Source organism: Vigna umbellata, chromosome 8, assembly GCF_029865625.1.
Source record: "Vigna umbellata cultivar VRB3 chromosome 8, Vumbellata_1.0, whole genome shotgun sequence".
Taxonomy (NCBI): Eukaryota; Viridiplantae; Streptophyta; class Magnoliopsida; order Fabales; family Fabaceae; genus Vigna; species Vigna umbellata.
The window spans coordinates 6,497,488-6,569,576 of NC_142172.1; the positions used below are offsets into that span (position 1 = coordinate 6,497,488).

Below are 72,089 nucleotides of genomic sequence, written 5' to 3' on the forward strand. Positions count from 1 at the left end.
CCAGGGAAAGCAAATGTTGTAGCCGATGCTTTGAGTAGGAAGCGAATGCATGTGTCAGCTTTGATGGTGAAGGAGTTTGAATTAATAGAAAAGTTCAGAGATATGAACTTGGGATTACAGCTGAGCCAAGATCACCTTTGGTGTTGTCATTTAAAGATCACAAATGATTTCTTGGAAGAGATCAAATTGGGACAAAAGGAAGACACAAGTCTACAAGATACAGTGGAGTTGTTGGGAACGGATCAAGCTAAAGACTTCAGTTTGGGATTAGATGGTATTATTCGTTTTAAGAATAGAGTCTGCATTCCAGCAAAGGATGAGTTGAAGAAGATGATTCTAGAAGAAGGACACAAGAGTCGTCTTAGCATACATCCTGGTATGACTAAGATGTACAAAGACTTGAAAGAATCTTTCTGGTGGAGTGGGATGAAAAAGGATGTGGCAAAGTTTGTATCTTCTTGTTTGGTATGTCAGAAGGCTAAGATAGAACATCAAAGGCCAGGTGGAATGTTACAACAGTTGGATATTCCCCAATGGAAATGGGACAGCATCTCGATGGACTTTGTAACTCACTTACCAAGATCATTGAAGGGTCATGATTCCATTTGGGTGATAGTTGATCGATTGACGAAAAGTGCTCACTTTTTGCCAATCAACCTGAGAATGTCAATGCAGAAGTTGGCAGAGTTGTATATTCAGGAAATAGTGAGATTGCATGGTGTACCAAATAGCATTGTTTCAGATCGGGATCCAAGGTTTACGTCAAGGTTCTGGCAGCAATTGCAAGAGGCTTTGGGTTCAAAGTTAAGAATGAGTTCAGCATATCATCCTCAAACAGATGGACAAACTGAAAGGACTATTCAGTCATTGGAAGATCTGCTGAGAACGTGTGTATTGGATCATTTGGGAGGTTGGAGTGAGGTTTTGCCTTTGGTGGAATTCACATACAACAACAGCTTTCATGCGAGCATTGGAATGGCACCGTATGAAGCATTGTATGGGAGAAGGTGCAGGACACCTTTGTGCTGGTTTCAGGATGGAGAAACAATTTCAGTAGGTCCCGAGTTATTGCAGCAAACAACAGAAAAAGTCAAGTTGATACAAGACCGGATGCGTGCAACACAAAGTCGACAAAAATCTTATGCAGACAAGAGAAGAAGACCTCTTGAGTTCAACGAAGGAGATCATGTGTTTCTACGTGTGACACCATTACCGGCATAGGTAGGGCTATTAAATCAAGGAAGTTGTCACCAAAGTTTCTTGGTCCTTACGATATTCTTAGGAGGATTGGACCAGTAGCATATGAGGTAGCGTTACCACCACAGTTGGCGAACTTGCATAATGTGTTCCACGTGTCGCAGCTGAGGAAGTATGTCTCTGATCCGACTCATGTTTTGGAAACAGATGACATTCAAGTGCGTGAAGATCTTACTATCGAAGTGATGCCAGTAAGGGTGTTAGAAGTTCAAACAAAGAAGTTACGAGGAAAGGAAATTCATACAGTGAAGGTGCTTTGGAACGAGGAAACCCAAGAGATGACATGGGAGCTAGAGGATTATATGATAAAAGAATACCCTCATTTGTTTGAGTAACATCTTAATTTTCGAGGACGAAAATTTTTTTAAGGGGGGTAGAATGTAAGACCCTAGAACCTCAAGAATTTACCAAGTTGTAAAAAGTTCAAGTTATAATGTAAAATGGAATGCTGTCAGGTTTGACATGGTTTACTATTTTAATTATAACTTTTTGTAGAAAATATCAATTGAGTTGATTCTTGTTTTATTGGAAACTAGACTCAAATATCTTTAATTGGACATATAAATATAAATTTTTGGACTACCGGGCTAGCTGCAGTAAAATTATTAAAACTCGGAAACGTTAATCACGCTCAGGTATGTTCAGTTTTGACCTATGATGACTGTTTTGCTTATTACTTTCTCTACCGAACTCCAATTGAGTTGATTCTTGTTTCATTGGAAACTAGACTCAAAGAGCTTCAATTTGACTACTCATACGCATATTTTGGACTTCGGGAAGGTGTCTAACTGAGCTGGGGAAAACGTGACAGTGTTGCTGTCCAGGGCTAGCGTCCAACCTTAATTTTAGGTACATTTTTACAAGTTGCGATTTTTTTGGAGTGGGTAGGTTGTGTTCTGAACTAGGAGAACATTTTGGAACCTTTGGAGACTTTCCTACCATGTTTTAGGGCTGAAAAAAAATGGTTTAGGATGGTTCATTGGTTGTTTATTATTGCTACGTACCAAGTGCATGGTCCTTAGTTGTCTAAGGCATCTTCTTTTAATTCCAAATCAGATTTGGAGTTTTGGGGAAGAGTAGAGAGGTCCTTGGTGGAGGTGAACGAAAATCCTAAGTGTCCTAAGTGTGGAGACTGACTTGGTCTAGCAAGGAGGAGAGGAATTGCTTTCTTTGAAGAAGAGAGATTTAAGTTAAAAATTTCTTTGAAATTGAAAGTGAAAACAAGCAAAAGGTGGTGGTCTAGGTGTATCAAGAGTGAAGAATTTCTTGCAAGAAGAAGAGGTAGGGGAGCTAATCCTTTCTTGATTATGATCATGAATATGAGTATGAATGTGTTAAAATTTGGTAATGGTAGTTATCTATTGACTTGTGAAAAATTTGGGTTTCATGATTATAATTTCTTATTTTCGAGTTACTGTGGTGAAAATTTTCTATTAATTGTTTTCACCGTTGGATTTAGCTAAACTTTTAGTATGTGAATCCTAAGACCTATTACTAAACTTTGACCGTTCGGATTTGAAAATAGAAGTCTGTAATTGGAGAAATAAATCCTGCAAGTTTGAGTAAATTAGTTGCCCCTGTAGTTCTGTTACTGAGTTGTCTCGGTATAATATAGATTCTGACCTATTGGACCGTTAGATCAACCTCAAAATTTGATATATGATCCCTAAGACATATTAATACACTTTGACCGTTCGGATTTGTAATTAGTAGTCTGAACTTGGAGATATATATCCTGCATGTTTGAGTGAATTAATTACCCTTGCAGTTCTATTACTGAGTTCCCTTTGTAAAGTATAGATTCTGACTTATGGGACTGTTAGATCAACTTGAAAATTGGATATATGATTCTTAGAATACATTATTACAATTTGACCGATCAGATTTGGAATTGAAGGTCTCTGTTTAGAGAAAGAAATTTCGAAAGTTTGAAATATTTGAGGAACACTGCAATTCTGTTCTTAAGTTATAATGGTAAATATTTCATATATATTCCATTTACCGTTAGATTGAGCCCAAACTTTAGTATGTAGTTCATAAGACATATTAGGTGATTTTGACCGTTCAGATTTGGAATTAGATGTCTGTGCTTAGAGGAATTCATTCCGCATTTTGAGTTTAACCGAGAATCACTTAAATTTCTGTCTCTGAGTTACCTCGGTAAAATCTCCATATCTACTTAGATAACCGTTAGATTAATCTGAAAGTTTAGTATGTTGTTCCTAAGAGATAGTGGCATACTTCGACCGTTCGGATTTTAGATCGGTGTTACAGATTTAGAGATATTAAGTTTGTATCTTCTCAGGGATCTCAATACTGCTTAATTTATGATTTTGGATCCGTTATACAAAATTGATGATTTCCGTCTCATTAACCGTTGGATTGGACTGAAAAGCTTACCATATGATCTAAACATGTTGTTGATTAGTTTGATTCGTTCAGATCGTCGATAAATAATATGTTGAAAAAGGTAATTTGGTTAATTTGTGCTACTTTGGTAAGTAGGCAGAATCGAAACTGAGATATGTTGATTGGTTATTATGTGCTTGTTGAACATGATTGGTTTGGGATTAGTGGTTGAGATGGCATGTGATTGGTTATGAATGATATGTTAGGAAAATGTAATTTGGTTAATTTGAGCTACTTTGGTAAGTAGATAGTATTGTCTTGCTGCGCTACTTTGGTAAGTAGGCAGAAGAACTTGGTTTGCACTACTTTGGTAAGTAGGCGAGAAGATGTTGGGTCTGCGTTACTTTGGTAAGTAAGCAGGGTGATTTGCGTTACTTTGATAAGTAGGCAGGATGAGATGATGAATGAAGAGATAAAGAGAATGATATAAATCGGGCTACTTTGATGAGTAGGCAGATTAACTATACTGTGCTACTTTGGTAAGTAGACAGTATTATCTTGCTGCGCTACTTTGGTAAGTAGGCAGAAGAACTTGGTTTGTGCTACTTTGGTAAGTAGATAATAAAAAATCACCTTGTTAGATTACTTTGGTAAGTAATCAGTATATCATGGTTATACTACTTTGGTAAGTAGACAGAAGGATTGTTGACTGTTGTGCTTTGGTAAGTAGGCAGATTAATAATATGTTGTATTGACTCTAGTGAATCGACTGATGATTTTGACTGGAGAAATATTATAAAGTATCAGTGTAATAGTTGGTTTTTGAGTATGTTTGAGATGCATGTATTTGACTGATTGCCATACTTGTGATGTTAGTAAGATTGTGGATGATGTATATTTCTTGAATTGGTTAGCTCACCCTACTGTTTGTGTTTGTGTTTGTGCATGTGAATGCGATGATCGTATAATGTGTGATATTATACGGGAGCAGAAACTATATCAGATGAATTAGCAGATGGTTCTGGACTCGCTTAGAAGATGAGAGATCTGTGGGGAAAAGGAGACATGGGGAATTTCTAAAATAAATCTGTGTTTGAATTTCCGAACTGTGAGAAATTTTAAATTTCAGAAGTTTATGAACTGTGTGGAATTTTATTTTCAGAAGACTTGTGCTGTAATAAAGAACTTAATATTTTATGGGTGTTGAAATTTGTTAAAGACGAATTACATATGTATTTTGTGGAAAATAAATTGTAACGCCTAAATTGGGGTGTTACAGAAGCTATTGTGAAGTTTTGATGATGATAAAAGCTGAAGAATTGAAGACTCTAAATGCATATTTGTTAAACGCATTTTGTAGAAACAAATGTATAGGATAAATTGTAATGATGTAAAAACTGTTAGAAGTTTTCGTATTTAGTGAGTCATTGCGCAAATAATCGATTATCAAGAAGAATAATCGATTATCACGAGCCAATTTAGAAGAGAGTTGCTCGCGTAAATAATCGATTATTACACAGAATAATCGATTATCACTGTTTCATTTAATACTGTCCAAGTCTCTGGAATAATCGTTTATTGCTCAGGATAATCGATTATCACATTTTGAAAACCCCATAACGGACACAAATAATCGATTATCACTTATGATAATCGATTATCAGTGGCAGTTGGGAGATGTGTTTTCAGTTTTTGTCCCTGCACGAAACTAGGCTTATAAATAGAGGTCTTCACAGCTCTTAAAAAAAACTTTTCAATTGAGAGTATTAGTGCTTTGTGCCTGAGGGAAGCTCTCTGTGAGTGAAAAGGATCTATGCCATTTTGAGAATACAGTTTGTCTGAGGAAGTTCTCAAAGTGATAGAGTGCTCTTGCCTGGTCTTGTGAATAGGAGAAGTTCGTGCTTTGTGTGTCAAAGGTCCGAGCGGTTCTCTTCAAGTTGGCAGAGCTGTTGCTTCCAGTTCGTGCGTCGAAGGAAGCTCTTCCGGTTCATTTGTCGAAGGAAGTTACTTGCTACACTCTTCTGGTTCGTTTGTCGAAGGAAGGTGTTTTCTTTTCTTTTCTGATTTCATTATCTTGTAATCTGTACAACTATATTTTTTAGTGAAAAAGGTTAATCACTATTTATAGTGATTAACGACTGGACGTAAAATCTTTTGATTCGAACCAGGATAAAAATTTTGTGTTGATTTTCTTGATCCCTAAACTCTTAGCACATCAACTGTTCGATAAAAGTTCGCTAAGAAAATCAATTTTTGAAACCGACTATTTTAACTTGTGTTGTGATCATTACACGCTTTCTGCTTACTTTATTCCGCTGTGCGACTCTATAACGGTATCGATTGTTCCGACAAGATTCACAGTCCAGTTCGCCGGATCACCTCTACAGTACCTTGTACTACAAGGAAACTCAACAAGAGCCTACAAATTCCCAATTGGTGATCAAGAACAGCTCTTAGAGCTAGAATTGGACAAAGAATGAACAAGAGAACACACAAAACACATGCAACTAGCAGAGATTGCATGCTCTAGGTTCAAGACAGCGAAGAAAAGAGAAGAACAACTTACCCGCTGGAATCGAGAAATTGATCGGTTAGTTACGAAGCCTTCAACGCTGTGAACGTCTGGGCACCTCCTGATCGTCAATCCGATAGCTCAGTGAGAAGGAATTCTAGAGAGAAGGCAAAGAACGAGTAGAGAACGGAGGTTGTAGAGAGATGAAGTGATTTAGATAATGAACTGAGCTTTAGTAAGTTATTTCTATATTATACGATTATTTTAAAATTAAAAAGCTCGTCTCATTATTTTAATCTACTTATCTACTCTATAACTCTATTTTTCAAGTTCTTACAAAATTCATCTAAAACAAATTTAAATAATTTGATATAACTACGTAAACCTTATTATCTGTTATGAATAAAAATATGTAACAACCAAGTTAATTTTTATTGGGTCTAAAATAAAAATATATGTATTTTATAATATCTTTTTTATTTTTTGAAAAAAAAAGGCGCATCTTATATAGACAAATAGGACATTATTATCTTTCTTAACTTTTTGATTAAAAATATCCATTTTTTTAGAGATTATGTTTTTTGTTTATGGATTTTACTTAGTTTTTCAAAATAAAATATGGTAGCATCTTCAAATATTTTTTTCAAATATTATTTTTTTATATATCGTCTTATTATGCTACTAGTTATGACAGATGATGATTCCAGTAGAGATCACTAGAGAGTTAAACATACTTGATTGAATATGTAAATTTGATGTGGTTCTTTCAATTTTTTTTTCTTTTTTTATATGTATATTCTTATCTATTTTTATTTTTGAAATAATTGAATTGTTGAATATTAAACTAAGGTAAAAGACATTATTATATATGTCCAGAATTTTCAGATTGTTTTACAAGTGGAGGTTTTGAGTATGCATAATTCTCCTTTCACGCACATTTTGTGCATAATATAAGTGGAACCTTATGTTTGTGCATAATAGAAGTAGTGTCACAATGGATGTAGTTTCCAAGTAGTCATTATGAGAACCTCAATCATTGCTTATTTACTTCATTAACACTTTTGCATCTTGTTGACTCCTAACTGTTGTGGAAAATGTTGAAAAGTGAGTCATAACTCTAATGACCTTGATTCTTAAGTATTAGCAAATCATCCTTGTGAACGTATGTACTTTGCCTTTGCCCTTAAGTGACAAACCTTCGTTAAGGCACAAAAGAGAGATTGTTTGCATTCTTTATCCCTCACATTACTCTTCTACATATCAATAAATGTGTCACATTCTTTATCAACACATCATATGGGTCTACATGCATTGCATTTTGTTGTGTTAGTTAGTTGCATAACATGCATAGTGTTTTTTATTTATAAATGCATCACATTTGCATCAATATATCATGTGAATAAGTGTCCTTTTGAGCACAAACATGCATCACATTCACATTTTGTCTTTATTCATGGTGTCATGTACACAATGTTAAATGCATCCTTACAAAATCTTGCATAATCCAACATCTATTCTCATGTTGTCTTGCATACCACATATCATTTATTCATATGTTGTTGTCACATTCATGTAGATAATTTCCAAATTCATAATATCTTGCATTTTCATGTCACTTTGCATATAACTTAACATCTTCATTGCAAACATTTGTTTCATTCTATATTAATTTAAGTTCATGCCAATAAAACAAAAACATGGTGACACCTGATAGGGCTTGCTAATTAAAAGATCATTGAGATTTTGGGAGAAGCTCAAGATGCGATAAAGGTCAATATTTAACCGTTGAAAGAGAAAATGGGTCATATCATGAGACATTAAAGGCATTAAAAAACATTGGAGAGACTTCTTCTACGCCCACTAGCAAAGGGCTTAGAAGATCCAAAACTTCCTTTCATATGGGCTCCCTCTATATTACACTTCACCTTTCAAAGACTACCTAGAACAAATGTATACTTATGGGATTGCAAACATCATGACTATAACTCTTAATAGGGATGAGAATGGGCTTGGGACAACCACTTTCACATACTCAAAGGGAATCATCCAGCCAAATATTGGGCATGTAATAATGAGAAAGGAACTCGAGATTGAACCTCCACCCCCATGCGACAATTGTTAGAAATGATGAGCTTTGTTTCTCAACACCAAGAGGGGGGGGGGGAATTCCTGTTTTATAAAAATACCCGCTTTTCAAATCCTTTTCACAAATAGGATGAATCTTTAAACCTTTCTTGAACAACAAGCAATGTGTATGCAATATAACAATATGTGTATTCGAATTATGACAATAAGTAATCGATTAATGCAGAGAGATAGGGAGAAGGAAAATCAAAGTCTGAGTTTTATATTGGTTCGGCCTCAATGCCTACATCCAATGTCCTTTTAATCAACCTGAGATTGAAAGCCAATTTGCACTATAGAGATCTGAGTTTTTACAACAAGGGCTTTACAGCGACCACACTATCAAAATGTAAATCACCTATCTAACTCACTAATCTATTATAGCCAAATACAAAGACCTGCAGCAAGAACAATCCTCTCCTGTAGTCACCCCTTTGAGAACCCTCTCAAAGTACAAGAACTCCCTGTTCTTCTTCCTGGCAACACGCATAGGGTAGTACAAGACACAGATTGTGAAACTTCTTCTGATCACACAGCAAACATCTCAGTTGCGCAGAAAGATCAAAATCTTCAAATCAGTCAATCTTGTCTCTCAAGAAATCTTCAAGAATGGTCCACCACTTCAATTTCTTGTTTCTTGGAGCGTTTGCTCACCTCTGTAAAACTTTTAGCACAATCTAAATCAGATATGAAAATTTTAATCTCAAATTGTCTTACAAAAATCCAATTAATGCGTCTATATATAGTTTTAGTCAATTCAGACGCAATTTAATCGATTACTCTTTTAATCTAATTAGTTACATTAAATACTTGTAACAGATTTATAACCAATTAAGCTCCTTAACTGAATTCGCAATTAATGCAATCGATTTCCATTTAATGCTTAGTCAACACATTTAAAAATATGACCGTTGAAACAATTATGATAAGCATGAAACAATTTTCAAATCAATAACAAACTTAATTGAATACATAATCCATGTAATCGATTAAGCTTCAACACTTAGCACATTTTTGAAAACTTTTTCTATCTAATTCACAACACAACACATTTAAAAAGATATATGCAAACACAAGTATTTTAATTGATTTACTAATTAATATAATCGATTCAAAACAAGTTGTTTGCCTCAGTTTAAAAACACAAGTTGTCTGATGGCCTGAATTGATTATCACACCTTTGTAATCGATTTAGTCATTCAGATATGCTTTTGTCCACATGATTTCCTTATCACCAAAACATACAGTATGCATACACAAATATGATCACTTTACTAACAGAATATGCAACAATCAATAGATTATATGTTCAACACATGTGACAATCACAATATGTGCATATTTCACAATAATCATAAACACATACAACATATGACATATACCTCAATATATATTCATGTGTTTTTATTATCAATGTGTTGTCATCATCAAAAACCACTATCACGGGGATTGGGTTCAGCTATCATAGTGCTCCCCCTATCAACAATCTCCCTTTTTTTTGATGATGCATAACTATGATTATCAAAACCATGTTTGTACAGTAGATAATCAACAACAGTTTACACAGTTTCAACCATGCTCAATTATCTCAATCAAGTTTCAATAACAAAAAAGGATATGTAATATGATGTAATTGAAACATAGTTAATAAATCATGTAGAGATGCATCAAACAAATTGTCAAAAATATAATCATGCTCCCCCTTTCAATAATATTCATATGAATTTAGCATTTTCAACATTTGAACCAACATATAATAGCATATAATACTCCTCCTAGTGATGTAATAGAGTACGTATCATTATGCATATCAAATTTCATTATTACAGATGCATAATAGAGATGTAATAGAGTACATATCATCTAGATATGTTCAAGCAGTGTACCATACAAAATTACATTTACAGTATCAGAGCAACTTAAATACAACTTGAAACAATTAAAGCTAGTTTAATTACTCATAATCTCATTTCAGATTCACAGCGGATTAAACATATTGAGATATATTATGAACAAATATATCACTAATCATTAGTCAAGGTTAAAAATATGAAAATCAGAGGTTTAGAGACTTCAAACCAATTAACGAATCATAATCGATTGTTGCTTCCTTTTAATCGATTTCATGCTGTAGAGTAGTGTAAATTTCTCCTTTTAGCTCAGCCAACAATCAATATTCTTGCATAACCTTTCAAATTCATCTAGATCAAGCATTTTAGTATTTATGCAGTACAATAATCATTATCACAGTTTATGTATGATTATGCAATAACAAGATGTAACAATGAGATATGAAAAATGCATACATACATACATACTAGTGGTTGAATTTATTATTAATCAGCTCAATGCAGTCAACCACAATTCACACAGGTTGATTAATAACCAGAAATATAATTTTCATTCATAGTCCAAACGATTAGAACAAGACGAAGCAAAATATATGGCATGTAAGGCCATTCATTACAAAACAAGACAAAACAAAGTAAAAGAAACTTTAGTAACTATGTTTATATTCTTTTCTTTTTCTTTAAGTTACAGATTATCATGTCACTAGCACTTTCTTCCACAACATTATCTTCTTCACTTTCTTCTTCTTCTTCATTCCCTTTGGCAGTACTCTCTTCTTCACCACTCTCTTCTGAAGCCCTATTTTCCTCATCAAAACCATCCATGTTCAGATGCTTTTTGATTGCCATAACATCTTGACTAGTGTTCTGACAGAGAATTTTCAGAGAGCGCAATTCCTTCACCATGTATTTTTCAAATTCAGAACGAGGTCGATAAGGGATTGATGATGAGCCAGTTGCTTCTTCCTCTTCATCTGCGTATTCATCCTTGAAGAGCCAGTCATTTGGACCATGTTGTAGTCCCATATGATGTAATGTGGACTTGTCTATCACATTACTCTTTCCATATGATTCACAAGACTCACTAACACATTCCACGCCAAAGTGGATCAATATTCTAGAGATAAAGGCACAGTAGGGTAGCATTGCAGACTCAAGTATTATATCTTTTCAATATGAACAGGACAATTTACACATTATTTTTCCGCAATTTTGATCTCAGCTTTAGCATTACTAGCAGATTTTAAAGCAATTTCAAGTTCTTTTTTAAGCTTTTCATTTTCATCAACAAGGTTGTTAATTCGATATTCAAAATTTCTTCTTTCAAAGTTTAATCGATTTACATTGTATTGTAGTTTCATAGCTTATACATGCAGTTCTTGATATGTGTCCAGCAGCATGTGATACTTTACTTCAATAGGCTCATTTTCAAAATCTCTACCACTGTCTTCTGAATGCGTTGAACCAGCCATGAAACACATATTTGACTCCTCCTCTACACTTTGATCATCATCACCTGATGAATCACCATCACTGTTTTCCCAGGAAATGTAAGTATTCCTTTGCTTACTTCTTCTCTTATGTTGTGGATACTTGAGGTCAGCCTTTTGTTTGTTTTTCAACTCTGGACACTATGGCTTGATATAACCATCTTTGCCGCATTCATAACATGTAACAGTGCTGGTCTTGGAGTTCTTTCTTCCTCCTTTAGAGTTACCTGCATAGTCAATTGTAGCAATTCTATTTTTCATGAATTTAGTAAACCTTTTTACCATCATATTCATGACCTCTTTCTCAGTTATCTTTGCATCAGACTCACACATTGGATTCAGCCTTCTTGGAGGATCTTTTATTTGTAGCCTTGAGTGCAATCAATTGCTTCTGTTCAATCTCCTCTTCTTCCCTCAATCTACCAAGCTTCAGTTCATGTTCCTTGAGATTGCCAAACAAAGTTGCCATGTTCATGTTAGTTAAATCTTTTGACTCAGATATGGTAGTTACCTTTGGTTGCCAACTTCTGTTTAGGCTTTCAAAATTTTTGATGTTAATTTCTTCCTTTTCAAAAGCCTTGCTAGAGCCATCAGATGGTTGACTATACGTGTGAACTTTTTCTGCACATCATAAATGGTCTATCCAGCTTTCATCCTAAACATCTCATACTCCCGCACCAGGGAATTCTTTCTGGCCCTCTTGACTTCATATATTACCTCATGCGTAACTTCAAGAACTTCCCACATTTCTTTAGTTGTCTTGCATTGGGAAACCCTGAAAAACTCATCCATAGTAAGAGCAGAGGCAATAACATTTCGTGCTTTAACATCATACTATGTTATCTTATTTTCCTCTTGAGTCCACTAAGAAAAAAAATTTCAAAACAGTTTTTCCATTAATCACATGAGTGGATTCAAATGGATCATTGAGTGTAGCATCCCATACACCCTTGTCTACTGATTCAAGAAAAAATTGCATTCTTATTTTCCAATACAGGTGGTCTATTTGTGGATGTGCGAATACAAAGATAGAGGTTCAGACCCCCTCACCCGTTGTTCAACAACTCATCTCGCTCAGCTAGTCTGCATAATTCTATAGCACAAACTGCAGAATTTGCACCATGCATAACCCTTGACCTACTAGATACATTTTTCCTAACTTCTAATACTCCTAGATCGTATTATACACTCAAATAGACTTAAACAATTGTATCTAAATCATCCTAAACTCATTTTAAAGTGATTGCTTACAAGATTTCACTCCAAAATTTACCAAACTTCAGTTTATAGATCCAAATTGAATTATACTAGTTTTAGCTTGTTTTTAAACAAGTCAGGGACTCCAACAAGTCCTAAAAGACTTATTAACACCAACCAAAATGATCATTTAGACCCATAACCCTAAATTCAACTTTTCACTAGTTCAAACCCCCTTTAAACTAATTCTAGACCCAGCTAAACTATACTTACCAACTACCAAACATTCTTACTTCCATTTTCTTCCATGTCAATGTTTTAACAAATCATAAAACCTCCCATTACAGACCCTAAATACCACAAACCACTTTTCCTTCCCTCTCTCATAACTTCAATACCTAAAACCTCATATTTTTCTTCAAACACCACCAACAATCCTAAGTTTTCAACTCTTTCTTCTCTAAACTGCACAATACACATTCAAAACATAAAATTTAACACATAAACATTCACTTCCAATCCAAATCATCATCCAATACCATTCACAGCATTTTATCACCACATTCTCAAGAACACTCAATTAATTTTGTTACAACTAGCATACCATAAAATTTCACCCAAACAGTTTACTATTCATATATTTTTCAAACTTACACTACCAATCATTTATTAAAGAACAATCTAACTTCCCTTACCTCTAAACCAATTGTCCTAACTTCTCAAAATGTTCCACCGATTTCTTCCACCACAAGGAACTTCTAAAAACACCTACAAATCACCGATTGGTGATTGAAGACAGACTTTAGAACCTCAATTGAACCAAGAATCCAGAAAGAGAAGTTCTTAACACATGCAAAACAAAATCCCTTTGCATGATCATGAACTCTAAAAATATCAAAGGAAGGAGTACAAACTTACTTGCTCTAAACAACGAATTGATTGGGTAGATTTGTAGGCTTTGGCCCCGTGATCGTCTAGGTACCTCATGATCGTCAAACATATGATCAATGAGTTAAAACGCTTAAAGTGTGTTTTAAATAATGAGATAAGTTTATAAAATTCTATTTATATTATGAAATTATTTTATAATAAAGTCGGTTTCATTATTTTAATACACCTACCAACTTTAATACTTTATTTTCTAGGTTTTTATAAATATGAATATAAAATATACATTATAAATATTATACTTTTAAAATATAATTAAAAGTAAAATAAAAATATGAAATATGTATACCAAAATTGTTAGATTTTCACTATCATAGTTAACAATTTTAATATTACCCAATAATTCAAATTTATCTTAAATTTAATTTTTAAAGAACCTATAATAAAACTTAAATAAAAGGTCATAATGAAAGTTAATTAATTTAAAGGAATTTTCTTATCAAAACATCTATTTAAAATTACTTTTAATTAGTTGATACAATAATGCATAATAAATTAACTCATTTATATTATACAATACTACACTTGTGATTGCTTAAAGTCATTTCTAGAAAAATATATTTACAGAAAGAACTTCTCAAACATTCTTGATTCTGAAAAATGACATTTCTAAAATATAATTTCTAAAAATGGAATATATGATAGCATCTTAAAGCAAAAACAGTATTAAACATTTCATATTAAATAATTATCAAAAGCAAAGAAAGACGAATAGGAAAAGCCAAAATGAAAGAAATGATTTAGTTTTGTGTATCTTATACTAGTGTTTGTGAGTGGTAGGACATAACCATGAGAAGGTAGTAGTGGGATTCAATGAAAAAGAAAAAAAAAGAGAGAAGAGGGTGGAATGAGAGTATACACATAATCCAAGTCATTATGAATGGATGAAGATGACACCTCACTCAAGAATTAAATTAACCAGGAAGGAAGGAAGGAACTGAAAGAAACCCTCTCCTTTTTCTCTTCAACAAACCCCTTCTTCAACTCCAATCTCTTTATTTCTTTTTTCTTTTTTCTTTTGAACAAATTCACAAACACATACAGTGCTTCTTTCTTATTGCTATCCTTGTGTGGTTGATGAAATGGGGGACAAGCACCATCTCGACGACAGCAGCGATTTCACCTCCGAGGACGAAGGCACCGAGGATTACCGCCGCGGTGGCTACCACGCTATCCGAATCGGCGACACCTTCAACGCCGGTTGCTATGTCGTTCAGTCTAAGCTCGGTTGGGGCCATTTCTCCACTGTCTGGCTCGCTTGGGACATCAAACATTCTGTCTGTTCCTCTCTCTGTTTGCTTTTTTTTTTTTTTTTAAATCTTTTCCCGTGTTTGTTTTAGGTTTATTCAAGGAATGGTTTTGTTTTTGCCTTTTTGAGTTCAGTTGCGTGTTAGTCTGGTTATTTTTTCTAGAATCTATGAAAGAGATTATTGGCGTTTTGGCAGTGGATGACACCAAATTGGGAGAGTTTTTTTTTGTGTTTTGGATTTTGTTGACTTGTTTTGTTTTGTTTTGTTTTTTTTTTGTGTGTGGAAATCTGCAGAGGTATGTGGCTTTGAAGGTTCAGAAGAGTGCTCAGCACTACACCGAGGCGGCCATGGATGAGATAACGATTTTGCAACAGATTGCGGAGGGAGACCCTGACGATAAGAAATGTGTGGTGAAGCTTTTGGACCATTTCAAGCATTCTGGTCCCAATGGGCAGCATGTCTGCATGGTGTTTGAGTACCTTGGGGACAATCTTTTGACACTTATTAAGTACTCTGATTACCGTGGGTTGCCTATCGCCATGGTTAAGGATATTTGCTTTCATATTCTGGTTGGATTGGATTACTTGCACAAACAGCTTTCCATCATACATACTGACTTGAAGCCTGAAAACATCCTGCTTTTGTCGATGATTGATCCATCTAAGGATCCTAGGAAGTCTGGGGCGCAGCTTATTCTTCCTAATAGTAAGGACAAGATGGTGCTAGAGTCGTCAGGTGTGAAAGATACGAAGATGTTGAATGGGGATTTGGTTATGAATCACAAGAAGAAGATTAAGAGAAAAGCTAAACAAGCAGCCCATGGTTGTTTTGAGATGGAAGTTTCTGAAGGAGTTGAGGGTAATCCTGAAACTTCTGGGGCTGTGGAGTCGTCTCCTAATGCGAGTTCTACAAGGGCTTCCAGTTCTGCTGGAACTAGTAGGTTATCGGATGCTGATGGAACAAAGTTGAAAGAGCAGGGTAACAAAAGAGGAAGCCGATCAATGAGACAGAAGCTGCTGGCATCAGTTGATCTCAAGTGCAAGTTAGTGGACTTTGGTAATGCCTGCTGGACATATAAACAGTTTACTAATGATATCCAGACAAGACAGTATCGGTGCCCAGAGGTGATTCTTGGGTCAAAATATTCTACGTCTGCCGATCTTTGGTCCTTTGCTTGCATTTGTTTTGAGCTTGCAACTGGAGATGTGTTATTTGATCCTCACAGTGGTGACAACTTTGATAGGGATGAGGTATGTGTATTTTGTTTACTTTTTTTACGTTCTACCTGATCATTCTAATGAGATTGCCATCCTTACCAGTTGTGGGAATTAATCTATGTATTTTTGGTTTGCATACCCTCTCCCTACAAATAGAGGAAAGAAAGTATTTTCCACTATGTTTACACACAAACTTTGGGTGTTTGAAAACTGCAGACTAGATAAAACATATGCTAGTATGGTAAGATCTATTAAAGTCCGGCATTGTTCATGGAATGGGCTGTAGAAATTTTATGGTATTATTCATGTTGATGACTTCACGACTCCTGTATTTTTGGTTTAGAGATGTTTTTTGTTCTTTGTAAATATGGATAAATTTGGTTTTGGCCTTCCATTTTCTTCCTGCATTTGATTCTGATAAGTATTAAAATGATCCTTGTCACCAATTAGTACTAACATGATATGTATTTAATCTTGGCATGTTAGCAACCATTCTAAGGTGGCATACAATGTGAGTTGAATGCTGCTTTAACTGTGGTCACCCTTAGCTTGCCTTAATTGTGGCTTACCAGAGTTTGTTGTTGGTTTTAGAAAAGGGCTAACTAAAAAGGTTAAGTTAAGCGCTGTAATGTACAATCACCAGGATGCTGTCTCTCAATGGATTGAAATCCTACATTGACTAGATATATGACCTGTGTAGTCCTTATAAATCATGAGTAGTCTTCACCTTACAAGTAACTTTTGTGAGGTTGATTTAGGCATTAACCCAAATCTTAAGATAATATCAAAACCTATTCTAGATCCACCATTAGGCCACTACATGCCACGCTTTATGCCCATAGCCTTGGGCATGAAAGGGGTGTGTTGGAAGGCCTGTTTACCTTAGTTGTGGCCTATTACAATTACTTGTCAATGTCTCATAAAGGGCTACCTACTGAGAAACTGGCTAGGAAGGCTGAGTGAAGTGTCATAGTGTGAAACCACTAGGAGATAAATTCTTAGTGGGTTGAGATCCCACATTCACCAGAGTTATAACTAATGTAGTTCTTATAAAATTGGGTAGTCTTCATTTTACAAACCAATTTTCTAGAGTTGAGTTAGGTCATTAGTCCAAATTATAAGAACATGACATGTTTACATGCATGTCATGTTAATAAGTGGTGATATATACCATTTTCAACAATTTCAAGATTTATGAGGACCAACAACAACAAAAGTCTTATCTCACTAGGAAATCTTGTGTCAATCAGAATTAACAAATGTGATTTGGGGGATGGTGACCAAATTTAGCCGTATTTACGTGGAGTATATTTTACCCTTTCATGTTTCCAATTTCTTCATTCCTTGGTTGAAGGGATTAAATATGTTGACTTTTTCAAGTACAAATTGTTGAAGGTGTTCTGAATCCGGACACGAAATTACTTAATGTGGATGACCATACTTCACAGCTGAAGTTAATAAATCTGATATAAAGCTCAAATATCATCGAAACCATAAATAGGACCACTGACTGAAGTAATAAAACTCACGGAATGATTTTAACTATTTTTAAACCTTTTTTTAAAACTACAATTATCCAAAATACAAAATTTTAACTCACGGAATGATACAGTTATAGCCCAAGTCAGCACCAAAACCTTTTTGTGGAGCTCAATGAGTGCAAGTGAAACAATTTATCTTAATTTGTGTAACATTCAGTATATCTTTGATTTAAAAAAGAAAATTCTTTATGCATCAATGCATGGAGCGTCCCATATCCTATGCACAATGTTAGCTTTGTACCTTTCCTTGTCCATATGGTAGTGGCTGTTGAGGGCCTGATGTGTATCTTCCAGCTCTCATATAACTGCTATTGGGATCAGTAATCTTGGTGAGCCTTCAGTGGAACATAAACTTACTAGCTCAATGAGCAGTTTTGGTAGATGATTTTTCTGTTTATATGTTAACTATATTCTAAGGTTTTTGTTTTGTCATAAACAAATAATTTTATAAGAGAGGATAAGTTGTGCCTTGCCTTCTAAAATATAGAGAAACGTGAAAGCAAACAAATTCCACAACAAAGTTGCCCTGTTTTACTAGGCAATATAGATTAGGAATGTAAGCATTAGGAAGAAGGTTGGGGTAGCACATTGCAGAACAGATGGTACAATCTTGTCTTGGTTGGTTTGGGCATTTGTGGAGAGATTTGTAAAAGGAGATTAGATAGATGGAGGGTAGGCCAGGCCTTAGAAGTAGAAGGAAGACTGAAAAACTACAGGCAAAAACTAAAAAGGTAAGTCAATAATTTGCTTTTATATGTTTCGGTAAACAAATAGTTTAGTGCTTGCCGAATAAGTTCTTATCATAAGTTGGTTTTATTAAAGAGGAAATGGGGCTAGCCTTTTTCTTATGCAAGTTACATAAGATATCATGAGGAGCTTTCTAAAATATGCTGAAAATAACGTTTGGACGTATCAAGTGTTTGTATCATAAGATAAGCCCCTATAAGTTGTAAATAAGCTAATTCTAAACACATCCATAAGTTATGATAGAATATGATGACACATTTCATACTTTTAGTCAACCCTAGGAAAAGGCCTGGCTAGTTTTTGTCATAATTATCTAGTCTTGTTGAATATTAGTAATAGAAAGTAAACACATTTGCAAACACCATGGGTTAAACATCATATAAAACTCAAATCCAAATTCTAGCATCGAGGTACTTTAGCTCTTACATATTCTTTTCATGTGTTTGGTTTGCCATTGAACACAAATGCACTAGAAAGGATCTTGGATGTAGACAAATCTTCACGATATCCTCTTGTAAGATGGAAGAAACAAACATTCTTTGGTCAATTCCACCATCAAGGTCAATCTTCTTCGACGCCAACTGTTTCAACGTGTACAATCTATGGAAGGTCAATGTCTATGGATACTTGACTTAGTTGTCTCTAGTCATATTGATAGGTTTCTGAATTGGAAACCTATCTAATTTGCACTAACTCACACTCAACAACCAAAAAAGAAGTATAAACTGTATATTTCTCTATTTAGTATAGCAACCAAACAACCTCCAAGGGAGCCAAATTCTCCCTTCACAGGATAAACGTGATCCTGTCTATACAATATACAATTCCAAAAGTGCCTATTACTCAAATACATCAACTCTTTTATAGGAGCTTTATTTCCTGCCCAAGCTATGATTACAGTTATAACTGTCTAATGCCTCTCCCCTCTTTATTCCCTTTTTTCTTCCTTTCATAAACTCTCCATACCCTATCACATATTTTTGGCAATATCTCTTCATTCTTATTTATCTCTTCTCCAAAAGTTTCCCACCTTGTTAATGTAGCTAATGGATCTGAAGTTACATATGAAGGAATTGGTCAAATTTATCTCCTTCCCTAAATCTTAATTTTGCATCATACGTTCCACATTGTCATTATAATTTAGTCTCTTTAAGCCAATTAACTCACTCTATAAATTGTTATATAACCTTTGAGTCCTTTGTCATACATGAACATGGTATGGGTGTTTGATTGACAAAGGACATAATAACAAGGACTTTATTATTTCAAAACAAGCCCACTTGTGTCTTGTTTTTCTATGCTGACCCCAAAGGTTTTGCATGATCTTCCAGGTCACCTGAGTCTAGCTAATGTTTTATGATTTATGTTGATGATATAGTTGTTACAAAAAATTATAGGATCTCTCTAATAAAGGTGCATTTATTCAGCCATTTCCAGACCACATTTTTGGTTTTCTAAATTATTTTCTGATACAGGAGTGGCTTAATTAGAGGAATGTGTTGTTATTTCACAAAGAAAATATGCTCTTGACATTCTAGGAGAGATAAGGTTGACAAATTGCTAGCCTATTAATAATACCTCGGATGTAAATCAAATGTTGATGGTGGACCAAGGTGAAACATTTTCAAATTTAGTAAAAGATAGGAGGCTGGTGGAAAAACTCATTTATCTCAATATTTTAAGACTTGATATTTCTTATGTTATGCGAGTTAGTCAATTCATATAGAATCCTCACATCGATCACTGGAATGTTGTAATATGCATTCTTAGATTTATCAAAAAGCTCCAAGACAAGAATTGTTGTATGAGGACAAAGAAAATGCTCAAATTATAAGGTGTTTTCGTGCAGATTTGGTTTTTTCAATTCATACAGAATCCTCACTTCGATCATTGGAATGTTGTAATATGCATTCTTAGATTTATCAAAAAGCTCCAAGACAAGAATTGTTGTATGAGGACAAAGAAAATGCTCAAATTATAATGTGTTTCCGTGCAGATTTGGTTTTTTCCATTGACAGAAGATCCATCATGGGATACTATGTTTCCATTGGAGAGAATACGGTCTCCTGAAAGAGAAAGATACAAAATCTTGCTGCTAGGAACTAGTGCAGAATTTGAATATAGATTTATGGCTTTGGCCCCTTGTTAAATGAATATCAATCATTCCCAACTTGCATACAAGATCTTGAAATCTACCCGAAGGAAGTCATTTTGTAAAAATATCTGCTATTTGAAGTTCTGTAGGAACATGAGTTGTAATCACAAAGCCTCTGTCAAGATTATCTTTGATGAAATGTCTGTCAATTTCAATGTGTTTGGTTCTGACATGCTGTACTGGATTATGGGCTATGCTCATAGCAGACTTATTGTCACAGTGTAGTTGCACCGGGTTCTCCACTTTGACTTTAAGATCATCCAAAATGATTTTCATCCAGAGTCCTTCACACATTCCTTGAGCGAGGGCTCGAAATTCAGCTTCTGCACTAGAACGGGATACTCTATCTTGCTTTTTGCTTCTCCATGTTACCAGACTATCTCCAAGAAATACAGAATACCCAAAAGTAGATTTTCTATCAGTAATAGAACCTGCATAGTCAGCATCAATATATATCTTCATAGTCAATGTGTCTTTTCTTTTGAATAATAGCCCATTTCCTGGACTTGACTTCAAGTATTGGAGAATTTTGTCAACTGCTTGCATGTGTCTCTCTCTTGGATCATGCATAAATTGACTCACACACTAACTGTGTAAGCAATGTCTGGTCTTGTGTGTGATAGATAAATCAATTTCCCCACCAATTTCTGATATTGGGCCTTCTTTACAGGAGCGCTTTCTTCACTTCCAATTCTGTGATTCTGTTCTATAGGAACTGTTGAGGTTCTACATCCTAGCTTTCCTGTTTCTTTGAGGAGATCAAGTACATATTTCCTTTGGGAGATGAAAATTACGTTCTTGGAGTAGGCAACCTCTATTCCAAGAAAATATTTGAGTTTTCCTAGGTTTTTCATTTCAAATAGAGCTGCCAACTTTTCTTTTAATGCCAATTTTTCTGTTTCATCATCTCCTGCAATAATCATATCATCCACATAGACAAGCAATAGAGTGAGTTTACCTGTAGAAGAGTGCTTTATGAATAGAGTATGATCTCCTTGGCTTTGTCTGTATCCCAAGGAAACCATTGCTTTTGTAAATCTTCCAAACCATGCTCTAGGGGATTGCTTAAGACCATACAATTCTTTCTTCAAGAGGCATACCTTGTTTCTTTCATTTTTCACTTCAAAACCTGGGGGAATCTCCATATACACTTCCTCATCTAGATTTCCGTGAAGAAAGACATTCTTCACATCCAGCTGGTGTAAGTCCCATCCAAAATGGGCAGCCAAAGCGAGAATAACTCAAACTGTATTCATCTTTGCCACTGGGGCAAATGTCTCCTCATAATCAATCCCATATGTTTGAGTATATCCTTTTGCCACCAATCTAGCTTTATATCTTTCTATTGTCCCATTTGCCTTATGTTTCACTGTGAATATCCATCTACACCCTACTGTCTTCTTGTCTCTTGGCTTATCAACAATCTCCCAAGTTGAATTTCTTTCTAATGCATTCATCTCTTCTTTCATGGCTTGATTCCAATGTTCAAGTTTCATGGCCTCTTGGATTGAGGTAGGAATTTTTGTGGCATCAATGGCAGCAATAAAACTTCTATGCTTATCAGAGAGATTGTTAGTGCAAACATACTGAGAAATAGGATATTTAGCACATGATCTTCTTCTCTTTCTCAATGCAATGGGTAAATCCTTAGTAATACTTACCTCCTCATTGATATCTTCAGGGAACCTCACCTTCGGAGTAGACAATTTTTCTTGCTCAAGAGTCGAAGTGGGTTGTTCTCTTCTTTTATACTTTTTGCCAAAAAATCTGTCTTCTTCCTCTTCTTCCTCATTGTGGACTATGGTAGCTTCATTGCTCAAGTCTTGGGCATCCTGCAAAGACAAACATGGTAATGACAAGAAGGAGAGTTCATCCACTTCAAGTGCTTTCTCCCCCTGAAGTGGTGGACTGACATAGAAGGATTGTTTTATGAAAGGTGACATCCGTGGTGATAAAGATGTGACGACTCTGGGATGATAACATTTGTACCCTTTTTTATTAGAAGGATACCCAATAAAGACACATTTAAGAGCTCTGGGATCTAATATACCACGGTTAGGATGATGAGAGTGAACAGAAACAACACATCCAAAGACTCGACTAGGTAGACTCGTTAGTAGGGAACAAGAAGGAAGAAAAGACAATAGAGACTCTATAGGACTAATGCCATTTAAGATACGAGTGGGTAACCTGTTGATGAGATATGTGACAGTTAACACAGCTTCTCCCCAGTAATTTTTTGGAACAGACATTTGAAAAAGAAGAGCTCTAGTTACTTCAAGAAGATGACGATTCTTTCTTTCTGCAACCCCATTTTGTTTAGGGGTGTTAACACAAGTTAGTTTGTGAACAATACCATTATGAGACAAAAAATTGAGAAATTCATGATTCACATATTCAGTACCATTATCAGACCTGATTCTTTTGATACTTTTTCCAAATTGATTTTGGACAAGATGGAAAAAATTAACAAAAATTTGAAAAACTTCGGATTTATTTTTCATAAGGTATGTCCACGTGACACGGGTATAATCGTCAATAAAGGTAACAAACCATTTGGCTCCGGAAATAGAATCTATGATAGGACCCCAAACATCAGAGTGAATTAAATCAAATGGAGAAATACTCTTTTTGTGACTAATAGGATAAGATGCACAATGATGTTTTGACAATTGACATATATCGCATTTGAAAGACTCAACAGACTCTTTGGTAAACAAGTGGGGAAACAAGGACTTGATAAGACTAAATGAAGGATGCCCAAGCCTTTGATGATGTAACCATATTTGAGATTTTGCCCACGCCTCAGATGTAGCTTGTTGACTCATGTTTTTTGTGTTGCTTTGGTCATTAAACACTAAAAAATATAACCCACTCTGCTCCTTAGCAGTTAAAATTGTCTTCCCCGTGGCAAGGTCCTGAAACACAATAAGTTCACATGTAGCTATGGCCATAGATCGGTATTCAGCTTCTGCACTAGATCGAGCAACAACACTTTGTTTCTTGCTTTTCTATGATACAAGGTTCCCTCCAAGGAGTACACAATATCCTGTGGTAGATCTTCGATCATTCAGACAATCAGCCCATCACAATATCCTTCTAACTTAGTACTTCCCTTGTTCTCATATAACAATCCATGTCCTGGATTCCCTTTTACATATCTAAGGATGCGTACCACGACATTCCAATGATCAATATGTGGATTTTGCATAAATTGGCTCACAACTCTCACTGGATAAGAAAGATCAGGTCTTATTATGGTAAGATAGATTGGTTTTCCAACCAACCTTCTGTATCTTTCAGGATCTGAGAAAGGTTCGCCGTGGTCTCTCATTAATTTTTTATTTGAGTCCATAGGACTATCAATGGGCTTGCAATCTGTCAGACTTGTTTCCTCCAAAATATCAAGGGCATATTTTCTTTGTGAAATGATGACTCCTTTTGATTGTGCCACTTCAATACCAAGGAAGTATTTCAAACAACCTAGGTCTTTGGTTTGGAAGTGGTTGAACAAATGATCCTTTAATTGAGCAATTCCCGCAACATCATTTCCTGTAATCACAATATCATCAACATAAACCATACGATAAACACATTTATCAGGAGTAGAATGCCCATAAAATACTGAATGATTTGCTTCACATCGTTTCAATCCAAATTGTTGCACAACATGGCTAAATTTATCAAACCAAGCTCGAGGTGATTGTTTCAAGCCGTAGAGTGAACGACGTAATTTACAAACTAACTTAGACTCCCCCTGAGCAACACGACTAAATCCAGGAGGTTGCTCCATGTATATCTCCTCTTCCAGATCACCATGAAGAAAGACATTTTTAATGTCCAATTGATGAAGTGGCCACTGTCGAATGGCAGCCATGGCAAGAAAAAGACGAACACTACTGATTTTGGCCACAGGAGAAAAAGTATCTCAATAGTCAAGACCATAAACCTGAGTATATCCCTTTGCGACTAGACGAGCTTTAAGACGATCAATTGCACCAGTAGGACCAACTTTAATAGCATATACCCATCTACATCCCATGGGTTTCTTACCAGGAGGAAGAGGTACAAGTTCCCAAGTGCCACTATTGTCAAGTGCCTGTATTCATCAATCATGGCTTGTCGCCATCGAGGGTGATCAAGTGCCTCACGAACATTATTTGGAACTTTGATGTTAGAAAGTGAGGAAACAAAGGAGAAATATGTAGGAGACAAATGATGGTAACTTAAAAAATTATAAACAAGATATGGATTACGAGTAGATCAAATACCTTTTCGAAGAGCAATAGGCCAAGCCTGATTTGAGTCAAGAGAGGACGAGGAGGATAAAGGATCCATGGTTTGGGAATCTGATGGAGAAGGAGTTGAGTCTCGAGGATCTTCAGGCAAGGGGGAAGGTGGTTGAACAGTATCTTGTGCATTCTGAGTTTGAGCTGAAGATGGAGAAGCGGGAATGACCAAGGGATCACATGATGGTATAGGAAGTATCTCTTGAACAGATGAACGATCCTCCTTGGAAGACAAGAAGAAAGGTGTATTCTCAAAAAAGGTGACATCAGAAGACATATAATACCTTCTTGTGGAGGAAGAATAACATCTATATCCTTTATGAATGCGAGAATATCACAAAAAGACACATTTAATAGACTTGGGAGAGAGTTTATCAAGACCTGGGGAGACATTATGAACAAAATAAGTGCTCCCAAACACACGTGGAGAGACATGGTAAAGAGGATCATTTGGAAAAATTACGGAGTGAGGAACTTTATTGTCAAGAGATGAAGAAGACATCCTATTGATCAAAAAACAAGCAGTGAGGATTGCATCCCCCAATGATGAACAGGAACATTAGTATTTAACATCACGAAACATGCTGTTTCAATGAGATGTCTATTCTTTCTCTCAGCTATGCCATTTTGTTGTGGAGTGTGAGGACACGTTGACTGATGTAAAATTCCTTTGGAAGATAAAAATGAAGAAAATGCACCAGAAAAATATTCCCTAGCATTATCACTTATGAGAATTTTAATTGTCTTTCCAAATTAATTCTTAATTTCATTAACAAAGGACATAAAAATGACTAAAAGTTCATATCTCCCTTTCATAAGATAAACCCACGTACACCGAGAAAATTCATCAATGAAGGTTACAAAATAGTTAAAACCAAAGGAAGTAACTCGACTCAGTCCCCAAATATCAGAGTGAATGGTAGAAAAAATAGACTTACATCGTGTCTCAGATTTCTTTGGATAAGAAGATCTAACATGTTTTCCTAATTGACAAGACTCACAATCTAAGACAGGAATGTGTTTAAGACTTGGAACCATCAACTTCAGCTTAGACAAACTTGGGTGACCAAAACGATCATGTAAATTTTTAGGAGATAAAGTTGAAATGCAGGAAACAAAAGAGTTAGGTTTTAGGAAATACAATCCTCTTGACTCATATCCTTCAATTCGATGACCCGTACCATGTTCCTGTATGACAAAGGAAGTAGCAGTAAAGGTTATAGAACAATTTAATGAACGTGTCAATTGACTCAAGGAGATTAAATTATAAGGACAATGTGGAATATACAAAACAAAATTTAAGTTTAATGAAGGAGATAAGGACACTTTGCCACTTCCTTGAGATGTCAATTTGGATCCATTGGCAACAGTAACCAACTGAGGAACTTTTTGAGGGGTAATGGAGGAAAATAAACGAGTGTTACCAGAAAAAATGGTTTGAGGCACCTGAGTCAAGAATCCATGAACCTTGACATTCCACAGATTCTGAGATGCATGCAGTTGACACACTTGGCACTAAAGGAAACTGACAAAGGCTGGTGGATTTGTCAGACTTGTATCTCAAAAATTCTTGATACTCTTCATTTGAGATTCTTGATGCCGAATTATCAAATTTGTAAGGATGCACAGTTTGATCTGGAAAACCATGTAATGAATAACATCTTTTCTGGGTTGGGTATGAGCATTGCACATATCCACTTCGACTACCATGGCCTCCTCGATTAGCTCCTCTCCTTGAAGTGGCAGTTAAGGAGAAATTAATTTTAGTAAAGGATGCCATTCTAAATCTGTGAGAAGAAACATAACTTAGGATCCAAAACAGAGACAAAGTCTTATGACTATGAGAAATCAAAATCCCTGTCCAACCATACTAAGAAATGAAGCTCATCAACAGTAGACTGCCAAATCTGGTATTAATGAGGAAGAACGCTCAATATGGAAAACTGGAATCTGGTTCCATGTAACAGTGTTGAGGGAGAAAACCCTAGGTGTAAACTACAGCCACCGAAACAGCGAAGCAAGGGCCAAAACATGCTCAGGAAGCTCCGACGAAACGATCTGCAGTGGCGCGGTGTCGATCTGACACCGAGAAGGCGGCGCGTGTTCCTCACGCACCGGAGACTTGCCGGAGAGAAGCGGCGCGTGGAGGAGCGTGCAGAGGTTTCTGAGGAGGAGACCACCAGGGTTGGGTCGCACTTTTCAGGGCGAACCTAACCCTTAACTTTGCCTGACAAAAGGCGACAGAGAACGGCAGTGGCGATAGCAGGGACGTCGGCGGAAAGTGACGGCGACAGCAGTGGCACATTGGGTCTGGCTCTTGATACCATGTTAGAGAACTAAGTGAAACATGTATTCATTCATTAACCCTAACAAGGTTTTGGTATTTTATATAATATAGAATACTATGACAGAATACAACCCACCTCTTAAGTTGGGTGCACACACACAAAACAACATAAACTTAATACATTTCAACAGAATGCAACCAGGAGTCTCCAAGACGATGACGGCGTATGAGTCACACCGAGAAAAAAGGAACATAACTTAAAACTCAAATATACTCAAATATAGGCCAAACGGGTCGTCACCAACCCTAAAAACAGACTCAGGAGGCTCCGACGACTCTTCTGTGACGTCGACGGCGAGTGTGTCACACTGAGAAAAAAAAGAGCAAAACTTAAAACTCAGATCTACTCAAATACAGCCAAAACAAGTCGTCACCAACCCTAGGAATAGACTCATGGGGCTCCGTCGACCCTTGTCTGTGGCGGCAACGGCAAGTGGGTCTCGCCGGAGGTGGGCTACACGCGCCGACGACGGTGGCGGCGCATGGCGGCGCATGGCGGCTCCTCTCACGGTGTCGGGCGCACCTTTCTGCCCTATCAACGATCCCAACCGGCAACGGCGGCAGCGGCAGTGGTCGGACAGCGACGACGGTGTGACTTGTTGCAGCGGAATCGAGCCCCAAGATCAGGAGCTCTGACACCAAGTTGAAACTAAGACTTATTTTATTATTCTCAAATCATAAAAAATACATTCCCATACCCTCTATTTGTAATAATCTAGTTCTCCTAAAAAGGGAATTAGGAAAACTAGGAAAAATAAAATAAAAGATTATGTATTTATTTCCTCTAATTAGGAAGATTTTAAAGATATTATCTCAAATTATAACAATATGCATTGAGTTTATGACAACCATGTCTAGTAACATAATGTTTCCTAACCAGAAATTTGTGTGCTTTCTGTTTGTTGACGTGAACTAGACATTAGGTGAAGTTAAATCTAGGAGGTCATATTCTCATATAAACCATCAGGGCCTCTCTCAATAGGACTAACCTCATCAGCAATTAATTTTTCTTATGAAATTTCAAAGCATTGGAATAACCCCTGCACGAGAACAAAAGCAATATACAAAACTCATATCCTTCCGGAGAGGAGAGCTTGGCCCAAGCATTTGTATGATAGTTGCTTGTACGCTGTAAAACTCCCGTGTCCCCTTCCTACAATATCTAGTGATTTGCTTTAGATCAAGACAAAGTAAGTTGTTTGGCGAAGACACATGAATGTTTTTACCTTATTTTTAACTAACATGCCCCAAATGTATAAGATGTTTGCGCTTTAAGCTTGGAAAATACACAAACTAGCAAGGAATAGAGCTTAGCCCCGTGGGTTGTGGCACCATATCCCTTCTGTATAATGTCTAAATAGATTTAACTTTTTAGCCTGCCTAATCGTTTATAGGCAAAAATTCTATAAAAAGAATATATTATTAGGCGAATTGATTGATTCAGGCAGATTGTGTTTCTGTTGGTGAAACAGCTTAGTTTGCGTGCTGTTTACTTATGCAACTTCTTGGATGTTCTTATTCTTTCCAAGGACGACATAGTAATTTACTTTGTTTGGGAGTGATTGGTTAAATCTTTATATTATGTTAAGTTATTTTCAGTGCTGCTGACACGTTTTGAAATAATTTTTACTTGTATTTGCGCTCCAGTTTTGATGTTTAATATTTTTATTTTATCTCAGGACCACTTAGCATTAATGATGGAACTTCTTGGAACGATGCCACGTAAGGTAACAATATTGTTCTATCCATTTCTTGGGTCTTAACCGTTATGGTTCATTGGTTCATGATTAACTTGAGTGTGCGAATTATAATTCCCAGATAGCACTAGGGGGGCGTTATTCCCGTGATTTCTTTAATAGATATGGTGATTTAAGGCACATCCGGCGATTGCGATTCTGGCCCTTGAATAAAGTCCTCATGGAGAAGTACGATTTCAGTGAGAAAGATGCAAATGATTTGACGGACTTTTTGGTTCCTATTCTTAATTTTGTTCCCGAAAAGCGGCCTACAGCTGGTCAGTGTCTTCTGCATCCTTGGATCAATGGAGCTCCACGTCTTTTGGAGCCATCCGTGTCTTCTAATCACAACCCAGCTGCTGAAACTGCTGTTTTGGATCAGAAGAAAAGGGAAAAAGATGAGAGGGAGGCCATGGAGGCAGGAATGGGAAATATTGTTATCAATTCAGATTCTAAATCACTGATGCAATCACCATCAAAGAAAGCTTTCCAATCCACTCAGCAGTAGTTCATCTGGCAAGAGCTCTTTCCTGTGTGGCTGTTTCTATGTTCTAAGCGTGCCCCTGCATCATTTCTCTCAATTATTGGTGCCCATGGGAATTGTTTTTGGGGCATGTCTATTTCCTGGGTTTTCCTGAACTTCTGATTTGGATGGGGTCGGAGATGTTTGAAGCCAGGTGCCAGCTAAATCCTTTCTAGTCTTTCACATTGCATACGAGAGCTCTCACTACTAAGAATACTGCTATCATATACCCTCTGCCTTGTTTCTCATGCCTATAATAGGTCATAGATGAGCCTCTGTCAACTGGTTCCATTGACTTGTTTGTGAACGTTGTTGATTATCATGTGCCCTTGTGCTTAATGATATTCTTGATATTAAAACAATATGTAGACATTTTCAGGAATTTCATTAACTAATTTTTAATTTAATAGTAACAGGAATGTTGAAAGTCAAGGAATAAACAGTTTCGTTAAAATCAAGGATAGATTTGGTTCTTGTATTTTATTGTTTTTTGATCAATGGGAAGGGGAATTAGTCTCGTACAGAGGTTACGGTCTGTCACAGAATCTAGTAATGAAGGAGTGCAGAGTCTTGCAAGGAATTGGAATTGATTTAAGTAAATTTTGTTGCTATCTAATTCTGCCAGTTAAATAAACCTTATTACTATTTGCTTTTCGATACAGTAACTTCAAGATTGCAGTAGAGAGACCAAATCCTGTTGAAGGATAAATTTAAATTATGTAAAACTCTTGTTAGTTGGGTCAGCAAAAGATCATGCTCGTAATGGGTTCGTGTGAAACTGAGAATAGAAAATTCAAATGTAAAGAAGAAAGAATAAGAGAGTAAAAGACAGATAGACAAATGATCTGAATAATACTTCTTGTAAAAGAAACTTACAAACTGCAAAGATAGACTACAATATAAGTCAAAGCAATTGTAACAAATACAACAAAATGATCGAACAATTATTAATAGTAAGAGGTCAACACAGGCCGAGCACTAGCTAAAATGGTTACACACAATAAGACCGAACGAACAAAAAAAGACCGACTAAAACCAAAAGTTGAGTCAAACAACAAATCTCCACCTATACTCGACTATTACAAGAAAAACAAACCGAACGGTAAACAATTACAAACCGAACGGTACATAACCAATCTTGGACAAAAACTTCAAAAATTTCTCCTTTGTGAGCGGCTTAGTTAGCATATCTGTAGGGTTGTCTTTATATGTAATTTTGCAGATTTGGATAGCACCAGATTCTACAATGCTCCTGACAAAGTGCAGTTTGACATCAATATGCTTTGTTCTTGAATGGTATATTTGATGGTTGGCTAGATGGTTGGCTAAATGTATGACGCTTTGACTGTCACAATGAACACAAGTGGACTTTTGATCAATCCCCAATTCCTGAATCAAGCCTTTTAATCAAAGTGCCTCCTTTACCCCTTCAACAAGCGCACAATATTCTGCATCACCAAGATCTGTGATAAACTCTCTTAGAACTCCACCCCTTCGGTTCTCAGCTAATGATCGAACGTATATTTGATGGTTGGCTAAATGTATGGCGCTTTGACTGTCACAATGAACACAAATAGACTTTTGATCAATTCCCAATTCCTGAATCAAGCCTTTTAATCAAAGTGCCTCCTTTACTCCTTCAACAAGCGCAGAATATTCTGCTTCACCAAGATCTGTGATAGACTCTCTTAAAACTCCACCCGTTCGATTCTCAGCTAATGATCGAACGTCTTCATCTTGAACTTCACCCGTTCGATCTTTCTCAGTCAACGACCGAATAACTTCATCAGTAGACTGCTTCACCTCAATGAGAGTCTTCTTCTCACGTTCATGATTTTCAGCATGCATTGCCATTCTTGTCTCATCAAAAACGACATCTCTACTAATGATCAATGTTGAAGGTTTATTATCCAACCTCCACAACTTGTATCCCTTAACTCCTTCAGCATATCTAAGGAATACACTTTTCACCGCTCGGACCTCCAGCTTATCCCCTTTGACATGTGCAAACACCAAAGAACCAAACACCCTTAAGTTTGAGTAATCTGCTGGCTGTCCATTCCAAACTTCCATTGGCGTTTTATGATTGAGAGCCGAAGACGAACTGCTGTTGAGGTCGCCTCTCCCCAGAAAGTTTTTGACAACCCCGATCCAAGCAACATGCACCAAACCCTCTCAAAAATTGTTCTATTAATCCTTTCAGCCAAACCGTTCTGTTGAGGAGTTCCCACCACAGTCCTGTGCCTCTTGATCCCTTTAACCATGCAGAATTCATTAAATTCCTCTGAAACAAACTCCAGACCATTGTCAGTTCTCAGGCATTTCAACTTACACCCTAATTGATTCTCGGTCTGTGTATGCCACTCCTTGAACCTTTGAAACATTTCAGACTTATTTTTCAGAACGTAGATCCACATTCTTCTTGAAAAATCATCAATTATACTTAGGAAGTACGCTCCTCTACCATGAGTTTGAGTTCTTGCAAGCCCCCACAAGTCAGCATGAGCATACTCAAATGGTCGTTCGGTTAAGTGTTTCCCTTTGTCGAACGATATTCTATGTGATTTTCCGAAGACAGAGTGGTCACAGAAATCCAGCTTCTGCAGCTTATCTCCATCTCCCAGAAGTAAACCTTGCTTCTCCAATTCTTCAAGGCCCTTCCCACTGATATATCCCATCCTCAAGTGCCAAAGCCTAGCGGTATTCTTTGACTTCTCACTTGCTACCGAAACATGACCAATGACAGTCGAACCCTCCAAAATATACAAGCCATTCTTTCTTCTGTCTTTGACAATCACAGAATCTCTAGAATACACTCTCATCACTCCATCTTCAACCTCATGGAGTAACCCCTAAGATCAAACTAACTGATAGAAATCAAATTTCTCTTTAGTTCAGGCACATATCTCACATCCTGCAGCATCATCTTCCGATTGTCAAACATCTTCAGCCTTACCGACCCCAATCCTTGCACTCGGCAAGCCTTGTTATTACCGAGCAGCACATTTCCATTCTCCTTTTGCTCCAAATTCTTAAAGAACTCCTTCATCGGGCACATGTGATAGGTACAACCAGAATCCATGACCTAGCTCCTTTGAGAATCTTCAGATGAAGCCACCAGAACACCAGCAGATTCATATCCCTCGGACGCCTCTACCACATGAGCAGGTTCTTATGAACGAACGACTTTGCCCTTCTCTAGACAGAACTTCTTGATATGTCCAATCTTCTGGCACTTGAAACATCTCACCTATTTCGTACCTTCTGGTTTTGGCTTCTTCCAATTTCCCCCTGCTTCTTCCCTTTGCCTTTCACCATAACGAGCTCAGATGCCTCCACCTTAGTTGCCTTCGAATCTTGAAGTTTTTGAAACTCCTTAGTTCGAATTGACATCACAACCTCCTCTAAAGTAATCACATGATCCTTACCATAGAGCAAGACATCCCTGAAATGCTTGAAGGTTCTTAGAAGCGCATTCAGAAGAATAACAACCTTATCTTCATCTTCCAACCTCACATCAATATTCTCCAGATCATCAACAATCTTGCTGAATTCTACAAGCTGCTCCTCTATGGTTCTTGATTCTGTCATCTTGAACGAATAAAGTTGTTGCTTTAAACACAACCTATGAGCCAACGACTTTGTCATATACAATGATTCCAACTTTTCCCATATTCCAGCCTCTCCTTCGCAACCTCCCTTAGCGCCTTATCACCAAGACACAATATGATTGCACTTCTTGCCCTATCAACCATTCTTTTCTTCTCTTCTTGCGTCAGAGTAGCACTCATGTTCAACTCCTCCTAATGCATCATCACAGCCCTGTTGTATCAAGATAGCCTCCATCTTGATCTTCCACAGTCCGAAGTCATTTGATCTATTGAATTTCTCTACATCGAACTTGGTTGCCATCGCTTCTGGAATTTCTTGATTCACAGTCCCACGGTGGGCGCCAATTGTTAGGTTCGCGTGAAACGAAGAACAGAAAACCCAGATGCAAAGAAGAAAGAATAAGAAAGTAAATGACAGAGAGAAAAATGATCTGAATAATACTTCGAGATTGTAAAAAAAAACTTACAAACTGCAAAGACAAATTACAATATATAGCCAGTCAAAGCAACTGTAACAAACACAAGTCAATGACCGAATGATTATTAACAGTAGGAGTTCAACACAGGCCGATCACTAACTAAAGCTCGAACAATCACACAATAAGACCAAATGGACAGAAAAAAACCAAACGGTCTAAAACCAAAAGTTGAGTCTAATAGCAGAAATAAAAACCAATCAAAAAAAAAAGCCAAATTTGGGTGGATGCATTTTAGTTTGTTTATGGGAAGTGTTTTTTAACAATTATATGTCATTTATATCTGATTTTAATTTAATTTCTATCTTTATTGTACACATTTTAAAAGAAATACACCTGCGATTAAAAGAGACATTTTTTTGTTGCTGTTCAGGTGCTTGCAAATTTGTCTTCTAATTCATCTAATTCTCATTGTGCGCAGTGAAAAATATCCCTAAAGATGAAAGGGAGAGAGAAATTAAATTATTAGTAATTCGAAATGATTAGAGGGAAAAATGGAAAAAAAGACGAAACAATATTGTAATGTATATGAATACCATTATTGGGGCTAAACAATAAATATTAATCAAGTCAAACTCGACATGAATGACAAGCTGACAGATGTCTTTTAATTTGTTTACTCAGATGTATTTCTTTTATTAATTAGCGTTCATTTATTCTTAAACCTTCGGCTAAGCATAAGCTCAATCATTGTCTAAGAATTTTGTTTATGGCTCGCGGTTTCTTTCAAAAGTTAAACACATTATTCAAAGGATCCAATGATGAGGTGAGGTTAAGTGCCAACCAAGAGGAACCGAGTGACGTCATAATTCAAAAGGGGCATCTCACAAAAACATTTTCCAATATATAATAGTGATAAAATTTCCCTCACATCCAAACAAAATTTTGAAGGGATGGATACAAAATAAAGCATTTTTTAATAGAATTCACCTTAGTAAATTTTTCAGAAAGGGACAAATTTAAATATCATTATTATATTATTGTAGCAAAACATATACGTGGTCACGTGATGTTCTTTGACGATGACACCTCTGTAGGCAGTAGCCGACAACATTCCAACGATGCATATTCCGTATTCAATTTCCACACTCTTCACACCAAAATTCAGTTCATTCAATTTGTTCAAAAAATCCAACTCAAAAAATAAAACTTTTATTATTAAAACATCCACACATTTATGACCAAAATCCGTGACAACGACAGCGATATTTATTTGTCATTCAGTGTTGTTCATATTTATTTTCCTTAAGACCCTAACACAATGTATTTGCATACCACATGAAAAAGCTATGAACCTCAACATATTTGGTCCACCAGATATGGCTACAAATTGAAGACATAAATTCCTATATGGTGTTCTGATTTATATATTAATATTCCAATAAGTCTTAAAGCATGTTGGGTATATACTAATAATAATTTAAGATGACCCACTCAATTTTATACGAGAATATCTGAGGAGGTATCTTCATCTTTTGAACATCCAAACATATAAAACAAAGTGATATAATTTCCATTGTTTCTTTTTTCTTTACACAAATTTAAGAAATCTGAAACCACTGTGATATACGTGTTAGCGAGGAGCTAACACTCATCCACAAATTTATTCTCACAAGCCTTATTTATTATCGACACTGACGTTCATGGTGGTCAACCAGGCATTGACCAACATTTGTTAGTGCCATTGTTCTTCACACTTCATTTTCATTCACACCAAATTTTATTTTTCTATTTCTCATGCAGTCTAAGATAATATAAGATATATCACTGGCTGGAACAGAATCCCAAGAATCCCATGAACTCGTGGTTGTTTATCATTTCAATGCTGCTCTCAATGCCAACGACACCTGAAAGAAAAAAGAAAAAATTTCACAATCAGAAACTTCCATGTATTAACTACATTAAGAACAAAAAATTGTAATCAGCAATTTGGGTTGGTTTTCTTTACCCATCGTGAGAGCACTGGCAAAAATGACACCAGAGAGGATGAATACAATGATTGATGCTCTTCCAAGAAATGCAACAATTCTTCTCACAAAAAACTGGCCCCAGAAGCCAGCCAAAATAGAAACTGAGGTGAGGTATAATGCTGCAAGAAAAATCCAAAGAAAAAGACTAAAGTTATTATTATATTAATGTAACTGGTAACAAGATAATAACATCATCAGAAAGTGAGAAAAGGGATTAAAGGCTGAAGAGTTAATGTAAATTACCATAAGGAATGGGAAACCTCTTGAGCAAGTAGAATTCAACCACAGACAGAGATGAGGAAAACATCATCACAAATGTTGCTGTTGCACTGGCAACCTACAAGATATGATCAAATCAAACACCTTGAATTGTGATCCAAATTTAACTGTTTTAGCTCAATCAAAAGGGCATTTGTATCTACCTGAGGAATGACACCAATCTCTAGAAGAAGAGGGCCCAAAACAAATCCACCTCCAGAACCAAGTAGGCCTCCAACAACTCCCCCTACAATGCCACATAATGCACAGAATGCAAGGTTCACAGCAGTCCATTCTATAGAAGCTCCACATATGCATTCAGAGTTCCCTGTGCTCATCCTCCTTTTGTGCTCCTTGTACAACTTCACTGCTTCATAGCCAAACAACAACAGTGCAATTGGAAACTGCAAGACAATGAGAGAATAAAAAGTGCTAGAGAATTAGTCCAGTTACATAATAAGTTGAGTTTATGTGTTTAATGAGTTCTATAATCTAACCTGCAAGCCAAAAAGCACCCAATACCATATACTGCAGCTCTCCACATCATTCTGCAGACCAAAAGTAGATATTACTTTGAACACATTTTAATGGAAATGTAAGCGATAAAGAGAAGGAAAATGAGGTGGGACACTTGCCTTGATGATTTGAACTAGTAGGAAACCAGCCCAAACCAGAACCAGTACCAGAATCCTCTTCCACCTAAGGTTCAGACATAAAATTTCCTGAACATTTTCATTGAACAAAAAAAAGTCAAGTATCTTAAATTTGCCTATTCGTTTCTGATACAGCAAAATGAATAATCTGTGAAATGTGCTACACGTTTGCATACCACAGTTGACTTCTCTTCTCTAGGAATCAAAGGCTCACATTTTGTGTCGATTCTAACTGCATAAACAAAGACAACACTCATTCAGTCAGAGAAACAATAGTATGAAAGTTTTCTGTACTGTTTACTTTTTTCATTTTATATGAAAATATAGTACTGTGAAAGTGTACGTGCCTGTCTTATCTTCATCGTGGGAATTAATCAGAGTCGCTCGTTGCTTGGTCTTTTCTCTCTGCATGATAGCAAACAAAAATTAAACAGGGAAAGTAAAAAACTCGGATTAAAAGAATTAAAGTTCATAGCCTCAAATCAAGAAAATTGACCTTGTAAATAGTCTCTTCCCTCCACATCCCGATTCCTTTGAAGAAAGACCTTGAAGAAGTTCCTGCAGAAAGATTAAACCCATATAAATGAGACAAAAAAGCACTCTTCTATGACTGTGGCCTAAAACTGATTCGTTCAATGAAAAAGATTGGTTTCTAACCTATGAATAGAATGATGATAAGAACAGTAATAAGCCAGTAAGGGAAGACAACACTGAGAGCAACACCAACTGTGATTCCAAGCATGAGCATAGGCTGAAACAGAAGCGCCAGATCATAGTCTAATATGGGCACCTCTTTCGTTGGATGAGGCACTCTCACATTGAACCAAACCGATGATGCCGATGCCCCCATAATCATACCTTAACATTTTCGACAAACATGTCAGTCACACCAAAACCAGATTTTTAAACACCAACCACAACCCACAATTATCACAACATAGATCCACATGTTCTGAGAAACCAAATCTAGAAAGTAACACGGCAGAGAAAGTTGGTCATAAGAGAAAGTGTTATCTGTGTACATTTAGAAAGAGCAGCAGCAGATTTAGTATCAAAGCCAAGAAGCAGATTTAACATAGGAACGAAAATGCCTCCTCCTCCAACCCCACCAACGGTTCCACATGCTGATCCAACAAACCCAATAACCGTCGCCAACACAAGTCTCCAACTTGGCTGCAAATCCTACACACAGAAAAACACAACACAATCCACAATCATTATTAAATAAAAAAACCATCTTTCAAAGTATCAAGAATAATTAACAGTAGAAAAAGAAAGCAAGTAACTTTTCATGATAACAGCAAAACAACAAATTACCACTTCTGTTTTTCAGTTACTTAATGATTTTGTAAAGTATGTAATAAATACGCATGTTTTTGTAAGACATATCTTGTTCCGTACACAGCCTTCCTAAGTTGAACATCTCACTACATACTAAATAAGACAGCACAAGTCATATACCATGTTGGTATGCATTAACTCTTTTGTTGATGAATCACATACTGAGAAAAAGAAAGTGCTTACAGGCCAAACTCGAAGAGTTCCAGACAAACTGGAGGCTAGCAAAGGTGAATTTTGACCATGATGAAAATGGTTGGTGAGAAAAAGCGCAGACAGAACAGCACAAGAGAAAGCAGATACGAGATAAGCTATGAAGCCTCGTGAAGACATCAGCATGGTGATGAACACAAGATGAAACGATAATGATTGATGAAAGTTGTACTGTGTTTATGTTGTGTGTTGTTTTTGTTGTGCTCCACATCAAATATACAAGTGGAGGAAACAGTAGCAAATTTATAACTGCTTCTACTTGTCACACGTGGCACCTTGTTACTGGAGGGTCGTTCACAATATCACTTTTGTCTCAATCTCTGGTTTGATTGATTACTTTTCTTTTCTTTCCATTTTTATCAAGATTTGCTGTAAACCAGAATATCCTAAGTATGAGGGAGGAATCATAATTCATGAGACATGCATTGGTTGGTAAAAGGGAAAATTTTTGTTTTTTTTTAAAAATCTCCATATTTTTTCCTTTGATTTATCTTTTGAGAAAATAAAACTTATAAATTATATTTATTAAGAATGATTATTTGGGTAATGTTTCTAAAATTCATGGTTGAAAAAATACTTTTTAGTTTGATTTGTGATCTAAAATCATAACATTCTTAAATTATGTTTATCATAATGGTTTTCAGAAAAGTTATTGGGATAAGTATACTATGGAGAAAGGCAAATATATATTTTTTATTATTAAATACCAAATATTATCAAATTTACATTAAATTATATAAATATATACATAAAATATTATATTTTATTAATCCTTATAATTTTATAATTTTCATTATAATAATTGATATTTATGGTTAATAATTGTTTTACAGATTATTAAATCAGTAAAATTAATTATGTTTGCAAGGATAAAAATAGTAAAAAAATTATTATATATATCAAATAAGCAATTAAAATACAATCTCTATTAATTATGGTAATAAGGGTGTGGGATAGAGAAAAAATATCTATACAGAAAATAACAGTTACATTCTTTTATTATATTGTTTTAAAAATTTATTATTTAAATTAAAAATTAAAAATATACACATATGCAAGTATATATGTCTACTTTTTTTAAATTATAATATAACTAAATATTATAATAATTATTAAATCAATGTATCATAAATTTACATACAAATTATAGAAAATATATACATATAATAGTTATCTTTTATTAAGTTTTATAATATTTTTTTATTCTAGTATAACTAATATATAATGTGGGGAGTAATCATCAAATCAATACAATTAACTAAGTTTATATTATAATAATAAAAGCAGTAATGTAACGTACAAAAAACAATTAGATAATCTAATCTCTAATAATTATATTCATAAAGAAAAGGTAAAAAAACATATTTGCACCCAATAACAATACAAAATCCAATTACTTTTATATGTAATTATAGATAAAAATTTATTATTACTATTATATATTAATATGTACAGTTAAGTTAATTACAGATATTTTCCAATATTATCTAATCAACCAAAATTAGTTTAGTTATTTTTAAAAGTCATTATTCTTCAAATTTGTGATTACCAGAATCATGTTTATTGGTATTCAAAATATTTCTCCATTCTGCAGTTCATTAGGTGAAATATTTGATTATTTTAGAATTAATTTCACTTACTATACTCATACCACCTTTTTCAAAAGTTTTATTTCTTTCTAATTACACAAATTGAAGACCGTATTTTTTAATATATAGTCTTCATGGAAAAATCACCTTTTGCCTCTATGAGAGTGAGTGGGAAGCATCATGTACAAAAGAACTTTGTATGAAATGATTGATGAGGAGAAATAATTGGACAAAAACTTCAAGTTGAGTTTATTTGTTTTTTTTTTTAAGCATTTATTTTAAAATATCAAATCTAAAAGCAGAACAAATCTTTAAATACAGAAATGTCAATAAACAGTTTATTTTTGAGTAATTTATTTATTTACTTATAAGTTGCGTGCTTATGCAGACCTCAGTTGAAATCTATAATTTTTAGTTTTTAAGACAAAGAGAAAATAGAGTACAAAGTATACTAATATTTGATAAAATATCTACAATTAAGATAACATAATAATAATAATAATAATAATAATAATAATAATAATAATAATAATAATAATAATAAGTTAACCTTACAGAAAATATTTTATTAAAAAATACAACATGAAATATAGATTAGATAATCCCATTGTTAAAAAAAAAAAATCTCTCGTATTAATATCTTCAAACTGGTTTGTTTGTGGATAATGTGGAAGAGGATGTTAAATTCTAAAAATTGAAATTAATTATCAATTACCAAATTCTTCTAAACTTTTCAAACTTAATTCTAAAATTCAAATTAATTTTTTTCATTAAATATAAATATTAATTGTGAATATAATTTAGATTAATATCTAGTATATTATATTAATTGTAACATTTCATTTGACGTGTTATTTAACTAAAATAATCTATCAAAATAGTGATGTCATAGTTGGAAGGATTAATGTTATTGTACATGGAAGCATTAATGTTATGGTATAAGATGTAAATATTATATAAATTTGGGTTTTTATTTATTTTTTAATGTTGTGCTTATTCTAAACGCAAAAAATAATAATGTTATTTTGTTTTTTTTCTTTGATTGTATTATTTATAGTAATGACAATAGGACCGGATGATCAGTTTTGTTAGTGTATACTTATTTCCAATAATAAATTGAGATGTTCTCCTGCACCTCTATGAATTCTCCTGCACTTCCAAATTTACCATATTGTCTTTTTGAATGCTGAACAATTTTAAAAAAAGGAAAACTTTTCTTCGACAACGCCTATTTGACAATAAATTAACAACGACACGTGGGTTGTTGTGATTTACTGTTTTAATTGGAAATTTGAAAAGGAAAAAACCTGATTTGGAGGACATTTTTGGAATAACCACTAGTACAAAATTTCATTTTTAACTCGTACATTATGTCTCAGTTCTTTTGCAACCGAAGCGTATCAGACGCGGTGGCAGAGTTGTAATTTTCAAATCATTATATGCTTCGGTTATTAAATAACCGGTGTCTAAAAGATATATTGACTCGGTTGACAGAATAGACCGAGGTATATACCTCAGGTGAAAAAGTTACTGCCTCGGTTACCAAATGGGCCGAGGCATATGGGCTTGGACTTGGACTGAAGCACGAGAAAACCTAGGAGCTCTCTCTTCTTCCTTTTATTTTTCTCGCTTCTCTCTCGTTCCCTAGAAGCTCTCTCACTTTCCTTTTATTTTTCTCGTTCCCTAGAAGCTTCTCTCTCGTTCCAATCTCGCTTCTCTCGTTTCAAGCTCGCTTTTCTCTCTTCCAATCTCGCTTCTGCTGTTGTAAGTGTCGCTGCGGCTGCCCCGCTGCTGCCCCGCCACTGCCGGGAGCCACCACCACCTCGTCCTGGGCGACGGCTCGAGTGCAGCTTCCACCTCACCTGCCATTGCGTCTCTGGAGCGAAGAGCAAGCGGCCCCGCTGCTGCCCCGGCATTGCCCCGCTGCTACAAGGAGCCACCACCACCTCGCCTGTGCAAGCGGCCCCATCTCTGGAGTGAAGAGCAAGCGGCCCCGTCTCTGGAGTGAAGCGGTGGCTGTTGGCGGTTGCTGTTGGCGGTGGCTGTTAGCGGTTGCTGTTGGCGGTGAAAAATCTCAGATCTACAGATCTGAAGGCCTGGCTCACCCGCAACAGAGATCCCCAACGTCCCAACCGACTCTCGTTCCAATCTCAGATCTACAGATCTGATGCCTCTTCGCGGATTCGCGTCTGGGGAAGTGCCGTTCGCAACCTCACGTTGGAGCCGAGGCCAGTCGTCGGACCGCCGTTGCTCAATAAAGTCGCCGTTGTTGGCTCCATTTTTGTGTTTTCTTTTTTGTGTTTTTTTTATATTGTATGATTCTGTTATATTTATGAAAGAATCTGAATATGATTTTAGCCTCTCTGGATATTTTCCTCTCTGGTTGTGAGATTTTGCTTTCTTTTTCTGGTTGTGGTTTTACAGTGTTTGAGATTGAAAGATGCAACAGAGAAAATGATAATAAGTTAATGTGATGGAAGGCCTGGAACATTGGAAAATCGAAAAACACTATACTCACTATACTACCTCGGTTCAGGTCTCAAACGAGGTAGTAGAATCCAAGATATTGACTCGGTTTAGCAGAAACCGAGGCAAAAAGAGGTAACTTTTTTACCTCGTCTGGATATGCACCGGTTACCGAACCGGTGTCTATAACCCAAAATAACCGAGGCTATATCCTTTTAATGCACTAGTGAACCTGTTGGCGTCCATACTCTTCCCGAAACTCTCAGTGTCCAAGTTATTCATTCGAAACTTGGCTTTCCACCAAATGAACTCCCAAACTCTGCGTCCACCATTCTGAACTTTGGGCACGCCACCGAGATGGTCTTTCTTGACCTACAAAATCGTGTTTGGAAGTATTGAAGTCCGGCATTGAAGTCCTTTGTCTCCGTCCACCATTGAAGTGTTGGGAGGAAGTGTATTGAAGGGGCAAGCGTTGTCACATTTTCTTGAAAGGAGTGGTTTTTTGACCGTCGCTCTTGTTCCTTGGTTGGTTGGGTTGAGTGTTAATCGCAAGGTATTTTGTATGCCCTTGTTCGCTTTCGTTTTTTGGAGATTTGACGACGGTTTTTTGTTGGCGAACCCGTGTTTTCCCATTTATTCCTTTCGCCATTTATGTATGTGGTTGTTTCGTTTTCCCGTTTATTGTGAGTTTGATTGTGTAATCTATGTTTTAAAGCTGAGTTCAGGATTCCTAACTCCATGGTATGGGTACTTGCATTTTGGGAGAAGTTTGACTAATAGTAAGTTGATCAGCCTTTGCTATTGTAGGTGAATATTTGACAGACGCTATTTTTAGAGTTGAAAATGGAATCCTCTAATAACAATGTAAGTAGACAGTAAACACGAATGTTTTCTTTGTTGTTTTGGAGAAGCAAAATGACTGTTATAATTTTGAACTGTTTTATAGTGGCGCCTTCGAGCTTGGATAGATACATCGTACATTGCCAACATGAATTCCTTACTGCCAGCGAGACATAAGATGCGCATTTTACAAACTCCGTTTAAGTGGTCTTTAGAAATTGTAGATCCTTTAGAGGCGAACCTAAAATTGTTGAAAAAGATGGTTCGTCGATGGGTTCCCCACCATCAAACGTTTAGAGTTAGCCAACATTTGGTGCCTTTCAATGTGCAGGATGTGTTCATGAGTTTAGGGTTAGGAGTAGGGGGTTTGGATGTTCCTTTTGATGAATCAGTTGTGCGTAAAGTTGGTGAATCCTTTAATTCAAAATCTACCAAATTGAAAGACCTCATACATATGTTCAATGTGGTTGTAGCTAATGATGATAGTGAGGTAGATGTGGTGTGTCGGTTGTATGTATTAGTTTGTTTTGTGGTGTTCTTTTTTCCTAGGAAGGCAAGATATGTTTCGAACATGCCTTGTTTAGTCTTAGATGACTTAGATAGTTTGTCTAGTTATGATTGGAGTCATGTTGTACATACATATCTTGTACATAGTCTAAATAGATGTAATAAGAAACTACTTTCTGGATCGATTGTTGATTCTTTGAGCATAAGTGGGAATGTTGTTGTTTTGCAGGTATGATTTATTGTGGTTGTTTGTTGTATTAAGTCAATCCATAGTAATAACTGTTTTGATTAGTTTCATTGGTTTAACTGTAGCTTTGGGCGTATGAACGACTTGGTTTGCATGATGATTGTTCTCGCAAGGAATTTCCACGCGTTAGGCGATTTTGTTCGTTAAATTATACAACCAAAAAAATAGATGTTATGTTTAGGAGTAGCGAGGTAAGTAACTTTGTTATGAACTTATGTTGTTATTTTTTATGATTTTTGCTGTTGTTATGTGATTGTTGTATTTTTATTGTCATTGTCAAAGGTACAATTTGATTGGTACCTCAATGACAATGATTGTCTAAATCCCGTCATACGTCGTGCTTTCAATTTGGATGAGGGATTGAGGCGTGAAGGTTCCAAGCGTGAATAAGTACGACCTGAAAATGAATATGATGAAAATTGGCTATCAACCACTGAGGAAAAACTGAGAACAAACAACCTCAAGATAAGAAAACTCAGACATGAAATTGCGGCTGTTAGGAAGGTACTTGGTGATCGTCTAAAGTTTCGAAAGGTGGAACAATCTCCTTCAGGCCATGAAGAACCTGCAGATGAACAACATGAAGAACCTGCAGATGAACAACATGAACAACCTGCAGATGAACAACATGAACAACCTGCAGATGACGAACCTGCTTGTAGAACTATTGTAGAAGAAGAACGAGTAGCCCTTGAGCATCCACCACTTTTGATTGACATTGGCGATGGTGTTCATGATGGCGAAGGAGATGTCGTTGTAGAACCATTTTGTTCAGGTGCTGAAGCTGCTGGTGATGTTGAAGGTGAGGGTAATGAAGGAGGTGCTTATGCAGATGAAGGAAATGAAGAACGTGCAGATGAAGAAGCAGCTTGTACAACGGTTGTAGAAGAAGAAGGAGTAACTAGTGACCATCCAATACTTGTCATTGACGTTGGCGATGGTGGTGATGATGGTGACGGAGATGTGGATGTAGAACCCTTGAATGTAGTGCCCTTGTGTTCTTTTGTTGGTGATCCAAGAACAGTGGTCGATTTGGATATGTTGTACCACGCAGTTACGCGGAGAGACATTCCACGGAGGTTAGAACAAAATAATTTATTATAATTTGTTGTTATTGGTACCTGATTTATGGTCAATGATATTGGTATCTGATTTAATAATGTTGTTTTTTCAGCTACGTGTGTGAAATTATGTCTCAATTGTTGAGCACAAGTGAATGTAGCTCTTTAGGGCCAAGGCAATGTGTAGACAACATGGTAATTATACAGTTGACTTTAATTACTGTTGTCATTCAATTTAGAAAGTTCATAAATTTGATGTTTGAAGTTGTTCATTGTTATGTAGGCTTTAATTTTTGCAGCAACAATGTTCATGTACTTTGAGAAAAGGTTGAGTGGAGTCATAAAGAGGATTGTATTCAGTCCTATGTTTGGGATAAATGGTTTAATTAGACGTTGTTGGTTTTTTGTACGGTACAATTTAACATTGACATGGTTGTTTAATGATGGTTTAATTTTATATTGAAGACCCATGTGCTGCACGACTATAGGAAACGACCAGCGAATCAACATGTGTGGCAACTTCTTGACTACCAGCCATATTTCCGATACGATCTGGTTCGACTTGAGGCCTTACTATCTGCTGATTGGGTGAGTAAGATGTACTTTGTAAGCAGATAGTAGTCTTTAGATGATGGGTTACTATTTTGACATATTCCAAAACATGTGTAGGTGTTCATCCCAATTGTAAGTGATGGTCATTGGTGGTGTTATGCACTGAAGGTCTGCACTTTTCAGTTTTATGTCATAGACTCACTGGCCAATGGTATCAAAGGACGTTGTCGGATTGATAGAAGCATTGTAAGCTTTACCATGATTACAATTTTTTTTGGAAAATGAGTGGTTAAATCGTAGTTAGTTTAAAGTCAGTGTTTTCGTTATTGTAACCATACAGGCTCAAAATATTCAACGGTTTTGGGGTTTGTTGACGGATAAACTTGAAGTTTCGAAGTGTCCTTTGTTAGTTGAGAAAGCCAACATCTCAGTCCAACCAAACACGTAATATTATATTACCAATGTGTTAAAAAATTTTGTGTTTCCATTAACAAAAGTAATATATGTATTTTTTCATTTGAACAGATACGATTGTGGTGTAATCATGATGAAAGCTATTGAAATTTGGGATGGAGAGGAGAAATATGATGGGAAAAGCATGCCTGATTATACAAATGTATGTTAAATTATGAATTTCTCAATATTACATTATTAGAACCTTGACATTGGTTTTGAATTCCAATATGTTAATTTCAGGAAGACTTGGTTGCGTTTAGGAAAAAGTATATATGTGACTGGATCCTGGACGAGGACAACGTCTGAAGATTGGACACGCTGCAACATTTTAGATTACTATAGCATTAGAAATGTGTCCTTAGGTTTAGATTCTTGATTTATAGTAAAAGAATATACATTGTTGACAATTATACTATTGGAAGTCTATTAGTTCGATTTATGTACATGTGAAGCTGTTCGACTCATAATGAATACAGCTAAAGTTTTCGTAATATTGATTTTCATTGTGTTTGTTTTTTGTTGGAGTGAGTTTATTGATTACCGTAACTACATCGCTTGTCCCCTATTTTGATTGAACAACTCCCCATTTAGTACGTTGGAGTAATTTGTACACTGGGTTGATTGAGACAGCATGACCTGGTAGGTGGTTTTGTTGGGAACTTGTGGGTGTGGCTGTAGTTATAAGGCAATTGGACAGGAATAGGGTGCCCTCAACATTGTGTTTTGATGAGTGGTTCCAGGTGCTTGGTCAGGCAGGGGTGGGAAGGCAGTATTGGGCTGGTGTAATCGATTACAGGAACGCTGTAATCGCTTACGAGTGACATGTATCGAAAGTGCATGGCTGCTCCATTGTTATGACTGAGTTGCTCCCCAATTATGGGCTGCTACTAAGTACACTGGGTTGATTGAGACAACATGACCTGGTAGGTGGTTTTGTTGGGAACTTATGGGTGTGGCTGTAGTTATAAGGCAATTGGACAGGAATAGGGTGCCCCCAACATTGTGTTTTGATGAGTGGTTCCAGGTGCTTGGTCAGGCAGGGGTGGGAAGGCACTATTGGGCTGCTGTAATCGATTACAGGAACGCTGTAATCGCTTACGAGCGACATGTACCGAAAGTGCATGGCTGCTCCATTGTTATGACTGAGTTTCTCCCCAGTTATGGGCTGCTACTAAGTACACTGGGTTGATTGAGACAGCATGACCTGATAGGTGGTTTTGTTGGGAACTTGTGGGTGTGACTGTAGTTAGAAGGCAATTGGACAGGAATAGGGTGCCCCCAACATTGTGTTTTGATGAGTGCTTACAGGTGCTTGGTCAGGCAAGGGTGGGAAGGCAGTATTGAGCTGCTGTAATCGATTATAGGAACGCTGTAATCACTTACGAGTGACATGTACCGAAAGTGCATGGCTGCTCCACTGTTATGACTGAGTTGCTCCCCAGTTATGGGCTGCTACTAAGTACTATGGGTTATATAAACACGAATAAAAGATTTAGGATGAATTTTTATTAATTATTTTAATTTATTAAAAATTATTAATTAATTATCATTTAATGTTGTTCTGACTTTCAAGAGTCATAATGAAGCAGTGTGGTGTATACCTTTTCCCACTCTCCCATGCAAATTGAAATCTTTTATCTTAATTAATCACAATTGCATTTAATGTGGGGAAATGGGAAGTGACTGCATCACTCCACGTCTTCGCACCTTCTACCTACTTTATGACAATGCATTAAATGCTCCTTCCTTAAACAATATAATTCGTACCTTCACCATAACTTCTGCTCCATCTACTTTGCATTAAATGATTGTACCTTAAAGAAATGAATCCCTACCATGTGCATTAGTGGTGCTTTTTCTTCCCCATTTGGAAGTCAACTTTCATTTGTCTTTCTTCCAACTTTCTTAAACTACACATTAAAGGCATTATTTCTAGGTTGGTAAGAAGCACAACAAGATCATTAAAGGAGAAGTAAATTTCTTCCAACACCTTGTCTGTAAGTATACATGGTTATAAGTCGTCTAAATATTTCTTCATTCCTCCTTTTCAGTAGGGGTAACCCTCGTTATAGGTCATCTTTCTTACATAACCATTTATATAAGACGTCTTAGTTAAATAAAACAACACTACACACTTCATTAACACTGTTAGTGATGTCTATAGTGTAATAAGTTTGTTTATTTATTGTAAGAAAACTGATTTATGATTATAAATTTTATTCATTAACCAATGTTTCTAGGGAAGACATTATTTTGATGGCCACTTATCCCAACAACGTCAATGTGGTTAGAGAAAGCATTGACGATGATGACAACTGTAATGAGTTGGTTCCTACTTTGAACATATGTTTTGACACAATGGAAGAAACAAAGAAATTTTATTCGATGTAGGGGAGAAGATGTGGTTTTGGCGTCTGAACCAGAACTTCTAAAAAGGATGACAACAACGAATTGTACTACTTGAGATTGGTTTGTTCTAGGGAAGGTAAATATGTTTCCACCATTCGTCCATAAGTTAAAACTCTGCCTAGTCAGACTAATCAATGTCCTGCTGGAATAACCATTGCACGAAAAGAGGGCAAATGGTTTGTAAGGACTGTGGTTCTAGAGCACAGTCATGAGCTGTGTCCACAAACCTCCAATCTAATCCGTTCTAATAGACAATTGAACATGCATGCCAAACACACTTTGGGGGTGAATGATGATGCCGGTGTACGTATTAATAAGAGTTTCCTTAGCATAGTTAGTGAAGCTGGTGGATATGAAAACATGGAATTTGTGGAGCGGGATGCTAGGAACTTCATTGGTCAACGTAGAAAGTCACTGTGTAAAGAGGGTGATGGACAAGCATTGCTACATCACTTCTCAAAAATGAGAGAGCTCAATAATGATTTCTTCTACGACATAGAAATGGATGAATATAATAGAATTACTAGTGTATTTTGGGTAGATCCTCGTAGCCGAGCTGCATGTGAGGAATTTGGTGATGTCGTCTCTTTTGACACTACCTACTTGACAAACAAGTACGACATGCCATTTGCTCCATTTGTAGGAGTTAACCATCATGGACAATCCATTCTACTTGGTTGTGGATTGCTCTCAGCTGAGGATACTTTGTCATTTGTATGGTTATTCAAATGTTGGCTAAGATGCATGGGAAACAAGGCGCCTTACAGTATTGTAACAGATCAGTGTAAGGCGATGGCAAATGCAATTGAAGATGTCTTCCCTAAAACAAAGCATAGGTGGTGTTTGTGGCACATCATGAAAAAGATACCTGAAAAATTTCAAGGGTATAACAATTATGTTGGGATCAAGTGTGATATAAAATCGGTTGTCTATGACTCTGGTAATGCAACCGACTTTGACATTGGCTGGAAACGACTACTTACCACACATGGGTTACAAAATAATGAATGGCTATGTAATCTGTATGAAGAGAGACAAAAATGGGTCCCTTGTTACTTGAAGAATCATTTTTGGGCTGGTATGTCCACAACTCAAAGAAGTGAGGGAATGAATGCTTTCTTTGATGGATTTATCAATTCCAGTACCACACTTCAACAGTTTGTGGTTCAATACGATAATGCTCTTAAATTCAAGGCCCAAAAAGAAATTGAAGCTGACTTCTCCTCTCTCAATACCAATGTTGCATGTGGGTCTCAATCACCAATTGAGAGACAATTTCAAGTTGAGTACACACATGCAAAATTTGAAGAAGTACAAATTGAGTTTCAGTCTAGGATGAATTGTTTCATCAAGAACACGGTGAAGGACTGTATTTTGAACAACTACACAATAAAAGAAGAGTACATGTCGGATGGGAAATGTTGGGCAAAATATTACCATGTTCAATTTGATCCTCTTACAAACGATACAAGGTGCTCTTGCCTACTGTTTGAGTTTAGAGGCATCATATGTCGCCATTCCTTATTGGTTCTCGGATAAGAAGATGTACATAATGTCCCCTCGAAATATGTTCTTCGTCGTTGGAGCAAAAATGTTCGAAGAAAGCACACACTTATTAGAGCATCTTATAGTCAATTGCAGCAGGAACCCAAGATGCAAATATACCAATCGTTGTGTAAGCGGTTCTATGACATAGCTGAGACTGCATGTGAATCTGAATGTGCTTCTAATGAGTTGGAAAAAGAATTGGAATGTGTAGGTAAAAAATTCGGTTTAACTTCATCACTAAAAAATAACATCATAAGTGAGGGAGGACAACTAAGGTATCAGAATCCTGTGACCGATACTCCATCGTACAATACATATGGAAGCAGTGATGTACTTGTTCGCAATCCACTCGCTGTGAAGCGAAAAGGCAGACCGAGAACTAACAGATTGAAGTCAGTCGTTGAAACTAGAACTAAAAAAATGGAAATCTGCTTCAAGGAAAAATTCTTCAACAATAACTGTTCAACCGGCGGTGAGTACTTGAAATGTTGTAATACTAGTATTATTCATTACTTTTGTTACATGTTGGTAAAATGTGTTCCTTTGTGCAATCAGGAAACCACAACAACTACAATTGCACAACTTCAAGAGTGCATGGAATATTCAACCCAAACCCATGAAGTTTCCCAACTATCTGAAGTTGCTCCAATTGGATTTATGTCATTGTTATCTGCTGTTCATAACAACTTAGATAATACACAATGTTGATATATATGGGTTTGGGATGATATGGTTCTACATCATCTGTTACTGGAATGATGTCCTTAACCTCGACAGGTAAAACCTTTTCAAAAACGCAGCACATGCAATGCAGTGGTAATCGATTACATATTTTCTGTAATCGATTACATCACTGTATTTGACAGTTCTTTTTGCTCATCAAGAAGACGGTTCATATCCAATTTTTTTTCTGTTACAGAGCATAATGTTATGACAGATACTGCTGTCACCCGACAGTTACTACGGTCACCCACTACCCCACTGCAATTAAATACAACTGTAACCTACTTCACTCCTTTCATAACCCTCTACCACAAACCATTTAACCTCCTACCCCCTTTGGAAACCGTAATAACGATGATGGCAGATCGGGCTCACAAGAAAATCAAGGCTTCGTCTTCGACAAGGGGGCCTCCAATTCGGTCACCACCATCCCCACCACTCTCTCCACCAGTTATGAGTAATGAACTTTTCTCCAACGACGACCAATATGAAAGGTTCTCTACACATTTCTTTGAGCGTCCAATCCTCGAAGGGAGGTATCTTGATGATGAATTTTTTGCTGATGGTACATTCGAATTCTTCGACATCTTGACAAAAGCTGGGCTAAATGATTTTGTCGCTTATAGACGCCACTACTACCCTGAATTAGTGCTTGTTTTCTATAGCAATATGCGGGTTTCCGATTCTGGAGTTATTCGAACCGAGGTCAAAAAGGTGAAAATCACAATCAAACCTTCACTTTTTCATAAACTAACTTCCATCCCTTCTGTTGGTGCTCGTTTTGAAGGAAATCTTGTTGATGAGTGGGAAGATGAATACAATTCTGTTAGTGTTAGGCAATTGATCTGCAAACCAGGTTCGAACATACAAGGTAGAATACTGGCCGGGAATATGAAGTTTCAAACTAGGATACTACATTATGTACTTTGTCGTATATTAGTTCCTCGATCAACGAATGTTGCACAGGCAACAGAGGAGGACATTATGTTGCTCTGGGCACTCATCAATTCTGTTCAGATTAATTGGGGGCATCTCATTCGAAACAGGATGAAAAGGGCTACCAGGGACAACGCCCAACTACCATATCCCCATCTAATTACCACATTCATGGAACACTTTGGTGTGCCTACAGAAACTGATCCTTTTACCCAAGTTAAGAACAAACAGAGGATTGGTTTGGAAGTTCTATCATCATTTGGTTATCAAAAAACTCATGAAGGAATTTGGGTTCCCAAAGTTGACGTTGGGAATATAGAAGAACAAGTAGGGATTGAAGAAGATGTGGAAGTTGGTAATCAAGAACATGAAGTCCGACAACCCTCTCAAAATCCACAACCAACCTCTTCTCAGACATTGAGTGAAGTCATCAAACAAATACAAGAACTCCGCACTTTCGTCAGCCACAAATTTGACACAATTGAAAATCGTGTTAGAGTCCTTCAGGAAGATGTCATTAAATTCCGCAATCAATTTGAGAGACAACCACATGCTTAGATTACATTTCTTTCTATAATGTTATGTCCCTTTTAATTTCAAAACTTGTTCTTTGATGTAATGTTCTTAAGTCATTCTATTAATGTACGTGGTTTTTATTATTGTTATAAAGTACTCGAAGAAGTTCTTACGTTATTGGATACGTTATTTATTTATTCAATTTTCAAGTATTCTAAGTTGAAGTTATTACTATAAAGATCCTTCCATGTTTGGGTACATCAAACACTAATGGGGAGTTATTCAACCATCTCTGGGTAGAACAGACATACTTTTGGTGCAGAATGGCATTTTTGTAATATTAATCGATTACGAGTCCCCTATAATCGATTACAACACCCTTAATTTGTCCCAGGTTTCTTGCCATGAACTTTGAAACTGGGAACACTGAAATAACACGACCAAACACTACTGGGAAGTTATTCAACCGTGTCTGGGTAGAGAAGTTATACTTTTCGTACAGAATGAGATTGTTGTTATAGTAATCGATTACTAGTCCCCAGTAATCGATTACAACACCGTTAATTTGTCCCAGGTTTCCCTCCCATGATCTCTGGACCTGGGAAGACTGAAAAAACACTACCAAACCGTAATGGGGAGTTATTCAACCATTTATTGGTAGCGTAGACATCCTTTTGGTGCAAAATGACATTTTGTAATATTAATCGATTACGAGTCCCCTGTAATCAATTACAAACACCCTTAATTTGTCCTAGGTTTCCTGCCATGAACTTTGAAACTGGGAACACTGAAATAACATGACCAAACACTACTGGGAAGTTATTCAACCGTGTATGGGTAGAGAAGTTATACTTTTCGTACAAAATGAGATTGTTGTTATAGTAATCGATTACTAGTCCCTAGTAATCGATTACAGCACCGTTAATTTGTCCCAGGTTTCCCTTCGATGATATCTGGACATGGCAACACTGAAAAAACACTACCAAACAGTAATGGGGAGTTATTCAACCATTTATTGGTAGCGTAGACATACTTTTGGTGCAGAATGACATTTTTGTAATATTAATCGATTACGAGTCCCTTGTATTCGATTACAACACCCTTAATTTGTCCCAGGTTTCCTGCCATTAACTTTGAAACTGGGTACACTGAAAAAACACTAGCAAGCATTACTGGGGAGTTATTCAACCGTGTCTGGGTAGAGAAGTTATACTTTTGGTACAGAATGAGATTGTTGTTATATTAATCGATTACTAGTCCCTAGTAATCGATTACAACACTGTTAATTTGTCCCAGGTTTCCCTCCCATGATCTCTGCACCTGGGAGGACTGAAAAAACACTACCAAACAGTAATGGGGAGTTATTCAACCATTTATTGGTAGCGTAGGCATACTTTTGGTGCAGAATGACATTTTTGTAATATTAATCGATTACGAGTCCCCTGTATTCGATTACAACATCCTTAATTTATCCCAGGTTTCCTGCCATGAACTTTGAAACTGAGTACACTGAAAAAACACTAGCAAGCATTACTGGGGAGTTATTCAACCGTGTCTGGGTAGAGAAGTTATACTTTTGGTACAGAATGAGATTGTTGTTATATTAATCGATTACTAGTCCCCAGTAATCGATTACATCACCCTTAATTTGTCCCAGGTTTCCCTTCCATGATCTCTGGACATGAGAACACTGAAAAAACACTACCAAAACTACTGGGGAGTTATTCAACCATTTATTGGTAGCACAAACATACTTTTGGTGCAGAATGACATTTTTGTAATATTAATCGATTATGAGTTCCCTGTATTCGATTACAACACCCTTAATTTGTCCCAGGTTTCCTGCCATGAACTTTGAAACTGGGTACACTGAAAAAACACTAGCAAGCATTACTGGGGAGTTATTCAACCGTGTCTGGGTAGAGAAGTTATACTTTTGGTACAGAATGAGATTGTTGTTATATTAATCGATTACTAGTCCCCAGTAATTGATTACATCAGCCTTAATTTGTCCCAGGTTTCCCTCCCATGATCTCTGGACATGGGAACACTGAAAAAACACTACCAAAACTACTGGGGAGTTATTCAACCATGTCTGGGTAGCGCAGATATACTTTCTGTTCAGAGTGACATTTTTGTTATATTAATTGATTACGACTCCCGTCTAATCGATTACAACACCTTTAATTTCTCTCAGGTTTCCCTCCCATGAACTCTGAACCTGTGAACAGTCAAAAAACACTACTGGGGAGTTATTCAACCATGTCTTGGTAGCGCAAACATACTTATCGTACAGAATGAGATTTTTTGTAATATTAATCGATTACAAGTCCCCTGTAATGGATTACGACATCCTCACACCTGGACATTTCATATAACTACCACAATTAAAACTTCCCACTACTACCAAACAAGAAATGGAATTAATATAACATTCAATACTGAAACAACCACTTTCTTTATCACCAATACAAAAGAAAAATGTTCGAAATACAACTATCCATAATTAAACATCAACCTAATACTGGAATAATCACAAATTACATTAATCAATCAAGTTTCAGACTATATCCAGTGTAGGGAGTTCTACAAACTCGGCTTTTGTAACGTTTTCGACGTACTCTTTCCTTCATAACGGTTTCATGGCTGTAAACTCCTCCCTCACAGTCAAACTTATTGTAAAAATCATGTTGGTTACAGGGTGTACTGTAACCACCTTCATCTTTATTATTCTCTTGAAGCAGCTCAGCCTGCAATCCAGATAACTCTTCTTCAAGTTCTTCAATTACAACATCTTGTTCCTCTAAAGCATCATTAATACCTTTTATGAGTTTCGTATTGATTGTTGATTTTTCTTGTTTATTCAATTCCTCTCCATTTGAATTAACTGATGCTTTGACAAATGTTTCACTACTTTCTGTCCTTGATGCACCATAATCATCAAGCATCTGCAATTTCATCACAATTACCATTACATAAAACAACTTGTAAAACAAATGTAATAAAACAATTAAGTACATACCACACTTGTCTCCATTGCACGTTTAATGAACTTGTCACCAACATTTATATTCATCCAATGCAAAAATCTTGGATATTTATGTAAACAAACATTGGAAGGAATGAAACGATCACAAAACTAAACCTGAAATACATCATATACGTCATAATTAGTCATCTCAATTCACAAACAACAAACAATCCATGTAACAAATTTACCTGGAACACGTATACACAACTATCCACATAAACAGTGGTTGCACCTATTCCTCTATTCCACGTTGTACAAGCTTTGCACAGACTGCTAAGTAGATAATGGTACACACGACCCCAACAAAAAGTTCTCAAATCACTTATTCTATCAAAAATTTCAAACAAAATTGGGAATATTGTTCTGCTGCGATTAGGAAACAATACCTCACTAATTGCTACCAAAGTGTACAACCTACAAACATCTATTGAAGGCAACTTTTAGTGTTGCTTCAAAATAAATTCATATACCAAATCCAATTCATATTTTCCATCACCAAAGTACTTCCGACAATGACTTTCACTAAGTTTGTTTTCATTCAATTTAATTTGCTCACCAACCAAACCCAACCCTAGGCTTAAGCTGACATCTATTTCCTTGAATTCAACAAATTTATCTCTAAAACTAAAACCACCTCTGTCATCATCCCATCTAATCAATAAATCACTCAAAATATTCCTTCCAATCTTAATATTATCATGTAATTCTAAAAACCATCGAAAGTGAGTCTTGGAGATTATGGACTTCTGCTCCTCACTCAAAATGTCATTCAAAGAAGCAATACGTTTCGTTTTCAATGAGTGACGAACAAACAACTACAAAAAAAAATGTATTTTGGTACAAATAACCAACGTAAGTCACAACCCAAAAGCAACACACACCAAAAAATGACCAACACATGCAACACCAAAATCCCCTCCCCAAAATACGAATACGGAGACACGAAAAAGTTCATACCTTGTTCGAACAACCATTGTCACCGGACGAACCCATTGCACAAAAAAGGTAACAACTTCCACCAAATCCACACCGAATGACACAACACTAATCTCTAACTCAAACAAAGAAGACGAGTTCACAGAGACACCGAAGGAGACAACGGTGATCTACAACTCAAATAAACAAACCCAATGTTCACAGAGATTCAAACCAAAACAATGGTCACAGGGAAGCGGGACAGAGAGATCTTGAAAACAAACGAAACCCTTACAATGGAGGACGAACAACACTGCTATGAAGAGAGAAGTTCAAATGAAATTCAAATCCCTAAAATGGAGAGAGAAGAGGTTGATAAGGACAGAACATACAGTTCGAAAATGAAGAGGGCACTTTCAGAATCCTAACTTCTGGCCCCTCCAAATCAGATTTTTAATTACAAATAACATTCAAATTTCGACCAGTTAAAAGTTGACACGTGGCGTTGTCAAATTTTTGTCAAATTTGCGTTGTTAGAATATCGCGATCCTTTAAAAACAAATGAAAGAATCTTTTATCAAGATTATTTTTCAAAAATTAAAAGTCAAATTCTACACCCTCAAGACCCATTCTCTCTTATGCCTCCAATTTTCCCCTCCACCTTCATCTCTCTCTTGCTTTTTTGCTGTTTTATGTCTCCTTTCCTTTTTCATCGCTTTGTGTCTCCCTTCCTTTGTCGTTGCACCTCTCTCTTGCTTTCTTGCTGCACTTATCTGTGTCTCAGTCGTGCTATGCGGTTAGTACTTTCTTTCTCTCTTCATTATTCCTTTGTGCTTTTCCATTGATAATAAAAGGGTAACCACATTTCGAATTACGACAAAATCATAATTGACGTTCGAAATGCAGTGGACCCTTAACCAGCGTTCGAACTACAGTTAAAGGTTGTTGGCGTTCGAACGCAGGTTAAGGTTTAGTCGTACTTCAAAGTGTCATTAGTGGAAAATATACTTTTTATAGCGATTTTTTATACCTTTAAAATTCACCAGGTATAAAAAATGGCTTGGTGGTAGTTTTTTGAATATGAGAAACTTTTCTATATCGGTTATAATAAAAATAGGTATAGAAAGTGGTGCAGTGACAATGTTGTGTTAAAATACAAATAATTTTATACCGGTTGCAATCAGAATAGGTATAAAAATCCTTTTTTTATACTTGTTAACCCTAGAACAAGTATTATTGATCTATATCAATTAAACATTATAACAGGTATGAATTATTTTACATATTCAAATTCTTTTTCCCGCAATACTTTGTCTTCTCCATAATCCAATTTTCTTTGTTGTTCTCGTACTCCCTCCTTCGTTCTCCTCCATTCTCCTCTATTTTCCTTCATTCTCCTCCATTCTTCTTCATTTCGGTTAGTTGAAGTTATTGTTCGGCGTTTGTCATTGTTCTCGTTCGATTGTCATTCCAGTTGGGTGAAGTTGTTGTTCGACGTTTGAAGTTGTTCGTCGTGGTTGAAGTTCTCGGCTGTGGTGGGTGAAACCCTTGCCGTGGTGTGTTGTGCCATGGGTCAGTACATTTTTATGAATTAGGGTTTATGTTGGTATAATTATTCTCTAACACATTGACTTATTTTCTGTTTACAAAATTGGCGTTCTTGAATGATTGCATTCTTATTTTAATTTGTATTGTTCCTCCATACGATCTATTTTCTAGAGTTTACTTCAGTCCGGTCGATTTCCCTAAAATTTATCCCATATACTGTCATTTATCTAATTTGTTTTGACTATATATAATTAGTGTAGTTGGAAGGGTTTTTATGCACATAGTTCGATTAAGTAGTTGGACCATACACTATCATTTACTTATTTCTACAACTTAATTGTCATTTGTTGGACTCAGTATAAGTTTCTCCCAAAACATTCTAACTGCTTTAACACTCTTCATTCTCTCTCATGAAAACCATCAATTTGTTCTTATGTCTCCACTCTATTTCATCAAATAATGTTTAAATAATATTACTAATCTTAACAATAAAATTATTAAACTGATTACTACACTTAATTTATAAACATTAATGCTTGCAAGCAAATTTTCTTAGCGTCACTACTATAAAATAAGTAGTTGTGAATATTCAAAACCTGATTCTGGTGCTTCATTATCAGCTCACAAGTTTGTTTTTGTTTTATGTGTTAATCTGATAGTGGTTAAAGTATCTAATAATGTAGAATAACAACAATTGACAGGAGTGTGAAATGAAGTGGTGCAATTGAATTAAAGGGTGGGATATATGGAAGAGAGCAGTGGAAAATTGAGAATTCCAATCATATGGAACAATAGATTAAGGGTCGAATTTGAATCTCCATAATTTGGAAGAGTACCGTATGACAATTAAGAAAGTGGAACTGATAAGTCAATTATGGTGCGATCAACCATACACTAGTTCAATTTGTGAAGAAATTGTCACTAGGGAAGTTGCGATAAATAAAAAAGGGTTTGATAATCTATTTGAGGAATTAACAAAGTTGAATGTAAAGAGGAGTATATTGAGAATAAGCTGCTTGGGGAGCAATATTTGGGTTTTTGTTTCATGAGAGGACTTTACCAAATATTTAGTGTAGAATCCATACTTTTAGGAAAACGTTTCTTTGACAACTAAAAGTTGTCAACCTTTTGACAACGCCACATGGTGGATGGCTATTAGTGCATTTCAAATAAGAGTTTTACAATTTTTAATGTATTGTTGGAGGATATTTTTGGAAGGCTGAGGCAGAAAGACGAAAATCCTTTTCACGGTTTCCCATTCATCTTCCATTTGCGGTTTCTCCATTCTTCTTTCGTTCTCTTCTTTGTTTCTGTCACTAAAACCCTAAACTCCCATCTCCGTCTCCACCATTGATGTTGGTCCTTCTTGTTGTGGTATTCTGTCCAACTCTTCGTGTGTGGCGCGAACCACCATTGAAGTTGTATCCCACTCCCTCTCCACCATTGCTCTTGGGCTGTCTCGCTCTCGTCTCCACCATTGCTCTTGTGGTGCGAACCCTAACCTTCATCTCTTGTATTTCACCATTTTTGCATTTCTTTGCCGCAAGCCACCCAGGATTGAAGCTTTATCCAAGGTTGGTAGGATTATTTGTTGTTGGTTTATTATTTTTTATGTTGATTAAATTATTAAACCCAAAAGAAATCATTACGTCAATGTTGTATTGTTTATTTTTTTTTTGTAATTGTTGTTGTGTATTGTTTACTTAATAACTTTTGTATATTTCATAACAGCAAGTTCAATGGAATCCCAAAAAGGAAAAGTAAGTTTAAATGTATTTTTTGATTTTTATAGATGATGTGTTATTGATGAATGTTAGTTATTGATCATGTTTTCTTTATGTTGTGTAGAGGTGACTGCGAACATCGATGGATTCATCCCACATTTTGGAAATGAATGACTTACTACGAAAACCTCATGTAGCACGCATTAGTAGCACTCCATTTAGGTGGTGTTTGGAAATAGTTAGCCCCTTGGAGGTGAATTTAAAATTGTTGAAAGAGATGGTTTGCCGATGGGTTGGGCATCATCAAGGTTTTAGAGTTAGTCAACAAGTGGTTTCATTTGTTGATGTTTTTATGAGCTTAGGTTTAGAAATAGGGGGTTTAGACGTCCCTTTTGATCAATCAGTAGTTGGTATGGTTGGTGAAATGTTTAATCCAAAAACAACTACTTTGAAGGAGCTCATGAACATATTTAATATGATTGTGCATGATGATGACATTGATGTTGATGTAGTTTGTCGGTTGTATTTATATTAGTGTGTTTGATTGTACTTTTTTCCCTAGGAAGTCTATACATGTTTCTAACATGCCTTATGCAGTGTTAGATGACTTGGACAGTTTGTGTCTATATGATTGGGCCACCGCTATACATAAAAATATTGTACATAATTTGAATAGATGTTGTAAGAAAATAATGTCAGGAGCTATCCATGAGTCGTTGAGTCTGAGTGACAATATCGTCGTGCTGCAGGTAACATGAGTTATAATTGATTAAGTAATGTGGTGGACTACATTGTAAATTTGGCTAACTATTGTTTCTGATGTTGTAGCTTTGGGCGTTTGAACGACTTTCTTTGCATGCTCATTCTTCTCATTGGAGATTCCTGCGCATATGGACATGGTTTCCGTTTAAGTCAAAGATGAAAAAAATTGAGGTGTTGTTTCAGACAAGAGATGTAAGTGTGTTAACATTTGTTATTTCTTTTCTTTAACTATTGATGTTCTTATTTGAGTAGGGTTTTTGTGTTTGATTGTTATAGGTATATTTCGATTGGTACGTAAGAAAGCAGGATCGTGGAGAGCCCACCATCCGTGCTGCTTTCCATTTGGATGAGGAACTGGTGGCTGAAGGATCGACGGTTGAAGAAGAAGGAAATGAAATGTCAGATGATGACATTTGGGAAGCAGCTGTTGAGGAGAGAATGAGGTCAAACAACAAAAAACTAAGAAAATCGAATGCGAAGATTGCACCTATTACTCAGGAATTATGTGACATTTGTCAAACTGCAAACCTAGGAGATGATGGTCGTCCAAGTCCTGATCTCAATGAAGAACCTGCAGGTGGAGCTGATGAAGAAGTTGGAGGTGAAGCTGATGAAGAAGTTGGAGGTGGAGTTGATGAAGAACCGGTAAATGCATTTGATGAAGAAGATGAAGGTGGTGCTGATGAAGAAGCATCAACTGCATTTGATGAAGAAGCAGCGGTTGAAGAAGCTGGTGGTTGTGCCATTGAACAAGTTGTGATTCAAATTGATGAAGAACCTACATTTGATGAAGAACGTGTAGGTGGAGCTGATGAAGAAGTTGGAGGTGGAGTTAATGAAGAAGCTGCAACTGCATTTGATGAAGAAGCAGCGGTTGAAGAAGCTGGTGGTTGTGCCATTGAACGAGTTGTGATTCAAATTGATGATGATGTTGTGGATCATGAAGGGGATGGTAATGATGTACCATTGTCGATACCCCTTTTGCACAGTTATGTTGGTGATACTTCAAGTACTTTGGATGTTAATAAGTTGTACTACGCAGTCAACCTAAGCTACATTCCACGAAGGTAATTGATGAAATGTTTCTTTTTCATTGAAGAAAAATATTGGTATTTGAATGAATATTTTTTTTTCCAGGATTGTATCCGGAATAATTGGTCAAACCTTCAACACAAACGAATGTTACACTTTAGGGCCAACTAGATATGTCGAAAACATTGTAAATATTTAGTCACATGAGTTGATGTTAAATGTTCATATTGATGTTATTGAATCAAGAACTTTCAGTATGTTAATGTTACTTTACGTTATATTTTTGTAGATTGTTTTTTTTGCTACAACTATTTTTATGTACTTTGAGAAAAGGACGTACGGTGTGGTAAAAATGGTTCTCTTTAGTCCGTTATATGGGGTAAAACATATTTTTATGATAGCATATCTTTGATGGTACAATTTATGTATAAGACATTGTATTTTGATGAATTTGAAATTGTTTCCAAGACCATATTCTCCATGATTATAGGAGGCGTCCCTAGAATCGACATGTGTTTACACTTCATAATTACAGATCATATTTCCGTTATGATATTTTTGGACTTGGAAACATTGGGACAGTTGACTTTGTGAGTTAGCTTTAATTTGTAACGACAATGTTATTGGATTTTTTTTGTTCATGTTTTGACATTTGGTTTGGTTTCTTTGTAGTTGTTTATCCCAATTGTACATGATGATCATTGAGGGTGCTATGTAGTGAAGCTTCGCACATTATAGATATTTGTCATTGACTAACTGGGCACCGATATCAAAGGGCGTAAAAGGATTGACAAAGCTATTGTATGTGTCACAAATTTTTGTTTCCCAATAAATTTCTTAATGTCATTGAATGTGTGATTTATTTAACTTGTTTTTCTTCTTCGTATTTGGTAGGCTGAAAATCTTGAAGTATTTTTTGGCATCTTATACATAGACCCGAAGGGATGATTGAACCTTTGTTAGTTGAACAAGCAAATATACCATCCCAACCAAACTTATAAGTTCTTAGTATCATTGTCTTTAAATATTTGGTGTTGTCATTCATGTATGTTGTTACAAGTGATATATGTTGTGGTTGCATTCTTTCAGACACGATTGTGGTGTTATAATGTTGAAAGTAATGGAAATGTGGGATGGTGAGGACAAAATACAATGGAAAATCATGCCTCAATATACCAATGTAAGTAACATTATGTTTGTGAGAAATAGTTGATGATTGTGTTAATTTCTAAAGTGAAAATTCTTGGTTTCAGGAGAAGTTGCTTGGGTTGAGAAAAAAATACGTATGCGACTGGATTCAACAATGACAACATTCGAAGAATGAAAGCGCTACAGGATTTTGGATTGTTATAGGATTGATTTCATTTGTAGACTTTTTTATTGTATTTAGACAATGGTGGATTTTTGGCTTTATAAGACACAATCATATTTATGTACATATTTATTGCAATATAATGTTAGTTTCCAATTTGATTTCATTTACCTTGGATGATTTTGTGTATTGATTACACTGATTATTTAACGTTGTTTATTAGTTGGTTTGGTCTCAAATTACCTTAGGTTAAGACCAATTTAGGTAATTTTTGTTTTGGTAATTGATTAGAGTGAGCTCGTAATCGATTACACGTAAAAAAACTTGATTAAGTACACAAAGTCCAACAACAGTACCCATCTATGACAACACCAGTTACCAACAACCTTTTGGGTTTGTTATGGGACAATGTTTCTCTTTGTTGAAATGTTTAAGTCATTCCAGTAACATGTTTGTTCTGTACACTAATTAGGAGGTTTGGTCAGTGAATGTATGGCAAACCAAGTCCCTCTTATTGGTGTGGTGTGAAGGAAGCTGAGTTCAAGACCAATGTGAGCAAATTGTGGCTTGATAATCTATTACAGTGAGCTCATAAATGATAACGCGAACAAAAAAATGATTTTGTACAGAAAGTCCAACTACAATGCCAACTGTGACAATACCACTCATCAAACACCTTTTTGGGTCTATTCTGGGTCAAGGTTTTCCTTTGTTGAAATGTTTTAGTCATTCTAGTGACTTGTTGTTTGTTTCGTGCATTAATTAGAAGGTTTGGTCAGTGAATGTATGGCAAACCAAGTCCCTCTTAGTGGTGTGGTGTGAAGGGAGCTGACTTGAACACCATTGTTGGCTATTTTGTCAGCACATTCAATGCATGGTTCCTTAACCAAATCAATTCATTGATTGTCAACGTAGCTTCTTTTCAACAACCCCTACTTCCTTCCAAAACACTTCATCTTCTTCCCTTCAATGTCAATTTTGTGGCTTCTCCCATCCGTCTTCATTAAAGTCCACTTTAATATCCTGGTGTAGAGGTTGGTGACTACCAGATGACCTTCATTTAAGGGCACACTAAATCGTGGTGTGGAGGTACGTGTACTTCTTCTTTATGAATTTGGTGTGCATACAAGAACTTCTAAAAAGTATGACAACAACGATGTGTATTACTTGATATTGGTTTGCTCAACGGAAGGGAAGTATGTGTCTTCCATCAGACCTGAGGTCAAAACACTTCCTCGTCAGACTAAATAATGTCTAGCTTGAATAACCATTGTAAGAAAAGACGACAATTGGTTTATAAGAACTCTAGTGGTAGACCATAACCATTATCTTTGCCCGAACACCTCCAAACTAATTCGTAGCAATAGAAAGTTAAGCATGCAAGCCAAACACACATTGGAGGTGAACGATGATGCGCGAGTGCAGATTAGTAAGAGTTTCCTTAGCATCATCGGCGAAGTAGGTGGATTTGAGAATATGGAATTTGTGGAGCGAGATGCTAGAAACAACATTGGCCAACATAGAAGATCGTTATGTAAGGATGGTGATGGTCAAGCCCTACTACGTCACTTTTCAACAAAGAAATATGGGTTAAATATGTTTTTAGTCCTTAAACCATCAAGCGATTTTGTTTTTAGTCTCTCTTTCAAACTTTGCTACATTTTGATCATTCTCTTTAAGGAAACCATAATTTTTCGTCCTCCAAAATTATTTGATTTGGGGTTTTTTGGGCTGCTGCGTATTCTGGGTTATGTCTTACTGGTCAGGAGGAGAAAGTCACGAGGAGCTTCGCTGTTTGGATGTTCGACGACATTGCTTGTGGCGTAGAGAAAAGTCTCACGGTGCAGGTTTCCTAAAGGATTGGGGGTTTTGCAATTCTGGTGGTTATGGCTGTGGAGGCTCGCGACGACGACAAATGATTGCTCATGGTGGTGGTCCGATGTGAGCTTAGAGGATGACAAGGTTTTGATGGCGACCTCGCGATGATGAAGGGAGAGTGGTGGCAAAGATATTGAACTCGTAATGGCACTGCTCACGTTAGGTGGTGGCGCGATGAGGTTGCTCGCGTCTGGGTGTTGATGGTGGAGGATGGCAGCAGCTAGGGTTTCTGGGGGGGGAATTCACAACGACATGGTGGCTGGCCGACACGACATTGTTTTGGCAGTGCGACTTTGATACGGTGTTTCACTCCACCGTTAGCCAGCTCAGCTTCTTTTAAACGTCGTTGGTTTTAGAGGACGAAATATTATGGTTTCCTTAAGGAAAATGATCAAATTGTAGCAAAGTTTGAAAGAGGGACTAAAAACAAAAGCGCTTGATAGTTTAAGGACTAAAAACATACCAATTTTTGTGTAAATGATTCTATGACATAGCTGAGGTAGCTTGTGAACTGGAAGATGCTTCTGATGAGTTGGAAAAAAAATTTAATTTCCTTGCTAAAAAGTTTGGGTTCAATTCATCCTTGACAAGTAACATCATCAGTGAGGGAGGTCAACTAAGATATGACAATCTGGTCAGCGGTACTGTAGGCTAAAAACTTGTTAACACTTCGGCAAGTGTACCGAATCGTATCAAGTAATTATAAATGGTAAGACCAAGTGTCATTTCCCAAGAGACTCACGACACTAAACAATTATGTAATCGCTTAACCAATTAAGACTTAAGAACAACTTTTTGGGATTTTTGAATGCAAATGCAATAAAAATAAACATGAATGCAAATTTGATCAATTGAGGCTAAACACAAGGGTGAATGGATGATATTGAAAATATGAGATGAATATGTCGTTGGGGTTTAGATTTCACCTAATCACTCTCATGCATATAAGAATTCATCTTCTTCATTAATGTTAATGCCACTTTCTAATTTACCTTAAACCCGATGTCTCGGTGAAGAAAGCCTACTCTTAATTACTAGATCACATTGTCTTGTATCCCCAACAATTAATTATGCATTATATTCGCACAGAAGCTTAAAGGCAACCAACCCTCCTATCCCTATGTCTAGGTAATGTTGCTTTTGGGAGAATTTTCCCAGTTCTAGATTTTCTCATATGTGTCCATAGTGACAAAATCAATGATCATGCAATTGAATGAGTTAAACAAAGCATGCATAGAGTATAGAGGAAAAATCCTAACAATTAATGAAGTAAAGCATTTTATAATAAGAATCAATTCAATACATAAGAGTTTCAAATGTTACATCTTTCCCAAAAACAAATAAGGTTTAGTTCCCCATTATAATGGAGAAACTATATGAACAATGGAATGAAAGAATGAAAGAGATAGAAAAACCCTAGAAAGAGAAGAGGAGAGTTGTCACATCCCTAAATCTACCCCCAAAGGGTTAAAAGTGTGTTTATGTGCTCAAGCCATCAAAAGATACATTCCCTAGGACGTCCAACTCCTTAAATAGACCAGAAAAATAACAGAAAACAGGTCCAAGCCCACTAAATAATAGAAAACGGGTCCAAGCCCACTTCGCTGGTGCCCAAGCGTGATGCGGTGCAGAGTACATTCAGCAAATGTGATGGACCATTCGGTTTCACTTTGCTACCGTTCGGCCTTACACTGTTGACCATTCGACATATCTTCTACCACTTCACTCAGCTTCTCCTTTCAAAAATCGTTCGGTTTGTCAAGCTTTTTCTCCAGCCGTTCGGCCAGCCTTGCACCGTTCCCGTTCGGTCTATCTTCTCCTCTACCAAACCGGTCGGTCTGGATTCTTAACCGTTCGGTTTGGATTCTCCCGCATCCTACCGTTCGGTCTGGTGTTGTTTCTGTCTTTTCTGGGTTCCAACTCCTTGGTACTTTTACTCTTCTTCTAAATCATATCAATAACCTACAAAATTAAGGGAATTTAGTGATAAAATCATCAAGTATAACCTCAACTCTCTTATTCACAAAACTAAAGCAAAAACATGAGTTCAAGCTAGTTTCTAAATCATAAAGGGTGTTTTTAATATCAAAATTAAGTATAAAAATAACGGTAGCCCCGTAGTTGTGAAGCGAAAAGGACGACTGCGGACCAACGGGTTAAAGTCAACTGTTGAAAAAAAAAAAAAGGAAAACCGCTACAAAAAATATTTCAACACCATCAGTACAAGAAGCCGTGAGTAATTAATTTCCTTTAGTCTTTCATTTATTACTTAATTTTGTTAAATGTATTTTCAATTGTAACTGCGTTCAATCAAGAGACAAGAACAACTGATGTCAGAGAAAGTCAGGAGGTCGTCGATTTTGGATCCCAACCTTACCAATTATCACAACTATCCGAAGTACCTCGAGCTGGGATTATGTCATTGTTGTCGGTTGTACATAACAAATTAGATAACAACCTTCTTTGATGTATATAACTTCCATATTCTATGTATATGATATGTAGGTTAGCCTTACATTTTTGTGTAATTGTTGTCTAAATCAATACATGAAATTGAAGATAATACATTGCTTGATGACCATTATGAAAAAGCCCTTTGATGTCTACTACTGTTACTTAAAACATGTTCATTACTTACACAAGTTAATGTTTCAAAATGCATGATTAGCCCAAAAAACCCTCTTGTAATCGATTACGACTAAATTGTAATTGATTACGACTAAACTTTAATTGATTACACTGCAAGGTGCGACCATATAAAAGCCCTGTTAACTGCCCACTATTGAAATCCTATTTTTTTTTCTGCCAAAACTCTGCGCGTGACAGTTTTATTTCTCACCCACTTCCCCCATTTTGGGTTTTAACTGCCCACTCTTCAAATACCCTTCCAACTTTCTTCCCCCCACATAAAACCCTAACAAATCTGTAATGGTTGATCGCGCTTCCAAGAAACAAAGGCCATCTTCTTCCACTAGTGGACATCGTCGCCGCCACAGTCCAACACCATCCCCACCACAAACAAGCAATGACCTTTTTTCAACTGATAACCAATATGAAAGGTTTGCTAACAATTTTTTTGACCGTCCAATTGTCGAAAGTAAATAACTTGAGGATGGTTACTTTGAAGGAAGAAATTTTGAATTCTACGACATATTGGTCAATGTTGGGCAGAAGGAATTTTTCTTTAAGAAGACATTGCTACCCTGAACTAGTGAGAGTTTTATACAGCAACATGAGTATTTTTGATAGCAGAGTTATTCGAAGCTTGGTGAGAATGGTCAAAATCAGAATAAGCCCAACTCTTTTTCATCAACTCATTTCCCTCTCATCTGCTGGTGTTTGTTTAGAAGGCACTCTTGTTGATGACTAGAAAGAGCAATACGATTCTGTAAGAGCTAGGCAACTCATTTGTAAACCTGATGCTGACATAACTAGTAGAATATATGCAGGGAATATGAAGGTTCAACATAGGATACTTCATTACGTTCTTTGTTGACTAATAGTTCTTCGTGCAAACAATATTGGACACGCATCGGAAGAGGATATTATGCTGGTGTGGATCTTTTTCAATTCTATTGAGATTAACTGGGGACATCTAATTAGATATAGGATGAAAAAGGCATTACGGGACAATGCCCATCTACCATATCCTCATTTGATTACCATATTCATCGAGCACTTTAGTGTCCCTACTGAGAGTGATCCTTTTACACAAATTAAGTTCAAACATAGGATGAGATATGAGGTTATAGCCTCATTTGGTTATGTCCAAAATGCTGAGGGAGTATGGGTTCCCAAAGAAGACGCCCCTAATCAACAACATGAAGGCGGACAAGACGAGGGTAATCCATAAGACAGCTTTTCTGCAACACTTAATGATGTCATAAACCGCATCGAACAACTACAGACCTTCGTGGGGACAAGATTTCACCTGTTGGAAACGCGAGTTGGAAACATTGACGTCGGGACAAGATTTGACGCCTTGGAAACGCGAGTTTGGAACATTGAGGAACAACTAAATTACTTGCGCAGTCGCTTTGATGAACAACCTCGTACTTAGATTTGATAGTATAGTGTTATTTACTTTCATTAGGAACATTATGATTACCGTGATACTTCTTAAATATTATAAGGTTTTTAAGACTCAAGTGCTTTATGAATATTGAAAGTTTTCTTCATCAATGTTTAAGTGAAGATTTTATGAATTTCTAATGCTGAATACTTAAATCAATCAACCATATAAGAAAACCACACTTTTAAAGATCTTCTTAACTTCAAACATGACATACAATTGTTAACTATTGAAGAAATCTGAAAAAAAAATACTAAAAAACATTATGGTGAGTGACGTTCTCACAACTGGGTCCTATAGTAGATGTTTGTGTACAAAACCCAATTTTTGTGTGCGTAATCATTTACAGGGTTACTGCAATCAATTACGAGTGATTGTTTAACCTACACTTGTTTTAGGACTTAACCTCAAAAGGTCATCTTACCAACATTGGGTCTTTCCTCCATCGTGGATTGCCCAAACATCACTTTTCAACCTCTACTCAAACTTAAACACTAAATACAAGTGTCATTCATTGAATAAATCTGAAAAAAAATACAAAAATTACCTATGGTGAGTGCAGTTCTCACAGCTAGGTCCTGTAGTACATGTTTGTGTACAAAACCCAATTTTTGTGCACGTAATTGTTTACGAGGTAACTGTAATTGATTACGAGTGACTGTTTGCCCTACACTTGTTTCAGGACTTCACCTAAAATGGTCGTCTTATCAACGTTGGGTCTTTCCTCCACCATGGACTGCCCAACCATCACTTTTGAACCTCTACTCACACTTAAAAATTGAATACAAGTGTCATCCATTGAAGAACTCTGAAAACAATAAAAAAAACAAAGGGGAGTGACGTTCTCATAGTTGGGTGCTGCAGATCAAGTTTATGTACAAAACTCAAGTTATGTATGCATAATTGTTTACAAAGCCACTGTAATAGATTACGACCGTCATAATAGCCTACAAATGCCTCCAATCCAATAAATTTTTGTCATTTCCTTTATTGATGGATGGTAGTCAATGACACTAGACACTTAGTTTTTTAACATTCCAAACAACTGCTCATTTGACAATGACAATAATGAAAGGAATAACAATTCAAATAACATTCACAATAATGAATGAAAATCAAGATCCATCTTTATTAACATTAAAAAAAATGTTACAATACATTATTTTGTTCATCTATGTACAATGATCTCTTACTTTTTATAATAACTAAATACACAAATCACTCATGTTTAGCCCTATTTCCAATGTACGGAGTTCTAAGGGCTTTACTCTTGTATCGCTTTTGTGAGCTGACCCTCATAAACCTCTATGCAGTGGGTTGGTTGATGTAAATGCTTCTCGGGCTTACAAATAGAGTGTTCATGTGGGATTCTTGACGAGGCGTACTGTGTCCACTATCATCTTTATTCTTCTATTTATTCTTCTCTTTAGCCAACTTTGCCTCCAAAGCAACAACATTTGTTTCTAGTTCTTCAATTAGAGATTCTTGTTCCTCTAAAGCACGCATAAAACATTCTCTGCGTTTTGTTTGTTGTTTGCTTTTCGATGTTGGTTGGTCCTCTTTCTTATCCTCTTCAACTTTGCAACAACATAGTATACACTATAACATACATCATCAGCCACCTTAAAATTAACAATAATTAACATAATATACAAACATTGATTTTATCACCAAAGATCACTGAATATACTATAACATACAAAACTAAAACAATAAACCACATACCACACCCGTCTCCATAACACGTCTGATGAAGTTGTCACTAAAATTTTTATTCAACCAATGCAATATTCTAGGAAATTTCTCTATAGAATCTTCTGGAGGAATGAAATATTCACAAAACCAAACCATAAATACATGAAAACACAAAATTTAGTCAAAATACAAGCTAAAACATCATAATAATTACATCTTAATCAAGAAACAAAAATTACGTGAAACTTCTAAACACATCCTTCAACATACACATTGTTTGTACCTTTTCCTTTCTTCAGAGCTATAGAAGCTTTACAAAAGCTACGTAACAAATAACGATAAACTATACTACCCCAACAATAATTACCTAAACCACTCAAATTGTCAACAAATTTAAACATAATTGGAAACACTTTTCTGCTTCGTTTAGAAAATAATACTTCGCATATCCCTACCAAAATGTACAAGCTACAACAATGTGATGAAGGGAATTTTTTATGCTTTCTCAACAAAAAATCGTATATCAATTTCAAATCATGTTTTCCTTGACCATAGTGTTTCCCAAACTCACTACCTTCGCCTTCCTCTTTTAAGTTAATATTTTCTCCATCTAAACTCAACCTTAATTCTAAACAAAAATCGTTTTCGTTGAATTTGACAACTCAATCTCCAAATAAAAACCCACCACTCGAATCAACCCATCTAACCAATAATTCACTCAAAATATTCCTACCAAGTTTAACATTATCAGTCAAATCTAAAAACCATTGAAATGACATCTTCTCAATAAGTGACCTATGCTCCTTAGTGAATCTTTCATTCAAAGTACAAACATACTTCGTTTTGAAAGAATGACGAACACACAACTGCATCAAAGAAAACAAAATAAGAAAAGGGAAAAACCCAAAAACGATAACCAAAAAATTTAACCAACAAAGAAAACCCAACATAACGAAAACACAACATCGAAAACGAAAAGCCAAACCGAGAACGCAAATAAGAAAAAGATAAAACTCATTTACCTTGCTCGAGCCATCAATGTCATTGGAGGATTTCATTGCGCACAATACCGTCAACAGAATGAAACCAAAAAGGTCAAAACTTGAAGATAAAATGAAAGATTTTGGTTCGACGGAAATCAGGAGCCAGGAGAGCAGGTGGAAGAGGAGGCAGAGTTCGAGAATGCCAAGGGTTTTGGAAACGGCAACGTAGAGGACAATGAGAAAATGGAGAGAGAATGGTGAACCAAAATGGAGAAACACAATTTGGAGAGAGAACGAAATAAGGGTATTTTTGGAATTATGAAAAACCGAACGGTGAAACCATTTCCATGTCAGATTTTTATTAAAATAAAACAATTCAAACAGGCCAATCAAATGCTGACACATGGTGTTGTAAAAAAGTTGGCAAAAAATGGTTGTTAATATATCAGAATCCATACTTTTAACTTTTTGCCCTGCCTTAATGGCATGCAATTGGCTAGAGATATTGAAACATAAATGGCACACGTTGGCCCTTAAATGGAGTTCGAACGCCAACAACCCCTTAACCGCATTTCGAACGCCGATTATGGGTGTTCCACTATTCTAACCCCAAATATACTCTTAAACTTTGCTTACTGTGATGAATAACCGAGACACGACCACCACTCAATCACCGGGGACCACTAGCACAAGACCACACCAACACACTGGGACCACAACTCTCCAAACATTAAACAAACACGAGAAGCAAAGAAGAAGAAGAAGGGGTAGTAGGGTGTAGACTACATTAAACCACATTTACATTTAATGTGGATGATTAGATAGAATCATTTAATTCACAAAGTGTAACGGGAAACTTGGAGGTGCAGCCAAAACAACTCATGGAGGTGCATGGAGAGTTACTCCAATCAATTTATTTCTATCTTCAAACTTAAAATTTAAACTTAATGGGTATCAATTTTTTTTCTCCCAACAGGTAAAAGTATATCCTTTCTTTTTTTATTGTTTTAGTAATAATTAATTACTTTTTCTAAAATAATAAAAATTTATGACAAAGAAAACATAATATTATCAAATATTTAAAATTAAAAAAATAGTATTTCTGTTTTTTTTTTTCGTATTAAATATTTTAAAAATAATATATTTCAAATATATATATATATATATATATATATATATATATATATAAATATTTCAAATTTTAAATTTTAAAGAACCAACACTTATTAACTGGAA

General features: G+C 36.1%; 3 protein-coding genes, 1 long non-coding RNA gene and 1 pseudogene across 4 annotated transcripts in view; 4 read left to right on the top strand and 1 right to left on the bottom strand.

The window, feature by feature from the left end:
* LOC148193926 (uncharacterized) overlaps positions 1–4,815 on the top strand; it is a 7,495-nt gene extending 2,680 nt beyond the window's left edge. The window contains exon 2 of the mRNA XM_088095678.1: positions 4,598–4,815. Within this exon, the coding sequence (XP_087951804.1) occupies positions 4,598–4,641 (44 nt within the window). The 3' untranslated portion in view covers positions 4,642–4,815. The remainder of the gene's footprint in view (positions 1–4,597) is intronic.
* A 9,652-nt stretch (positions 4,816–14,467) lies between these two features.
* Positions 14,468–29,945, top strand: LOC124826124 (uncharacterized). Its single transcript, XM_088096582.1, has 4 exons — positions 14,468–15,004; positions 15,271–16,227; positions 28,953–29,000; positions 29,092–29,945. The coding sequence occupies exons 1-4, from the start codon at positions 14,810–14,812 to the stop codon at positions 29,515–29,517; spliced, it is 1,626 nt and encodes a 541-aa protein (XP_087952708.1). The 5' UTR covers positions 14,468–14,809; the 3' UTR covers positions 29,518–29,945.
* A 5,164-nt stretch (positions 29,946–35,109) lies between these two features.
* LOC124826122 (sulfite exporter TauE/SafE family protein 4-like) lies at positions 35,110–38,264 on the bottom strand. The gene is made up of 12 exons (XM_047298883.2): positions 38,025–38,264; positions 37,523–37,682; positions 37,158–37,358; positions 36,997–37,058; positions 36,848–36,905; positions 36,677–36,732; positions 36,483–36,569; positions 36,345–36,395; positions 36,012–36,251; positions 35,833–35,926; positions 35,568–35,708; positions 35,110–35,466 (listed from the first exon to the last, which is right to left on the bottom strand). The coding sequence occupies exons 1-12, from the start codon at positions 38,175–38,177 to the stop codon at positions 35,384–35,386; spliced, it is 1,386 nt and encodes a 461-aa protein (XP_047154839.2). The 5' UTR covers positions 38,178–38,264; the 3' UTR covers positions 35,110–35,383.
* A 6,608-nt stretch (positions 38,265–44,872) lies between these two features.
* Positions 44,873–45,944, top strand: LOC148193927 (uncharacterized). Its single transcript, XR_015781431.1, has 3 exons — positions 44,873–44,956; positions 45,045–45,559; positions 45,654–45,944. It is a non-coding gene; the product is annotated as an uncharacterized LOC148193927 (long non-coding RNA).
* Positions 45,945–48,439: 2,495 nt separating this feature from the next.
* Positions 48,440–49,717, top strand: LOC148193928 (protein FAR-RED IMPAIRED RESPONSE 1 pseudogene; annotated as a pseudogene).
* Positions 49,718–72,089: the final 22,372 nt, after the last annotated feature.

What these genes read in the sequence shown, in the direction of transcription:
- LOC124826122 (XM_047298883.2), bottom strand. Translation starts at nt 38,177, where the DNA reads ATGCTGATGTCTTCACGAGGCTTCATAGCTTATCTCGTATCTGCTTTC. An exon ending in CCACGATGAAGATAAGACAG is followed by an intron (nt 36,733 to 36,847) that starts GCACGTACACTT and finishes TTGTTTATGCAG; the next exon opens with TTAGAATCGACACAAAATGT. An exon ending in GGGTGCTTTTTGGCTTGCAG is followed by an intron (nt 36,252 to 36,344) that starts GTTAGATTATAG and finishes ATTGTCTTGCAG; the next exon opens with TTTCCAATTGCACTGTTGTT.
- LOC124826124 (XM_088096582.1), top strand. Translation starts at nt 14,810, where the DNA reads ATGGGGGACAAGCACCATCTCGACGACAGCAGCGATTTCACCTCCGAG. An exon ending in ACAACTTTGATAGGGATGAG is followed by an intron (nt 16,228 to 28,952) that starts GTATGTGTATTT and finishes ATTTTATCTCAG; the next exon opens with GACCACTTAGCATTAATGAT. An exon ending in TTGGAACGATGCCACGTAAG is followed by an intron (nt 29,001 to 29,091) that starts GTAACAATATTG and finishes TATAATTCCCAG; the next exon opens with ATAGCACTAGGGGGGCGTTA.